The 72089-nt window shown below is 37.8% G+C and overlaps 6 protein-coding genes across 7 annotated transcripts; 2 read left to right on the plus strand and 4 right to left on the minus strand.

The window, feature by feature from the left end:
- Positions 1-7655: 7655 nt before the first annotated feature.
- Positions 7656-9295, minus strand: hoxd9a (homeobox D9a). The gene is given in 3 exon segments (XM_034128820.1): positions 7656-8214; positions 8721-9276; positions 9278-9295. Coding segments are annotated over 3 exon segments (819 nt in total). The 3' UTR covers positions 7656-7969.
- Positions 9296-11157: 1862 nt separating this feature from the next.
- On the minus strand, positions 11158-13204 carry hoxd10a (homeobox D10a). The gene is made up of 2 exons (XM_034128843.1): positions 12460-13204; positions 11158-11735 (listed from the first exon to the last, which is right to left on the minus strand). Exons 1-2 carry the CDS (start codon positions 13202-13204, stop codon positions 11461-11463), a joined length of 1020 nt encoding a protein of 339 aa, XP_033984734.1. The 3' UTR covers positions 11158-11460.
- Positions 13205-17181: 3977 nt separating this feature from the next.
- Positions 17182-18786, minus strand: hoxd11a (homeobox D11a). The gene is given in 3 exon segments (XM_034128872.1): positions 17182-17417; positions 17975-18596; positions 18598-18786. Coding segments are annotated over 3 exon segments (1047 nt in total).
- Positions 18787-24226: 5440 nt separating this feature from the next.
- Positions 24227-25490, minus strand: hoxd12a (homeobox D12a). Its single transcript, XM_034128903.1, has 2 exons — positions 24935-25490; positions 24227-24465 (listed from the first exon to the last, which is right to left on the minus strand). The coding sequence occupies exons 1-2, from the start codon at positions 25488-25490 to the stop codon at positions 24227-24229; spliced, it is 795 nt and encodes a 264-aa protein (XP_033984794.1).
- Positions 25491-36086: 10596 nt separating this feature from the next.
- On the plus strand, positions 36087-38202 carry evx2 (even-skipped homeobox 2). Its single transcript, XM_034128981.1, has 3 exons — positions 36087-36480; positions 36896-37128; positions 37591-38202. The coding sequence occupies exons 1-3, from the start codon at positions 36087-36089 to the stop codon at positions 38200-38202; spliced, it is 1239 nt and encodes a 412-aa protein (XP_033984872.1).
- An 11374-nt stretch (positions 38203-49576) lies between these two features.
- lnpa (limb and neural patterns a) lies at positions 49577-60125 on the plus strand. 2 transcript variants are annotated; one of them, XM_034128991.1, is made up of 14 exons: positions 49577-49735; positions 50912-51011; positions 51505-51546; positions 54630-54817; positions 54905-54963; positions 55079-55119; positions 56521-56604; positions 56700-56751; positions 56846-57067; positions 58157-58262; positions 58440-58510; positions 58826-58978; positions 59142-59297; positions 59331-60125. In XM_034128991.1, the coding sequence occupies exons 2-14, from the start codon at positions 50985-50987 to the stop codon at positions 59387-59389; spliced, it is 1260 nt and encodes a 419-aa protein (XP_033984882.1). In that variant the 5' UTR covers positions 49577-49735; positions 50912-50984; the 3' UTR covers positions 59390-60125. The 2 variants fall into 2 exon arrangements, with proteins under 2 accessions (XP_033984882.1, XP_033984881.1); XM_034128990.1 differs by having other exon boundaries at positions 59142-60125.
- Positions 60126-72089: the final 11964 nt, after the last annotated feature.

The raw sequence follows: 72089 nt of genomic DNA on the forward strand, positions 1-72089 counted from the left end.
CAAACCACTTTCAAAAGTGAACCACATCACATGACCACGTCTCTCAGCCAATCAGCGTGCTCATGCTCCTGCTAGTAAAGGACTGCTGAAGGGTGCAGGGAGGCTGACCGTTGGGCAACAGCGCCTTCTGCTGGCATTTTAACGACCTCCCTCCTTTTCCACTGCAAAAAATGTCCATCTCTGCTAACAAATAATTTCACTTCATAATTTGTTTGATAAGGATAGAACGATAGAGTTGAGCAATAGGAAATGTCACTTCAAATGCAAATGAATGTGTTCACTGTTCAAACATCATTTTAATTAGGTGAAGGTCTCTTTAAGTATGTGGGCTGATGAAACCTGATTTAATAATTAATTATCATAGTTATCTAAAAGAAAATTGCATTTGAAGTTTGAAAGATTATCCCATCCTTTTGCAAAATGTGTTCTTTTTTTTAATGTATATGTAGATATGTAAACTTAATCTAAAAAACACAGTACCATGGGAATATTGGCATGCTTTTTTGACGTTATAAATCATCCTTAAGCAGATACAACTAAATAAACGTGGTTGCTCGTGATGATGGTGATATCATAGATACATTAAGTTATTCTTAATTGTTTTAGTAGATAGTAGATAACGAAAATAATGAAATACTTCAAATAAGAGCTATTGTATCTTTTAGCTTTCCTATAACTTGATAAGAAGAGATATTTGTTTACAAAGATCTCACTTTGTCACATAATATTGTAAAAGAGTCTAATAATGGACTTGATTGAGTCTCTGGGGGGATTTAATAAGCTACATCCATTCATGAAAGCTGATATCTGTTTAAATGTTTGTTTTTTTCTGGGCCTGCGGTCAGATATTGTCCTAAATAATTACATAAAGCAAACACAGAAATGATGTAAACTGTACACATTGTCGAATTAGAAAGACACAGAGTGAACCCTGTTCAGTTTCCTCAGGCTTATACTTGTGCCTCTGTCCCAGGGTCCATTTTGCCGCATTGCAGTAAGGCTGTAAATACTTTCGCAGCTGCCTGTCAGGCCACAGTGAAATACTGTCTTTGTTCAGTTGGCCCCATCTCCAGGCAGCTGAAAACGGCTAGTAAAACCCAACTTCTACTGCCAGGCTTGCATATGTGGAATATAGCAAAGCACATTTGTTTTGTGTGCAGTAGTTTAACAAATAAACAGCTTGTTAAAGTATACTTGTTCATCAGATAAATGCAGATGTGTCTGGTAACAGAAAATCAAACTGATATAACTTTAGATTCAAAAACTCAGTAAAATAAAAAGACTTGTTGTGCTATTAACTGCTTCACACTGAAAACGAAATGGAGAATGTTTGGTTCAACACATGACGCAGTTTTCTAATTCATTAGGGAATCACTGCACTTGGTGTGCATCAAATGAAACTGCTCAACACCACCCCGATTTACTTAAACAAATAGCTATTCTCTGCAGAATGTTTTTAACTAGAAGGAGCCACAATCAAAACATTTCCAAGAATAATGTTCCATTAGATTACTTAAAATATGAATCTCTAATTCGTGTAGAATAATAGCAATACAGGCACATTTCTTAATGAACATTACCCATATTTTCTTCGTTAAGAGTATAAAACTATTTACTTGCCACATGGGAAACCACCAAATTACCTGAGAGTCATTACCCTGCTTCTAATTTACATGACTAATACAAACAGGAAGCTGTCAAACACATGCAGACACCCGGGCGTTATTAAAGCTCATTATCACACAGAAAGCTTACCTATAGAAGGGATGTAATCCATGTTTACTCTTGGAGGTTTACCTTTGCACTGCATTTTGATAAAGCAGTGAAGAGCCAGTGCTGCTGTGTTTATGAGGAGGTTAGATGAGTAGAAAGTTGAAACCCTCCTTTTGTCATCCAGGAGAATGACCTGCGCAGTGCTTCAGATAAGTGCTGATCAGACGTTTATGAAACGAATGCAATTTTTGAGAAAGCAGACCGTGGCGTATCGGTTGGAACGCCACAGACGCAGAATGCAGTGGGAAAAAACCGCCTGGGAAATCAGGAAAAGAGCCATGAAGACGTTTGCCTCTCACACATGACCAGTGGCATCCAATGACAGGCGATGGAGGCACATAAAAAGGTCTATTACCAAGTTGTAAATTGTCCTCTCACAAAAAGGAATTTCGACTGCTGCAGCTCTCTCCATCTTTGCGCATAATAACAGAAGCCCCTCCACGTCCTCTTGAGACAAACAAGAGGGGTGTTCCCCCTGTTTTTATTTTTATTACTCAACCGTAAAAAGTTGCAGTTTAAAGGGCAAAAGGGCAGTTTAGCTCCATCATAATGTGAATTCGTTACAACAACAAAAACGTTAAACCATTAATATATAAAATGTATCCTTTCTCCGAAGATATAGCCAAAAAACATTATGACGCAATATTTTATTTTTGTTTAACTTTAAATAAGAAACAAAATAATTTTTGCAAGGTTTTTGCGTAAAATGGAAGCTTTTGTGCATCAACAAATGGATGTTTTTCTTTCTTTTTAAGCGGCCTGTGCACAATTTGTTAACATTTGATGTGATAAACCATATCGTATTAGGCCCAATTGTATCTAATGCTGATAAGTTAATAAACATAATAGAATATATCCTTAAATAATCTTTAACTGTGACTTTGTGACACTGGCCTACTTTGATATTTAATCGCAAATTGTTCTAGACGACAAAATGTGTTTTGAATTGAGTGTCTGCACATCGTCCACATTTACGCGCTCTAACAGGCCTGATGTTATTCATAAATATGGAGTAAAAAAAAAAGAAGGAGGAATAAATGATTACAAATGACCAATTCTTACGCTTTTGACCTCCAAGATTTAAAAAGCTAAAATTAACAAACTACTGTCACGTCCATGTGTATGATTCTGCAGCTAAAACAAAGAAGGAATTTCTTTCATTTCATTCTGGCTCATCTGGCCAGAGTCAGCACTGTGCGATTTATAGTCAGGCTATGGCCCAGTCTCTGGTTTCCTGTCTGTGGAGTGTGTGTGTTTGTGTGTGTGATGTGTGTGATGTGGAAGATCAGGGTCATTATAATGGAGGAAATAAAAAATCTTGGATTATGCTCGCTTTAGTCTTGGTGCAGTGAGGACTATTTGTCTGTTGGTTGTTGTTAGCTACATGATGTTGCCATGTTTTATCTGAGGTCACTAATTGTAAGCGAGTGATTATGTCGCACTGGATGAATGGTATTAGCGTCAGTGTGTAATACGGTGGTGGACCATTGCACACTAAATTAATGATGGAGAGCCAAAGACTAATCTTGCAAACTAGCATTAGCCACATTGCCATTTCCTCTCACAAATGGTGTCTGCTACAGGCCCGTACAAATATAAAGATGCGGTTAAAAGCAGCACAAATGAAAGAAAGAAACCCCACTACAACACTGACCCAAAGTTATTTGATATTGGGAATGAAAAAAAGAGAAAGACATGGGGTCGCTGGGTTGAGGTGGTAAGCTACACACACAGCTGCCTGCAACATTGTTACACACCAGGACTAATAAAGATATTGCAGCAACCAGCACCTCTGAGTCTGCTGGGGGTTTCCTTCGTCTGCTATAGCTTATTGTACGGGTGTTAAAAATTAATATCCTAAGGCTTGTTTTCAGTAAATCATTTTAAATACAAACAATGATATCCGAAAAGTGAGTTTAAATCAGCTAAGAAATTTGACACGTGCTTAAAAAAGAGAAGTGCCAAACAGGAAAGTACATGTTATGGTAATGTGACATTATCAGTCTAAGATCAAGTGATTATTTTCAACACAGAAGTCCAATTGTTCTTACTGTGCAGCCCAATTCTCCGGCAATCAAGTGAAAAATGTATGAGCGTTATATCTAGTTTTTGTTCTGACATTGTGGTTGCTCAGATAATTTCAATGCACCATGTTACACCGAACACATGGATTTACAACTTGGAACAGTAGTATCTGTAGCCATGGAAGTATCCTAAAGATAACACAACTGATACATGCAACACTTGTGTTATTATTGCTAAGCAGAGCACTGCTGATGTATCAGTGTTAATGACAGATTCTCCCTTCGTTATTACACAGCGGCAGATCCATCATCCACACCCAAGCATTCCACACTAATGCAACATTGTTGCATTGACGTTCCATACTGTGTTCCACTCTGCATAGAAACACAGTGCAGAACGAGCGGTTGTTTAGAACGTGATACGTCTCAATTCACTCTATAGTTAGAACAACTGCTTGTCAAATTCTTCAAATGCATTACAGTTAGTGGAGTTTGCGTTAGTGAAAGATAGGAGGCATCTTCAGATTTAATAAAATAGTGGAATATATCCAAGTACATTAACTTAAGTACTGTGCTAATATATAGGCTATACACATGTTAGGTACTTGTATACTTTCACTTTATTTAATTGTGCTTCAGAGAGAAATATTGTGCTGCATATTCAATCACATTCATCAGTTACTTTGAGGACTATTTCGCCAATAAAATAGGATGGATTATCATCTGGTTTTAAAAGTTCATTTTGTTTTGAAAAAATAAACTAAAAAGGAAGTTACCTTGCACATAGATGCATAATAATATGCATTATATTAATAATATAATAATAATAGCCAACACAATAACATATAAAATAAAAAGCATTTTTGGCATTTTGAATATTTATTTATTTTTTACTTTTGATGCTTTAAGTAGCCTATATTTTGATGATATTATTGTAAATAGATGTTCAATGCAGTTTTGGGCATGGATTTAGCCTGGTTAACCTTTTCTCGTATTTTTCCTTGGATGTATGTGGCAGAGTCAATAGACTATTTTTCTGTGTTCAGGAAGAGCCCGGATATTAGCCCGAGTGTGTTCCCAATCAGTCACAGACAGCTCATTTTCACAGCTCTTATTTTCAAACAGCTTCCACGGAAATGACACTGGACAGTGTGAATATGGACTACAGCACGCGGTGTGACATGACTGTAGCTAATGACAACAGTGAACCTGGAGAGGAAGTGACACGTGACTCTCCAGGAGAGGAAGTGACACGTGACTGTCTGTACAGTAGGGATGGACATGTTGACAGAAATCCCCCCTTATATCACAGAAACGAATATATCTAGTTATGATGTGCATAAACAGCTTGTAATCATGAAGTCACTTTTTTATATCGAGGAGATGAACATCGTTTTTCGGGGTTCAAGTTTTCAGCCGTGACACTCCAAGTCACACAAAATCAATTCAAGATTTCCTGTAATTGCTGCCATATTTTCTATCCATCCTGTTGCTCTCTAAAAGCTGCCATTGACTGTCAGTGTTTGATTATTCGAACAACTGGAAACCTCATGACAATCATCACATTGTATGGCGAAGACTGAAGTAATGTTCACTTTAGCTCCGCAGGACACAGAGCTATAGATGCACATCCACACTGCAGACTGAATGAAACACAGCAGCAATAGCTAGAATAGCAGCCCATCAGTTTTAGGTTACAGAAACCCTCATTGCAGCATTTTATATATAAAAGCAATGTAGCTATACTGTAGGCTAAAATTCTAATTATAACAATGTGTTAATAGTATATAATAGTGTGTTATTTGGGTATAGGCTTTCCCTTGTTGCGAACAAATATATAGCCATATGGGCTATTTTTTCCAAGGCCAAATATAACACAACACCCCTAACTACCGGATTTTGTTTATGTCAGTATTTAAACAAAAAACTAAAGTATGAAAGTAACATTTGAGCATTTGGGGAAAAAATAAATCACAAGGCAAAGTGTCGCTGCTGTGTTTAGTATAGAGCCTATTCATAACATATGAGTCCATCATTCATATTTTCATTAGCCTCCCTCACATGAACAACAAAATACTTATTTGTTTCATCGCAATTTAAAATACTGATAGGGGAGTTTATATGGCCTTTAATTAGGAATGCATTTATAAAGCTATTACTAATTATTCCTGTTATTTTCTTCTAAATACGAGAATGTATTGAGTCTGCTTCATGTATCAATTAAAATCGGCTGCTCCTTTGAGCAAATGTAAACTATGGCCGGGGTCTGAAAATGATAACAACATAACTGCAATAAACTATTCGACATGGATTCACAGTTGTACACATGTGTAACAGTTAAATAGACGTGCTATTCTAGTTTCTTATCTAATAACAGATTTGTATTTAAGACGGTAAGTTGTGTTGTTATTGTAAAACTGCTCACTAGGTATTGCCCTTTAGATGTTCACAAACTAAAGTCCTCCAGTTGTATAAAGAATACTCAGAGATAAAGCCATATAGTATGTGTCTCCTTTCAAATATTTCATATAATTAATAATGCATGTTGCATAGTGTGGCCATGTGTTGCCTGCATGTTCCAGGATTGAATGAGTTCCTGTATCTGAGACTAAAAGACCAATATCGCCCTCTAGCGACCTCATTACTTTCCCAATGTAGCCTAATGCTCTGCAGAGGTAAACAAATTGTATTTAGTCCATCCAAATGCAGAGTTCTTGCATTGGTTTGACTACTGCAGATCCAAATTGTATCATTCATTTATTAATACAAATTAAGTAATTATCCAAAATTATGATATCGTTTTAGTTCCCTTTTGTGCAGACAGTGTGAGTTAAAATAAGGACACATCTCTGGTTTTACATTTCAATAATACAATAAACCCACAATAAGGCTTAACTCCATCTGACATCAGTCAATGTGAAGGTTTTGTTTCCCATCGGTGGGAAGTGCAGTTGGTGAATAAACGTGACCATTACGGTGGGGGTGATTTCCTCTAAAACAATTCATCGACCAGACACCCCGTGGAAAAGTGTCTACATTCTGTTTGTCAGCAACAGACGCAAACGCCCAAGATAAAGAGGATTTCAAAGGAGAATGTAATTACTGGCCAGGACCATAAAGTCATTTAGGCCAGACGTCTAGCCATTTCTATAGCTTTATTGGACCACGTTTCTTCCTGCTTTAAAGTAATTATTCGTACAAGTTGGACAATAAATTGGAAATCCGCCGCAACACCTCTCCCAATCGTAAATACTTTTGTTCTTTTAAGTTTCAATTCCACTGTTTGGAAAATGAAGTGACAACAACAAAGTAGCCTAAAGACAGATTTGAATGGGATATAAGAGTAGCCTACGTTTATTTGCAGATTTGTTAGCTGCAAATAAGAAAATTGTCAAATCTGTCAAACACTAACTATTTCGTTAAGTTGTGTGTTTCATGCTCAAAGAATGCAGCTGTAATTCATGCTGCATAGTCTTACTGAAAGCAAGGCTTCAGCGGATATGTTTGACCTTTCATTTCCAAACTAAAATAAGCCTCGATAAGATAACCCATCAGTATGGTAAAATCGTGCTGAAAAATATGTAAAATGCATTTAAGGAAAACAAGTAGTCCACGCATTGATGTTGAAGAGTAAAATGACTAATTGATTTGGTTTGTGTAAAATAAAAAACACACGTCTATATTTTCTTTCTCACATAATTTATGGGCCACAATTTCAAAACAAAAGCCCTTGTGAAAATGTATCAATGCACGTTTTACTGATGGGATATATCCGTGTGTGTGTGTGTGTATGTGTGGGTTTGTGTGTGTACAGACCACAAACAGCAGTCAAAGCGGTTCAGCTGTGAAAATGTTTTATATACAACTCCAAATTCTTAACAAAAGCAAGAGGCTACACATAGTTTCCTAAATCTGACAAACTGCTTGCGGTTGTGTGTAAAACAGAAAATATCACAAGAAACAGTATTTGAAGGGTACTCTGAATCTCACCAAAACTCTCCTGCACATGTGATTGTTTTGTATATTTGGCCAACACGTTAGGACACGAACACGCAATATTACACTACACCTAGAGGATCTAAAAATGAAAATGGCTACCGGGGATCCTAACCAAAATGAATATAATTGTTCAGATGGCTTCCTTGGTACAAATGTGTCAAATGGCTGTGATTTTAGAGCAGATCCTTGCCGTTCCTCTCTCTGTTCATCTTCTTCATTTTCATCCTCCTGTTCTGGAACCAGATCTTCACTTGTCTCTCGGTTAAAGTCAGAATGCGGGCCACTTCAAAGCGTCGGTCTCTTGTCAAATACATGTTGAACAGGAACTCTTTCTCCAGCTCTAAAGTCTGATATTTTGTGTACGGGCATCGCTTCTTTCTCGTGGAGCGTGCGTGAATCCAGTTTACTGAAGGGTTGCCTGAAAAACAGATATAAATGAAGTATAAGGACACATGTTATGAGGATGTTTTTATTTATTTAAAAGTGTATTCAATTGTCCTTAAATGATGATTCTGGGACCCATAAGCTTACTGGTGTGTTTGCAGGTAATTAAAAGCAAAATGAGAAATCGTTGAATGTGATAATGCGTAAAGATGAGTATTTCCATTACATGTTTTCTTGTTTTTACCAGCAGGTAAAATAACATAATAGAGAAAACAACATATATGTATACTTATATATCCCTAACGTCTATAGCTCATGAAAAATCTAAAATAAAGGAGCAATGTTGCTGTTTAGGGCGTCCTATGACATGACAAACTTTAGGATCCCCTGCAATAACCCGAGCAGGGCGGGTTTTCTCCCTTTCGGAGCCGAGGTATAGTACGAGACACTTTTATAGGTTAGTAAAACCTCCAGTTTTACACACCCAGCTCATACAGTTCTTAGGGTTGTAAATCAGGATTAGCTTTTTGGTTTACTTACTTTGGTCAAGTTGTTGTTGTTTCTCTTCTTTGGGCTCGCTGTGGCTCGAAAGCTCACTTCCACTTTGCTCTTTGGTCGCCTTTTCTGGACACTCTGATACTCCACACGCGAAATCCCCGCCGACCGGCCGAGCCTCTGCCTCTAAAGAGTCGTTCTCCGTAGCTTTCGGTGGCAAGACCTCCGGCTTTGTCCCGTACGGCCGACTGCTGGGGTGAAATCCGCTGAACGAAACGTGGTTGGAGATGGGGTCCATCCAGGAGCGGACGCCGACATATCTACCGTCCGAAGCGGGCAGATGGGACTGGTGGTGGTGGTGATGGTGTACGTACGGATGATAAATCCCCTGCGGGTGAACCGAGGACCAAGACGACGAAAAAACGGCGGACTTTGGCGCAAAATTGCATGAGGAAAAGTCTGCGTTGTCCCCGGCACCTGGCGGCCTCGGGGTCACCGTGTGCGGAGCTTGAAGAAAACGAGCACCGTACACATCCTCCGGTTCCTGCCCCATGATAGCGTCCACATAGCAGTTACTGAGAGTGCCACTGGAAGACATTTTTTGATCTCTTCCTACTCATATAATAAGGGTTGCACTGTTACGGGAAGCTTCCCTCTATGAACAATCATAGTATTTTTTGCTGGCCTGCATCTACAGGGATTGGTTACATGGATCACGTGGTCATATTTACCAATACAGCGAGTAAATCAATCCTGCCCTTGCTCTCTTTCTTTTCCTCGTCAGGTTTAATTTAGCTTTTCATTTCACAAATAATAAAAAGGCCCCATCATATGTGACTGGAGGGAGAGTGAAATCACTCAAATGAATTCAAATTATTATCTTTTCTATTTTTTTCATTTGCGGGTGGTGCAGGACCCTGCAACAATGCAAGCAGGTCAGAAAAAGGAATAAGACACATTTCCCCCCCTCCACAGTCAAACACCCCGTGTCTTAATGTTATAGGAAACTCTTCTAATATCGTCCTGATACCCTCAATGCTAGTAAAATTCTTTATAGACTTACGGAGTCCTCGTAAAATAGATGTAATAACATGCTGTAAAATAACAGTCGCCATTTCCGCTCACAATGCAGTGAATCCTTTGTTAATAATAGGCTAGAAAACCTATTTTCAGGGTTGTTTTAATTTTTAAAAGCTAAGCCGGAAACGCTAGTTGTGAAATAGTTGTATTCATTCAAAGGAGGGCAATAATGTCTTTATGCATCAATAAATGTTTTATGAGGTGCGTGTGATTATACATGCCGTCAATAAAAAAAGAAAAGACTAGGAGAAGCTTAGTCCATCTGTATGTTGCTATATGGAAGGTGTAATTCAACTCTAATATACATATAGTTCTTTTTGAGCAGAAATACACATTTTCGCTTGTTTTGAAACATTCTAAGTGTACCTTCAGTCCAGAAAAATACGCACATTAATCGCCAAGTATTAGGACAAATCTGCAGACTGCAATTCAGAGGGACCGTTTCATCTCAGATCATCTGAACATATAAAGTTATTCCTCACCATGAGAATAATAATAGCTACGTGGCTACTGAGGCCTGTGTCGCTCGGAGGGAAGGAAATGCTGAGGCTTGCCTGTGAATTTGTGCTTGAACATAACTTAGTCCGCCTGATAGTTTCATATAGACTGTTAGTTTAGCAACAAACAGGCCTGGAAATTAAAACACAATTTGTATTTCATATCACAGCCTCCGACTATATTTGTCCATGTTGCTGCACTCTTCGTACGCAAAGGCCGAGACATTTCGATATGTTTTTTTATTTATTTTTTAATACGTTTGATTTAACAAACATCAATCTTACATTTTGTCTTTAAGGAGATTAAATATAATTGATAAGAATTTGCTAAATCCTGTACAAAACACATGCATTGAAATGCTAGTAGCCCACTAACTAAACATTGTTTAGTTTAAAAACTAAACAATGTTTAGTTAGTGGGCTTCTAGCATTTCAATACGCTACAAGCTCAAGATGTAGGCTATACAATTGAGATCTAATTTAGTGAAAATAGAGCTTAATTGTACACATATAGACAGCATTTACGCACAGAAGTATACTGCGCATTAGGAACATTTTGGAACACCATTTATTTTCGTGCTACAAAGTGCAAAAGGCTCCTTTAGAAAATCTATTTTATTTTCCTCCTCTTCATAACCGTTTTAAGGAAACTAATGTCTGCGTCAATGCAAATACCGCAGATTCCGGCGGTGGCATAGCAGTCACTAATAAGATGATGTCAGATGAGAGACTTTGGTATAGCACAAACAAAAACAAAACAAGATTATTTGACAATTTATTGCAAGATACATGCCACAAACATGCAACAATTTCACAGATTAACATTGTATTCCGCCATAGAAACATTTCACTGTTGAGCAAATGGCTTGCACTTACTGCAAAACAAATGTTGCACTATACAAGACAATAAAATGTGCTTTCATGACTGGAAAGGAGGAAATATTTTACAAACAGCTCGTCATCGCGATACATTAAATGTCCAGGTCTACTGGCTACAAAGAAGAAATCGACTTCAATAATTTAAGACTTAGAAGTGTAACCCTGTGATAAAATAAAGCAAATACACGACGCCACAGAAAGTACTCAAATTGGCTAAGGGCCTATATTCACAGTTTCGTTGAAATTGAGGATAAACGTCCAATGCAACTAAAGCATCAAACTGAATATGAGAGAACATGAAACACAGCTAACCACAGTTACATGCAGGCTCACGAAAAGGTGAGATTTGAGGTCAGTTCACGGATGCGGTTTTCTCTGTTCATTTTCTTCAGCTTCATCCTGCGGTTCTGAAACCAGATCTTGACCTGCCTGTCGGTCAGGTTGACGCCCCTGCTGATCTCTAGGCGGCGCTCTCGGGTCAGATACATGTTGAAGAGAAACTCCTTCTCCAACTCCAAGGTCTGGTGCTTTGTGTAGGGACATCTTTTCTTTCTTCCACTTTTTGCAGTTAACCAGTTGCTTGTTGGAGGGGCACTCTTGCAATCTGTAGAGATTAAAAACCAGTTAGTGATTTATTTTGAACAAAGTCTCACCTGCTAATTTTGATTTTACCTCTGGGAAATAACAGACAATATACATGTTTTCCCAGAAAAAGATAATCAAATAAAATTTCTTTCCAATTGAAATGGAAATTAAATTATCACTTTTGATTGTGATCAAACCACACTGACCTCATCTTTATAAAGCTTTAAACATGTGCAGAACATCTGTTTAATTACATCAATGCTTCAAATGCATTAACACTTGATAACATTGTTACAATCATCAATTTTAAAGATAATTTCTAACAGTGTTATGGTTATCTTCTAACTAAAGTCACAGACTCATCTATCTAGAATTACACAGATGCAAATGCACCAATTTTATAGTTTCCACGAGTAAAGACATTTTGCAATAATGCAAACATTTAAACTATTCTTAGATTATTTTTTTTGCTTTTAAATCAGTGCAACATGCAGAACATAAAGCAACACAATAGGAAAACGTTTTTTTTAAGTGCACATTAGAATTTCAATAGGAGGAAAGACTGACACACAGTCTGCATGCTGCATGGTAAAACCATTCTCTGTTGCCCATTACTGCAACCTGAGAAAGACTCTCATTAAACATTACGACTTTAGGGTTGTTTGTGTTTTATACTTGGTTTTATGATGCTGAAGCCTTCACTGCAGCGCCACAAGATAAAAGCTTTACTGTAGCCAACCCACCTTTCCCTTCTTTTAGCAGCTCAGGGCTGGACACTGGGGCTTCCATGGAGCAGTTTTTCTCCCCGGAGCTGGACCTTGGATCCGGGCTGTCTGCGGGGACCGGGGTCCTTGAGGTCTCGGGGTTTTGCGGTACACCCTCACTTTTCTTTTTCTCCTCTGCAAAATTTGAAGGCGCGGAGGAGGACTGCGGTTTCGGGGTGACCCGGCTGAGCTGCACCAGTGTTGGGTTTGGACTCGGCGGCTCATGGCAGTAGTTTTCCGGATGTTTCCCATTCGCATAAGTTTGGCTCAGTCTGAAATAGCCCGGCACCGGGATCTCGGGACCATCGACAGGACAAGACTGGGAAATAACGTTAGAATATGCAGGGACCTCTGTCGAGCTGACTTTTTGCACTCTCTTTTCCGAGTACATGCAGCAGTTACTCTCTTCCTTTATGCTCTGTGAAAATGTGCAGTTTGACATCTGAGTGGACGGCTCTAATCTGCAGGGTCTGTTCGGATCAGTCCAGTTATCTATTTGAGGTATGTACGAGTGGACATTCATGCCCATATTTTGGTGGTTGACTTCCCCTCTTTTGCCGAAAGACGGCAAGAGTCCACAGGTTTGCATTCCGTAAGTTCCCATTTCTGAGCCAGACGGCATGTACATGTTGCTGCTGGAGTAAAAGCTGTCCGACCTGCAAGCACCTAATAAAGAGTCCACTAGAAAGGTGTTTGCCGCAGGAGAGCTACTGGGAAAGGACATTTTGGGGGGTTAAGTTCTTAGAGGAGAGAGATGTCCTTTGTAAGATGACATATCTAGGAAAAACAATCTCCGTGTAAGTCAGGATGCCTCCCGACCACATGACAAGCCCACCAATGAGATTTGAAAATGGCCTTGAGACGCAGCCTCCTCTCCCTGCACACACGCTCTGCTGCAGATCAGACGTGGTCAACAGCGACCCCTACTACACGGACTTGAAATTGGTTTGCAGACTTAACAGTGGCTGTTCAACCAAAACTGAAACAATCACATCTTTTAAAAATGCAATTTGCGATCAGAAAATAGTCCACTTTCATGTAAATGTTACGTGTGCAATCTATCTATGAAATGTTTTCAATGAGATAAATACTTGAAAAGGATATATGCTTCTTTGTGGTAGAGCCAGAGGGAAATGAATGCATGTGTACGTGTAAAATGCTGCCTATATGCCGCATAGAAGAGGTTTTTTTTTTTAAATAATATAACCATTTCTAATTGAATGCCTTCTTTATTCATATAAACCATACACACCAACAACACAGTCCACATTAACCGTGTATGAAAAACACATGTTTTACTGTCTGAATTATAATAATAATCGATACAAAAATAAAGATTGCAATTTGATAATAACACTGTTTGCTCTGTCATTCCTTCATTCTTTCAGGGTTTGGGGTTGTTCACACATTCACTTTCCTGATTAATTTATCTGATTAATAGCACATAACTATTCAATTTAATGACAAAGACCATTGCATTTCTTGCAGCAAATCAGCAGAAATTAAGGTACAATGGGTATGCCATTCCCTTATTAGAATTAATTAACTAAAATAGCTCTTTTTGCATCATCATATCTTTGCAATGCGGTACCTTTCCTAAATTTCCCTTAAAACGAATAGAAAACTGTCCTTTGTTGTTTACACAGATATTTAGCAACATTTCTGTGTTTGCATTTTTTTTTATACAGGTATTTCCGATGTTGAAAATAAAACCTGGCGGTGCACAGTCTGGGGATTATTTTGCTCAGGGGTCCATTGTTTGTGTCTTTAAGGAAGGCAAATGTGTGCAAGACAAACATAGTGCCAGGTAAACTAAAGGAACAAATAAAACCACTTGGTACTCGAAAATATCCACCGACCGAGAATCTGAAGTCAGGCCACAATTATTGCAACGATCCTACAGGTCTGTATAAAACACAGTAAATACAGCATGAAATAATTATATCTTTGGTATTTATGCAACAAGTTTCTAATCCTACAACTTTTTTTGAAAGGCTATTTATATCCGTCTTCAAGGCTCTATTGTTTTAAAATAGCATATATGCAACTCATCTCGAAATCACACGATTGACAAACAAAAAAGGCTCGTTAACCCAAATTTAATCACAGAGTATGTGTAAAAAATACATTTTTTTGTAATACCACGTTGGTTATTTTACAGGAAGAAGAAATAACATTTCACTGAGACATCTGACAACACAGACACCATTTATGTTCTAACAATGAAAATTGATCAAAGATAATATTGAGCTATTTTGCATATCATGAAACGCATTGAAATAAAAATAAACTTCAATAGGGGAGTATATTCTTCAGGTATAATCAACAATTAATACACACAATGTACACAAGTACCGTAAAAGTGGAAAAACTAATTTGACGTCGTGTCATATAGTAGGCTAATAATTATAATAATAATAATAATAATGATAATAATAATAATAATAATAATAATAATAATAATAATAATAATAATAATAATAATAATAATAATAATAATAATACTGTTTTTAAAGCAAATACAAGGAGATTTGCTTATTTTACAAACACAAAACACAAGGGCATAGCCATTAACAAACATGGGCCTTAGGGTGCTCAAAAAAGGGAAAGCGATATTGTTGCAGATTCAGGCAAAACTTCTGTCTGTTTTTTGATAAACTGTTTCTCTTAACATTTGAAATGCAAAAAGCTAGAGGCATATAAACGATCATATAATGACACAGCTGCAACTTTTAAATAAATTCAAAGCACGTCAATAATTCCCTACAATCCGGAGTCTGTATGGATATATTTCAGGGGCCCATAAGGTTTTTCGGCCTTCAGCTAAACGTCAAAATCTGTATTTTTAAGGTTCTGATGACAAACACTATAGGATTAGTAATATATTGATTTTGTTAGTCTTTTAAAACACTTGAACGTGACTTGAAAATGTGTTGCCGCCAGGAAGACAAGGGAGCTGCTGAAGCTAAACTTTATTGAAATAAATCATGTGTATTAAGATTACATGTGTTTTTAGTTTCTTAAGAAAAACTAGTTTGTTGGGTTTAATGGTGTGATCTAAAAAGAAAACATTTAGGTGATTTTGGACTTTTACATTTTTGTATATATATAGTCTGTTGAAGACAATAAAAATACAAACCACTTGATGCAGTTGTTATTCAAATAAAAATGTAAGCAGAACCTGTGTTTAACGGATTATTCACCCGCTGGATGACTATTTATGCAAGGTAGATGTTACATTTGTCTGAAATCTGCATTTCAATCTGCAGCTTAAACTGCAAGCCTGCCCTCATGTGGTTGCACCGAGCAGCGAAATGAAACACCCTACACAGTTGGTAACGTAATTTCACTGTTGGACATAAAGACAACCCAATTAAACGCTTAATGAACTCTCAGTTTTTAATAGCTTTTTGGGAAATAAAGGTAGATGTGCTGCGCACAAATAAAATAAACATTCATCTCCAAACTTTTTTTTTTCATAAAGAACAGTGAAACAAGGGGTGTAATTGTTGCTGCATAGAGCTTAAGTGAAAATAATCACATGAATGATCAATAAAGCGACTGTTTGTGAGGGATGAATGCGTTTATTTATTGTTGTCCCCCTGACTACAAAAATAACAGAGTTATAAACTACTGAGGTAAAGCAATTTACTCAGCCTGGGGTCCCTGCAAACTGTATCTTAACAAAGATGGAAACGTTTCGCCTGCATTAATTCAAGATTGGAAAAGCGCTATTTTCGCCAAAAATGTGGAATAGTCCTCCTTTTCTAGTTTATTTGTTGACGTCAGAGCAACATTTCGCCTATTGATGAAACTAAATAGTGTATAAAGTTAAAAAATAATTACTTATCCTTTCCTACGGCGGTCCTTGTTAGAATATCCTCCATTGTATCCCAGCTAACAACTAGCATTACAAGTGCCAAAAAGAGTAAGCTAAATGTGGACTGGATGCGCAAAAAACACTTGAATTCTCCAAACATTTGTAGCCTGGAGTGAAATTACTTTGAGAAAGGAAAGAGCATCAGATCTCTTGTGGTCTGGGGGTTGGGACTCCAAAGTCCAATAGCCCCCTATTTAGTCATTTACAGCTGCGTTTATTATACTGTCTAGACGGTTCAAGGTTTAGTAAACAATCCAGTGTTGAAAGCAGAGGAAATAACGGGACTATCCTACAAGCACCAAATGTACCCATTGATGAATCTTTGAAAAAAAAATCCCCTTTTGTGTTATTTTTGTTGGTTAAGTTCATGTGGCAAGTTGCGTGACTATGGTATAAGATGTGTCCTGTCTAATTTATTTCACACCACAACGTGCATTGCATGCGTCTTTTAAATGAACATTATACAAATTAGCCTATATTTGATATACATAATTTCAAAGCACACCTTGCGCTTTTCTGGAATATTTGACACGAAAATATATGAACACAAATAAATAAATGCTGAAATTGTTTGTAAAATAAAATGGCATCTTGACGTTTTTCCAAATGCAAGATTTATGTAGGATACACTTTTTAAACAGGATGATGAGGGTTGAAATATGCAGGGAGGACCAGTCTTTAAGACGTGTGTGTATAGCTCCTGCCATGTGTGTGTGTGTGTGTGTGTGTGTGTGTGTGTGTGTGTGTGTGTGTGTGTGTGTGTGTGTGTGTGTGTGTGTGTGTGTGTGTGTGTGTGTGTGTGTGTGTGTGTATGTCAGGTATCAGAATAAGGGATTCCCAGTAAAATACTGTAGGCGGTCGCGATTGAGCTTTTTCTCTTTCATTCTTCTGTTCTGAAACCAAATCTTCACCTGCCGATCGGACAGGTTTAACATCCTGGACAGCTGGAGCCGCTTCTCTTTGTTAATGTACACGTTGAAGAAAAACTCTCGTTCAAGTTCTCGGAGCTGGTATTTGGTGTAAGGACACCTCTTCTTTCTGGACTTGGTTGATGAACCTGCACAAGAAAAAATAAAACGTATAGAACATTTTTAATACCATATACTAAAATTCAGACTATAGCCTAATGAATATAACAGGTTGACGGATACATTTATTTATTTAATTACATATGTCTGCTCAAAGGCCCTCTCTGCAACACACGCACACAATGAGACAAAACGGATTTTGCATTATAATGTAACTTTTACTGCACTGATGTTTATGCATGGCGTTCACTGAAAGTGTTATACCAGCACGACATTGCCTATAACACGATGAAATAAACTTTAATACAACGATTTTATTGGATTCCCTATCAATACAAATCACATCCAGCAACACAGTCCGGTTATAAGACACAGGACAATCTTTAAAGTATGGTTAACTTAACGGTTTCCCATTGTAAATACCTTTACAACCGTAAACTAAATCTTATAGGGATATAAAACCTTTTGCATGCGTATAAAGAGTCACATAACTATGGACGGTCAGGGAGGAGGACACAGTGCAGTCCAGACGCTCTATTGTCTAACTTGTACACCTTATGTCCCAGACAAAGAGAAAAACACTTACTCTGTTGGTTGTTCTTGTCGCCGCAGTTGGAGGATGAGTCCTCGTCGGCGCTTTGCTCAGCTTTGTCCTGCTCCAGTTTGGTTAGATCCTGATTGTTATTCGCAGTATCTTCAGCAGCAGCAGCAGCAGAGTCTGTCTTTTGTCCAGGCAGCTCCGCGTTGGGCTTGTCCGTTTTAGGAGTTTCCAAAAACTGGTCGAAGACCTGGGGGAGAACCCCGGTACGGCCGACACCGTTGAAGAAATTACACGGCGAGCTGGTGCCCCCGTGGTGGCCGTACAAGGAGTCGTTTTTGAAAATCACATCCGCCCTGCTGCCCGAGGACTGGATCAAGTCCCGGTGCATTATCTCGTCTGTAGAGTAGTAAGACGCGTAATTGCCCCTGTAGTGCCATTTGCTAGGATGGTCCAGTCCATAATCCCTGAAAGCGACTTCTCGGACAGGTTGGATTTGGGCTATGTTGGAAGAATAAGGGAAATTTATCTGACACGAAGTAGTCTGCGGTAAAAAGGAGGAGACTGATGTAAAATCGGGCGACGAAACGTAATAAGTACAGCTCGGTAAATACATATTTGACGCACAGCTGCGATCATCGTATTCCGTCATATCTCTTCTTCCCCCCTTTCCTCTTTGCAACAGAGGAGAGGAATTGGCAGCTTGACTGTGTTAAACTTTGTTCATCTACAGCACCACAGGCGCCTGGTTAGACCCCGCGAGGGAGAAGAAATCGGAAACGCAGGCAGACCTGCAATACATCTTGATCGATTCTTGAGGTAATTGTGTCATGTGATCCGGCCAAGAAATTACCATACATCAATATCAGTCATTAAAAACTGTCCGGAGAAACTCATGTGAGCGCATGCGAGAGCCTCCATTGGCTCCCTGGCTGCAGAGGAAACTCCTCTCCAGCCTTCTTGCCCTATAGCTCACGGAAAAAGAAATGTGTGAACCACCACTGGAATACTTAATTGAAAGCTTTACAGCATCGTCGTCATTCTTTAATGACAGTCGCATGCGTTCAATCGGCAAAAGATTTGAGCAATTTGGAATAGGCACCGCTGTTTGTTGCAACAGTTAGGTTGGACACATTGAAATTGACCCCCCCCCCCCCCCCTCTATTTAAAGCAAATCTTGAGGAAAATAGTACTAAGCCCACCGTGCATGCCCTTCGTTGCAAAATCAAGTGTGATTCACAAGCGACTCATTAAGTCTGTTTTATGCAAATACATTGTAGGGTTCATCGAGTATAATCACTGTGTACCATGACGGTTAGAATACATTTAAATACACAACATGAGACACACAAATACGTTTATATACACATCTCTGGGCCTGCAGCAGGGTGCGAAAAGGCTCAGGCGCCACAAAAGAAATAACAAGACCACAAAATGATTATTGCAACGTGTTGTAGTACTATGACAAATTCTAGTATAAATTACAGCCTACTGCACAGCATGTTGAGCTCATGTGTGCCTAAACTCTGAACTATGTATGTGTAAATATAAATGTAAAAACATTTCTTGCTTGCTTGTTAATTGGTTTCACCTCAATAATAAATGCAGATTAACGCTCGTGAAAAAAAGGAAAATAAAACAGCTCGATGCTTTTACAAAATACAGGGATGTTGAATGTGGATGCCACAAAAACATACGCTATAAGTCAACCGTATAAGCATGAATCACTAAGCACATTAAGCATGGCCAAGTCCAAAACAACTGCCTTTGACCGCCTGTGGTCTAGGTGATGTCCACTGAGTATTCAGAGACAAGTCTCTGCACCCATATCCTTTTATTACACGAAGGCAGCCATGCCAGCAGAGTTTAGGGCCCTCTTCTCGGCGGAGAAAACGGAGTTAAAACACTGGTGAAAGGATACATAACTACCAGGCTGCAGCAATAGTTGTGGGTATCCTCTGTGAGTATCTTTATTTTCCATACTGTATTGTATCACTCGTAAGACAGAAGAAACGTTTAAATAAGTCCATGTCCAGTGTTTGCAGGCCTGATGCTTGACATTGAGCACAACACAATAATATAATTTGTCGACCAATATGTGGAACTGCAGCTAAAATCTGAATGGGAGCATTGTATTCAGAGGACAAGCAGATTCTTCAATGCTTAAAGCCTGAAGGTCACACGCAATGTGAAAGTAGCTTAAAGGCGGCTGGGTTTATTGTTATTGGGGGTAAAATCGGCTCTGTGGTCGCCTTTCCAACCTTTATCGCACTTCACGTGAAAACCCCTCAGGCAGTTTACAACACGCAAAATAAAGTTAACATTCAAGTCTTAAAATAGAGGGAACATTTGACATTTCTGAAATAATCCGACGCACAGTTTAAACACAACTAAAACAAATCTCATAGCAGGAACACTCAGCATTGGAGTGTTTACATTTTTTAATTAAAGTGTTAACTTATTATTTAGGCGTTAACTTTTTTAACCCCCAAAGTGAATGCGACCTGTTGATTATCACTTATGTGACTGTTTCTTTTAGGTTGTGTTTATTTTATTTTATTTGTATCTCCTTTTGTGCTAAAGACTTTTTTAAATTAGTATTTGTAATTAGTACAATCATTATTTTTATCGTTATCTCTCCTCGATCATTTGTGCACTGTTGTTCTAAAATATTGGGAAATGTTTAAGGTTCTGAGCATAACGAGCAATCATAATGTGGTTAGCAAAACAGATTATTCACAGATTCTCTTCAAAAATTAACATTTTAAATTACAGATTTGTTACAAATAAGAGTTTTAAGAGAGCAAACATCACTGCAACTGTAATGGTCGAACTGCTTGGCCCGTTTGTGCGTAACAGCAACAACAACAACAAACTAATAATCTATGCACCTTATTTTTGTTATGAAGCACCAAAACCTTTATATACATATATTTTTTTCAAACCCAGTCAAAACACTAAACCTTAATAATATAAAACAGTCCTGGCAGAAGAACTGCATTCACGTATCAAACTAAAAGTGAAGTCGTTTTTATTCAAACAAGCAAAACTATTTTTACAAGAAAAAAGGCCAACTCATATGACTGAATAACCAATATATCTCTGTTTTACCCTTAAAAGGCTACACATTTACCCAATATAAATGAGAAGCTACTTCTTAATGTCGTTATTTACTTGAAATTATTTCAGAATCAGAAACAGGTTTATTGCCAAGTTCACATACGAGGAAGCCTTGGTGTAAATGGTGCATACATAAACCCAGTTAAAGAAGATACAGTGTAAAAAAAAACGACCAAAGAAATCAAACTAGTATTAAAAACGATTAAAAAGAAAACCTATTATAAAGTTACTGTATGTAAACACTGAATTAACGCACAAAACAAGACATGTGTAGCCTACCTACTCACAAATAGGTGTTGTGCCAATATTGTGGAAAAAGGCACAGCCTAAACAGCTAAATAACTTAGGCTACTAACTTGACCTTAACTTTGTTTGGGCTGCCCCACTATCTTAAGCAGCTATATGATGCTGTCTGGCTGCGTTTGGCAGTAAAGCAATAAAACAAATACTGAAGAGAAACGCTGCATTTTGAATGCATAGAAAACTCAGTACAGCCTTTCAAAATAGACTGAGCAATAAACACTAATGTGGGTGAAGCATGTGTGGGAACGATTTTAAACTGAGAAAAATACACAAACCTCGAGTTGGGATAACAAAACCACACCATACGAATATAAGAGTGTAGATTCAGTGCGAATTACCATAGTTAAATAATATTAAGATTGCGCAAATATAAATGACAGTTGGTCACAATAATTCCACAAAAATAAAATACAAAAGTGGTGGTAAAGAGACAGACAGTTGTTGATTGAATAACCATCTCTTCGCGTTTCATTAGCAAATTAAATGTGACTCTGCCTCTCGTGAACCTTTATTATGACTGCAGTGGTTTGTTCGTGTTGCAGTGATGCGGTGATGATGACGTGACAATGATGTAATGGGAGGGCCCATTAATAGATTCACTCTCATGTCACGTTTCACGTACAGAGGCCTTGGTAATGGTGGTTAGCAGTGCTTTGATAGGGTCAGTTAAGCCTTTCCTTTAATAAACAGCCTGACCACTGGTGACCTGGTGGCTTCAGAACCGTCAATTCTCAAAGTATTAGAAAAAACAAGAACAGTATTGGTAAATATAAACAATGACCCAGATGGATATGCACACACACACACACACACACACACACACACACACACACACACACACACACACACACACACACACACACACACACACCCACACACACACACACACACACACACACACACACACACACACACACACACACACACACACACACACAGGCTACCACTGTGCAAAAACACACACAAACGCCTACAGAATATCTTGTAATACGCACAAAGAGCCTGTTTTGGCGTTTGAATTGCATATAGTGTTTTAAACAAAGTAAAGGATGCATTCTGAAATACACCAGACAAAGTTTCCATTTGGTCCAAGCAATGTTAACTCCTTGACATGCAGGTTTGTGTGTGTGTGTGTGTGTGTGTGTGTGTGTGTGTGTGTGTGTACACACGTGTTGCGTGTGTGTTGTGTGCGTGTTGGCTATGCTACGTGGCTAAGAAAGCTAAACATATGCTCACAAAAGCAGATGTGACTAATAATGAAGAAAACTGCAACATAAGTTAGATTTAACAATAATGCAATTTGCAATTTGATTTACAATTAACAGCAAAGGAGACAGAAAATATATATTTTTTAAAGCAGTGGGTGGCTTTGTTCTGCTGGCTGTGAAACATTTTATTAAATATTATACAACCTTTGAAGCTACTTGATGTAGACACATTTACTACTAAATGCAGTGACGTTTAATTTAAAGTAAGTGGGGTATTGCTTCCTGGAAAGATATAAACATATGAGTATATTAACAAATACTTTGCTCGCATGCATAGCATGGTCGATTCATAAAGTGAGGAGAATTCAGTCTATTTTAAGTAAAGGGTAACAAAACACGCATAGGCTGATCCCTCCATCACTGCAGGTAGCGAAAAAACACTGAGGTTTCCAAAGTAAATCCTATCGAGCTCTCTTTAAAACCTTTCAAATTGGGTAGGAGTAGTGCAGGGCATGGATTCAGAATATAAACATGAAGCCCATACACTCGCAATTAAAAAGAACACCTCAAAAGTAGAATGATTCACATGATGCACACACACTTGTCTTTAGGTAGTTTCAAAATGATCTTTATTTACAAATGTATTCATCTGCAGATCACGTATCCGTGCGTAAAAGATGGCTGGTGCAATGCGTATTCCTTCAAAAACATTATTTCAGAGATAGTTTTCAATATGTTCAATCCGAAATTGTAGATAATATTTAAAGAAATATGATTTAATTGCTTATGTATTTAAAAAAAAAAAAAAAATGGTTTTACAGTAAAATACTGATTTAGATCTATATTGTCCAGTATAATATCCCTTAGCGATACAAAAACAGGTGTGACAAGAACAGAAATCATTTTTAAAAACAGTTATATAGTTAAAAAGCAAAAGCATAAAAATAATCGTATCCACAAACATTTATTTTTCAGGCTTTTGAAGTAAACACATACTGGCACCAAATGCGGAACAATTCTTGTCCTCCACAGATTTTGGGTGTGGACGCGGCCCAAAAGAGCAGAAATAATGTTAGTTTGATTATTTATTTAGATTTACAACAAATTGAGGAAAAAACAGGCATGTCATTCAATAACAGCAATAAGGAAATAGACATGCAATATTAATATATTTCGCAATACCTAATGATTAATATTTATTCCGTCCGTAAACATGAACTTGACTGTCTGCTTCCACATTGGGCCTTCACCATGAGCAAGCCATAAAACAAAATACACAAACAAATATACAAACATATTCCTGTTTAAATAGGTAACAGTTTTAACTTTTAAGTTACAAACAATAGGGTGTTAAGCTGTTTTATCATCTGCGGCTGCAGGCCAACAGGGCCTGTGCGCATTTGGAGAATCTCAGTATCTGAAATGCACACTTAAGTAAAACGGATAATATTTGAATCTGCAATGTATTTTCAGTTCTATTAATATTGTTGCATTTTTATTGGATAAAACTACAGCCTCGTATGTGGCAGGAATATGATCGTTTTTTTATACATCTATAAATACAAGTCCATGCCACAAACCGAAGTGTGTGTGTGCTTGTGTTTTGCTGCATTATAGTAGGCTACAACATATTCTGTGCGCTGCTGGTCATGATCAAGTCCAAAGGTCATCAGTATGCGGAGAAAGAATGTTCGCGCATTATCAATCTCTTCTTCTTCATCCTCCTGTTCTGAAACCATATTTTCACCTGTTGGTCGCTGAGGTCCAGTCTTTCTGACAAGTCCTTCCGTTTCTGCCTGTTGATGAATTCATTCATCATAAATTCATTCTCAAGTTCAGCCAGCTGCAGCTTGGTGTATGGCTTTCTCTTCTTTCTGGTTTTCACTTGTGACGAGCACCATGGGGCACCTGATGGAGCAGAGGTAGAAACAAGTTTTATACTTTAAATTAACACCAACGTCAGGAACAGCGATACAGACTGGCTAGGATTGACTGCTCCCAGTGGCACTGCCTGCAGTGACTACAACAACAAAAAACGGTTTAATAACATAACATTAGTGGGATCGCCTACTGTACATATGCAAATATGGATAATATTACCATCAACCCCAGCTATGGATATTATGGGAATAATAAAATAATAATCATGCCACAGGAGATACACAGGCCATAAAGTAGTCATAGTAATTTTAACTCATGATTTCAGAAACTAATATAATAATATGCTCTAATGGAAAATGAAACGTATCTTTTGACGTAACTAAGTGGTAGAAGCGATAATTAACATAACATAAGGCACAATAATCACTGCTTTTATATTCTATATTGAGATACAATTGTATAGTTAACAAAATAGTTATACAACAGGCTACTTTACCTTCTGCAAAAGACGTCCTGGAGCATGTGTGACTGGATGATGGTTGAATGGGATCCTGCTCCTGTTTGGTGCTGTTCACATTAAGTGGACCTACTGAATCCGGATCGAGCTGGGCCGCAGAAACGTGAGACCGGCGGTCCAGCTCTGAGAACCCGCGGTCACTTCCAACATGATCCCCCACATAAGCCTCCTCTCGCCTCCCAGACTCCTCTGTCTTGTGGTTTGTGACCTGAAAGCCCCGAGCCGTCTCCTCCAGATGCGCCTTGACGTGGACGCTGGACGAGTTCGTATTTAAAGACAACGAGTTGGACAGAAACGGAGGACAGTAGCCTCCAAAGGCGCGGCTCGGTGGCGGTGCTGCTGGTCCAGACGTGCACGAACTTGAGGAAATCCACGGGAGCGTGCACACCTCTCTCCTATTGTAAGGGATCTGCAGCCCGGGTATGTGGGCTCCATTACCGCGCAAGTTGGAGAAATACAGCGACTCAGGAGGAGTAAAATTCAGCAGAGAACCAACATAGCCAGGATTTAAAGGATTCCGCTCACACATCTCCATAGAGCCTTACTCAAACGCTTCTTGCAAGCCTTTTAGCAACTCCTGAAGAATAAAGGGTAGGTAATTGGTGATTTGTTAATACGGTATCACGTGATATGCAAAATATGTTGTTCCGCCCCACCCTTGCTCCCAATACTGCAAAGCAAAAATACTCCATGAGGAAATATTTTGGTATTGAGTGGGTGGGGGATGAAGTTCAAATCCAACCATCTGTTTAGTCTGGAATAACACAAGAATATTTGACTTGTGTCAATTTCAATGTCAGAGGCTCTTACTTCAAAAAGTAAATGCGTGGAATCTCTGGTATCATTGAAGAATAACAAGGTGTCTGAGTGGATGGACCCATATAGAACAAGGGTAAATGCTGGGCCTTAAATGCACCACAGGAGACCATCTCCCACATTCAATGTTATCATGCGATTAAATAAGCTCCATGAAAAAGGACATATTCCAGTGCAAATATTATAATTATACAGAGTAATTGTGAAATGTAACGTCAGTGTTTTCTTGCTTTTACTGAAAAACAGTGCAGTAAAGACAAGTTGTAAAAATACCTTTTCCCCCTGCAAGCTCAACAATGTAACAGTAAGCCTCACACAGAGGGCCATTGTATTACGTTACATTATGTTGGATATATTGTTGGGATATGTTGCTTTCCTTGTGGTCACTCCTTTGTAAACAATGTAACCTTCATACATGTCGGCCTGCAATACTGAGATGTATGGGAAATGCATTGATAAATATCTGCATTTCAATAACTCACGTCTTCTTTTAGAGAAACTCGAATTAGTGTTAAACTTTTTTTTCAGCGTTTACATGTTTCTATATTAACACTTTTCTTTGTAAATAAAATACATGTTGTCCTCTTCGCAGTTAGGTTGATAGGGCCGTGAAAAATTATATTTGTTTCCAAATAAAAGAAGAAGAACCATAAAACAGTCATATCTGTAAAAAGACTTATGCGTGGCAACCTTACTTTACAATCTCGACATCCAGTCAAATGTTAGCACCTTATAAACTTTAATAATATTTAGTATCTTTAATATTAGACTACACTATCTCTACATCCAAACAGTCGTATTTATATTGTATAAAGTACTCGGTAAATAGTGATCAAAGTGCATTTTACCAGGAGTCCTTGGACTATTAAATATTGTCAGTGCTGCTGCACCATTGGAGACACTTCATGTATCTGGTAAACATAGGAACTGCTATTATAGTGATGATTATGAAACGCACAACTGCGTTTCATAATCATCATCATCAGCGTATTTGGATAATAATTCCAATATTGCATCTACTATACTCGAGCTATTGCTTATGGTATGAATTGTTTTCTGCAGTGCAATGCCTCCCTGAAATGTCTTAGATCAGGAACAAGTGAGATATGTGTGAGTTGTGTGTGTGTGTGTGTGTGTGTGTGTGTGTGTGTGTGTGTGTGTGTGTGTGTGTGTGTATGTATGTGTGACTGTTTTTGTGCTTGATCAAACTATTATTTATATATATTTTTTGATTTTTGACATTTTTTTTGGAGCCAATCAGCCCTGAGACACCGATGTTAAAAAGATACATGTTTATGGCTAAAATAGACAAGTTTTACTACTACAATCCACTATCATATGAGAAATGACGGCTGTAATCCAATAGGTGGCAGTATAAATTCATATGGCCTCCATCCTCGATGCTGCCTGTGCTCTTATTGTTAGTCAGTTACTTAATTCCGCAATTAAACATCAGCAGTTTCGGTCACCGCTGGAGTTGTGTGTAGTTTTACTGCTTACAAAGTCTTTGTTGCAGACTGAGCGACTAGTGTGTGCACTGTGCCTTTATTCAGCAGCCAAGGTAAGACAAGTGCCAAAATTACAATAACGTGTATTTATTTTGCAAATTGCTGTTGATAGTGTCTTTGAATTAGGGGAAACAATAACACAACAGCTGGCAAAATAAGTATTTTAGTGGGAATAAAGAAAACGATATTACAAAAGCATTATAACTAAAGTGACAAAGTATGAATAAAGACGTTTTAGTTGAAAGCTTATTTTTAAATAGTTTCGTTTGGAACCTCTGTTTTCCATATTGAAGCTATTTTCAAAAGTTTATACAGTGCGTTCTCAATATTCAGGGCTGAAACAATATGTAAAAAGAGACTGAATTGCGTGTAGCCAATGAGCAGCATGAATACAATTATGTTCATCGCATAAGAAACTTGTGGAAAAACGAATCCAACAGAAAAGGAAATACACGCAATCCCTGTCAAGTTTTAATTGCAATAACTTTCAAAACGTGGTTGTTTTAACAAAACTTTGCGGGGCGAACTATGCGTCCAATTTCCCCTCGATGGATACAATAATGGAAAATGTTGTATTTTGGGCATTCAGGCTTAAAATGCTGCTATACGTGACGTTTAGCCATTAACCTTCAGATGGGCTCACACTATCACAAAATTAGAAATTTTAGTGTTCCGTTTTACTGTCATTTACTGCTCTTCGTCCTTCATGTTTAGGGTGTCAGGAGCCAAATTGAGGAGCCTCAGTCTGGTTGTTTTCCAGACTCTTTGAACGAACATATCCGCCGTCTATTGTCCTTGGTAATAAACTTGCAGCTTCCCTCGTTCAAGTTCTCTTGGCTGAGAAAAAGCTGCCTTGAATCTTCAAATGTTGAAATCTCAGTGTTTGGACTCAGCGGAAGCACAAGTGAGTTTTAGTTTAATTCTGTGATATATTTCACAAGACGTCGAGGTTACAACAAGCAGACTCCCTGTTTACCTTAAAATATAAATTGGTTTTGTAATTATTTTCTAATTATGTCTATGGGCTGAGGGAACATTTGAAACCCCGTAAAGCTTAATTCAAAAGTAATATGGCTCTTGAGGATTTTATAGAGCAGGATTACAGATGTGTGAAAAAATGTTCAGCTGCACTTCGCCAATGTATTGGCTATATTTAGTAGCCACGTTTTCGACATTTAAATGTCGAAAAGGATCATTTGTTCATTTGTGGATTGGAAAAACCTGACAAACAAAAAGGCACTTTCAAAACGGAATTATTTAGAATAAAAATATGCTGTAAGTGATGAGATTTTACCAGAGAAAAGTTGAATGCAGGCCTGTTAATTAAATTCCACATTTGAAGTAAAGAATAATTAAAGTCTGAATGAAACTAAAGTCAACATTTCGGAAAGACATAGAAAGATTGACCAACTTTATTCACTGCAGGGAGAACGTCTGTAAAATAATTAACATTTATTAAATACAAATGCAAAGCAACGTAACCAGATGATGCACTGGTTAATAATCTAAAGGTTGAATTGAGGAAACATATCGTAGCTTTACGCTGGAAGACATTAACGCCAAGGTCGTCTTAAAAAAAGCCACGGTTAACTTCTTAACAATGGAGAAGCTTCACAAAGTGTTGCTTAAATACCAAAAGAGTAAATTATGAGTAGAATACTTGAAAATAGGCTACGATATAATGCGTTTGCTAAAATAGTAACCACTTTATAACTGCTGCTGAATGACCAGACCCAGAACTTAATATATTAGACATCTATTCCTAATGATATAATAAGCTCATATTATTAAGTACTACGTAGTGCGGAGGTACACTATACGTTTACTATTCTACAACCGCCTTATATCTGAAGTGACGAACAATAAAACCATTTAAATAAAGCAACTTAAAAAAATAAAAAAATAAATATAGTTTTTGTTTGGAGCCTTGTATAACGAAACCATATTCTTCAATATTCAGGGCTGAATATCTAAAAAATAGTCTGAATGCGTTAGCCAGCATATTATACATTCATTTCTAATGATCTATATTAGTAGTAAGTTACGTTATCGTTAGTCTATATTATTGAGAAGTGCTACAGTATATTTATTTTATTATTCTTAACTTCGTGCTCACCATTAGTCTCTCATTATGTCCCCTTAACAGTTAGAGATTCTACTCAACAATTGGTTTCCAATTGGTTGGAGAAAAGCAGAACATCGACATTTTCAACCAGTTAAATACAAGATACAGAAACGTGAGTTATTGTTGAAGTTCACACTGAAAAACATAGTGAACCCACTTTATTATGGGCTAATAATTGTTGCCTTTGCTCAGTGTAATGATACCCTTTATATCGCATCAACATCATTGTGCTATTCCCAGCAGAATCATATTCAAACTGCGTGTCGTTTTTAACTTACGAAGTGAGGAAGAGGGAAAATACATACGCAATTTATTTAATTGTGCTCAATAATGAAAAAGTATTGTATACCATCCTGTGAGGAAACATACCAAACCTTAGACCTCAGTTAATGATTCATTTTTAGGACTCAGTGGCATGTTCAGATGCTGCATGTAGTTTGGGCTCTGCTCTGTTATTTGGTTTGTTTGCATTCACAACACATGGCCACTAGATGGCGCTCACACTTAAGGAAAGAAGTCTGGAGGCTAGCAAAGGTAGTACAATGCACTAGCATGAATCTGACAGAAACAGTTTAGACTAGCATTCAACACTGACACATTTGATGTATGCGTTTATATGGCTCATTGTGCGTTTATATTGAACTCATATGCACAATACATGCAAACATGTAGTTGAAAATATGCTTAAATATCCCTCATTACTCAAATATTCATGAATTCAGTCATTAATAAGCCTACATGAAGTAGAAGCATGCCTTGTGCCAATATATTTAACCCTCCTATTGTCTTCGTTTTCCCCCCTTACTTTGGTGTTCGCGGTCAAATTTGACCGTTCCTGTTTTAACTGCTATTAATTGAGTATTTTCACTTCAACAGGCTGTCCACAAGCACATCATACAACTCGACATTTCTGATTTTACATTATGAAAACATTCAGTAATGACTATGTCTCTATGGGTTAAAGGAGGGAAACTGCGTAGAAATAGTGTGCAAGAGGAATACAAAACATACAATTAATTCTGCAAACACAGACTATGTATTCAATTATTAGTATTGAGCTGCACATATTTGCATACCAATTTGAACCACAGTTCATTAGATACATATGTAAAGTAGGATGAAATGTCAGTGTTTTTTTACTGTAATTTAGAAGTCTGCTCATGTTGTTGATTTAGGAACTGATCTTCATATCTTGCCTATCATTTAATGTCCTGTTGACGAATACACTTGTTTATAGATCACTGTTTTTGGCTACTGATTGGCAATTAGAGATCCATCGCAAATATTGAAATCTAAATTTGATGGCAAAAGTGTAAAACAAAAATTGTTACAGCAAAATGACAAAAAGACCATAACAAATCTAACAGGAAATAGTTTGGCTTTATTGAAGTGATAAAATGTAAAGGAATGTAATGATAACCTGTCTTCTCTCCAAGTTAACTTGAGTGTAGTCGGATTAAAGATAACAGGTCTAAAACCCAAATCCTAAAACTAATATATTAAGTAAATGCACACTCTCCTTTCTGTCTCTTTATCCACATGGTTCACTGGTTTATACTGCATGTTATTTTGTCCAAATAATTTCAGAGATTCTTGATTCAAGAAGTATAACATATAGCTGCAGATGAGTATTTTCAATTGATTGATTATTTAAAAAAAGATGGCCATTACAAATACATATTTAATAATCATCTAGCTTGTACCATTAGCCTTGTAAATAATTTCTGGATCAAACAATTGCAATTAAATGTATTTTCAAAAGACTGAAACATGCTTCTAGGTGCTTTTTCGTATACTTTCTGTATTTATCCAACTCACTTAGCATGAACACCTTCAGCTACGTCAAGGGATAACAGAGAGGCAGTGTTACAGTATGTGGACACGTCATGTGTGTCAGTTATTCTTTGCTGAACTTTATAAAAGTATGTTAGAAGGCAGATGACAGCTGAAATGGCTCCAATGTTACACCATATAACATTTAATTTTTGTATTTTGGCTACAGGTGAAGTATCAGTTGTTAACGTTGTGTGATTTTCGTTTTTTGCATTTTCTGCTGCAGTTAATAGTAACGCAGAGGACTTTTTATTTTATTTTTCATTTATTTAACCTTTATTTAACCAGATAAAAGCATTGAGATAAAATCTAATTTCCAATGCTGACCTGGCCAAGAAGGCAGCAACGTTACACATAACACATAACACAAACATATAAAATACAGAGAACATAACTACAAAAGACGAAAAAGCAGTCACTACATTGTGCACATTAGGACAGTAAGAAAGGTACACTACTTATTACTGCAAGAGCAGCTGGTGGTAAGGACCTCAGACAACTTCAATTTAAAACATGCTATTGAGACAAGTGCCCTCAGTTTTAGGTTTGATTGAAGGTCATTCCAAGACCAAGGACTCCTTTTTCCAGCCTCAGTCCGCACAGCAGGAACCTGGAACCGTATCCAGGCACTGGATCTGAGGTTGTAAGAGTCTGCCAACATCTAATTTTGCCCACATTTGTGCACTATGTAGGAGTTTTGAGGAGCGTAGATAGTTATTTCTATCAAATTTTGTCAGATAGTTATCAATCACAACTGGTCCAATTCAAATCAATACTGCAATTTCTCGAAAAACCAGACCCATCACCAGCCCAACAACTTTTTGTCTGTACTGTGGCACCGCTCAGATCACATCCATGTAAATAAAAGTTAAAAGACTCACCAACAGTGCTTTTTGGGTACTTCCAATTACAATAGGGGTCTCAATACAGGATCACAATTTGCCAAGATAACACAAACACAGACTCTCACATAGAAATCAACACCAGTCTCTGTCAGGTCATAAGAGCAGACCATCGTGGTCACTGATAGATTTCTGCCACTCTAAGTTCAATGACAGCTTTTTTTTCTATTGGGACGAGATGTTGACACAATCAAAAATCTAACAAACGCAGCATGTTTCATAAATATTTATAATATGGGCTTTTACTGCCATAAAAGGATATGAAAATTATGTGTTGGGAATTCTGAATATGGTTCACACTTGTTGAATTGGATAATGTTTATTTTGACAATACTATGAAGCTTTTTAACATTTCTATCCTTATTTGTGCCTTGTTGAACTCTACAAATAATGTCTATAATGTTTTTTTCTCTCTAACCGTTTTTTTCTCTCTAACTGAAATCATTTCAGGAAACTGATGAGGGAAAAAGGCCTGAGGGAGTCCCTCACAGAGATGGTCCTATTGTCATGGGCCCTAAATCTACCCCTTTACAGATCAAATGGTAGCACTGTGCCTCAAGTTGCAGTTATTCTAATGGCCACTAGATGCTGCATCACACCACACTGACTTCATTGAGGAGGCTGAGAAACTCCCCCCACATCCTCTAATGGGCCTCTGATATCAGACCTTCACAGAAGACCTTTGACATGTCACAGTAGGGGAAGCACAGGCGATAATATAAATTAACGATGGCTGAATCCCATTTAACGGCCTCAGTTTCAGCTGCTTACTGGGACACTTGAATAGCAAAGCCTTCAGATACAAGTAAACCATGTGCATTCCCTATAAAGACACAACGGCTATACTTTTACTATATTTGAAGACATGGCACATCCTCGGTCAACACACTTGTTTGTATTAGACCTATTCTCCTGACTGTGGGCGTGTTCACACTGGGATTACAGACTACAAATCTCCAGTTAGTTTTGATGCACCTGTTAGAGGGGACAACTCAAACCTTCATCACTTACAGGTAGAGCGGTGTAACTTCAATCTTAGCTCATCCTCTTCCTACCCTTTTTTACAGTGTTATCACAATTTTAAAAAGGCAAACATTTGGGTTATTTAAGAGGATCTAATATGCATTATAGGTTTTCTTATTTGGTAAAAGCCTTTTTATGCTAAATTCACAATGAACATATGATATAAAATACATAAAGTCTCCCAAGACTGATTTGACACTAAAGAGTAATTACCTTTTTATCACAACAAAGCAATTAGAACCAACAACAAATCAAGCATCTACTTTCTTTGAGCATTTTTGGGGTATTTTAGGAGGTGCACAAATTATATGAAATATTGCACACTGGTAGCTCGACATGACAGAGAAAGTAAACATGAAGGGACGATCTGGAAAAATGTCAAATTAAATTCTGAGAAACCCTATGACCTTTGCATAACTCAAAATTGCTATCCACATTTTGACTTGTGCTTATTGTGTAACTCTCAAACTTTAGACCCCATGTAGGCAACACCAGTCCATTCAGAGTTTGCTTTTGTTCATAGTCCAACTGCACACCAACTGAAGAGCATAATAAATATTCATCTGTGCCATGAAGACTTATAGTCACATCTAAATAAACAACTTTGGATCCCATTTAATGTTTCAGTTAAATATTATGTATATTTAAGCATTGACATTTTTTAAAAGAACTTTGATTGCAATATCACAATGTTTCAACGGGAGTATTGTTCTAATACTGTCAAGATTCAATGACATTCAAACACCAGGACTTAAGAACATCTCTTGATGAGTCTTCAATTAAACAATGTGACCAATTAATGGCAAAAGTTAAACTTTTGAGCCGGTAAAAACAAAAGACAACCTGAATAGTACGATGTTAACTAACAAGATTTAGAGTAAGACACATTTCAAATTAAGATTATGCAATTTAGTGACTGCAATGCAACAATATCTTAAGGTAAAACTCCACATAGAAAGAATAACCAGCTGCACAATTAAACCAGTGGGCGAGCAAACCTGTGTCTTACTCGAGTACAATGTTATTTATTTTATTCAAATATAAAATTAAATATTGTGTTCACTGTGACGAACCAATGATCACATGTACTGAAATAAAATGTAATTGATCTTATCCTGCGATTCTCCAAAATAAGGTTATTTTCTTTGATTTTACATAAACTGCTCTTGAACAAGTGATTAAGTGACTGAAATATATTTAAATTAGGAAAAAGCAGTAAGTTGATATTGAAATCCAAGCAGGAAAGGGTGCTTATCCTTGTTAGTTTTATGTCATTATTCAGAGTCCTATTCTGTGTTATCCAAGAGGGAAGAGCAGACATTGTTCTGATTTGAATCTCATTATTTTGCTCACCAGTCATTGTAAAAGATAGGACAGAAAGTGTGAGGTTAGGACTGCGGCTCTCTGGCTCTGGTTTTGCAGAAGCCTAATTAAAATATAGGGTTGTATTATCCATCTATCCATGCAATTTTCATATCTCTTATAGCTTATATTTGATGGAAATGCTCACAGAGTGCTCAGGACAGACACAAGTCAGGTTTTCAGGTAAACTACAGCCCACACCTCCCATTCAAAACCTCACATGAATGACAGTAATTCATATTAAAACCTGCAGGAGGCGCCAGAGGACGCACAGAGGATCATCTCATGGTGCCTTTATGGTCATTTCACTTTGAGAAACCACGAGTCCATGCATGGTTATGTCTTTACACATCGAGTCTCCGGTAGAGTTAATATGTTGAATAAATGTGTCAGTTATTGTTTTGTTAATACCCTAAAAGCCATACAGGTACAAATATTTTTCGATTTGGAGGAAATTGCTTTAAACAGATTGTGGTAAAAACGACAAATATTCAAATAAACGCTGTTAAATCTAAGTAATTCGTTAAAATTCAGCATCAGTCATTTAAAATGAACAAAGAAAATGGAAAAATGACCTCTAAATTATCAAATGTAAAGAAAAAGTTACTATCATTTAATAAAAAGATTATAAACACGATTTTGAAGGAGTCTTCCATGAAATACAAATAATATACTTCTGTATTAATTAAAGCGGATATAAACATGTCGCTAATTGTGTACTAATGCCAGCATCATCACCACATCAAAATGTGTCTTTGACGAGCTGTGTGGAGCAATACAGCAAAACAAGGAAAAGTATGAAATGCACAAAAATCAGCATGGTTTTTAAAACTAGAAAAAAAAAAAAAAAATCTTAATCTCTCATTACAAACGAGCACCTTTATCCTAATGCACTTCGCATACTGATTAAAGTCGCAGAACTGGTAAAAAAAGAGAGAATAAATAAAAAGAACAACGATTAGAGAGGGGGAGGGCGTGAGAGAGGAGGGAAACAATAGAGAATCAAAGCATAATAATATTCCTAAATGAAGAGGGAAATGTTGCAGCGCTCATTTTATTAATCAGACTGTCAATTTCACCCAAGAGGCCAAACCCCAGAGCAATCTAAAACAGACTCAGAGATCAACCCAGGGACAAGCACCTCGCTCCTCACTCCTCTCTTCCTCTCCACTTGGATATTATTCGTCTGACCGAAGGCCGCCTCCATCATCAAGTGACAGCCCTCTCCTATTTATTTGCTTATAAACCTGTTACAATAAATGATCATTGGAGCAACGTCAGCCGAGCATTTTAACAACGAACAGCAACCACTTTTTGATGAATGACATTTTGCTGCTGTGGGGAGGATGCACGGCTCATTTTGAGCAGTCGCTCGTCGATTGCATTCAGATTCTTTCATTTTTTGCGTCTTGCTTATAAAAAGGTTTAGAGACAGTTATTTAGAGACAGTTGCTGAGTTGCATGCGGATTTAAGCTCCGACACAACTCATTGGTGCTCCAGCCCCCCCTGGACAAGTGTTGTGTGGCGTTTTTTTTTTTTCTCTCTCGTCTTGCTCGGCTTAATGATGGAGAGGATAAGAAAAGAGATGATATTGATGGAGAGAGGTCTGCACAGTCCGGTCGCAGGGAAGAGGCTCTCAGACACGCCTGGAAATTCAGTGCTGGAGGCCCTGGAAAACTCTCAGCACAGCGGACGACTAAGCCCTAGAATAACTTCGGCTTCTCTCCATGGAAATCTGGGGGACATCTCTACGAAAAGCAAATTTGAAATTGACAGTCTTTTCGGCTCGCACCACAATAGTGAAAATACCTCTTCAGCGGAAATTTCTTCGTCAGAAAGCAGGAAGAAAATGAGTCTTTACTCCGAAGTTTCTCCAGATTCAGATATAAACAGCGATGTGGAGGTGGGATGCCCCTCGCATCGATCCCCGAGCCAGCACAAGGAGAACAACAAAGGTAAGATTATATTTGTTTCAATATTTATCTTTTGTTTTTGTTTTTCTGCTATTACATTTAGATATTATTACTGCTATTATTTACCCGAGCCAGAAAAGAGGAATACAACTAAATTCAAGCAACATTATTACAATTATTTGTAGTATTGTATTTATTATGTGTATTATTAATAATAACTATTATTTTTGTTACTACTTTTATTATTATAATTATTATTATACAATATACACTGGATGAATGCAACATGATTGAAATATTAACAAAAATGTTTACCATTTGCTTTTTTTTTTTAATCAATCTTTTTTTGTTTTATCATTACTAACAGAAATCCTTTAGATGAAGTGCAGGCCAACACACACGCTTTATCTTTGATATATTATGTATACAAATAACAATGTGTTATATATATTTTTAGGTTTTTCAGACTCTGGATCCAACATAAGCTCCAACTCCCTCCAGAATATGAACGGTAATTTATCTGGTGGATCAAACAATTCAAATAGCGACCAAGTGAGAAGATATCGGACTGCTTTCACCAGAGAACAAATCGGAAGACTGGAAAAAGAGTTTTACCGGGAAAATTACGTTTCGAGACCGAGAAGATGTGAATTAGCCGCATCGCTTAATCTGCCCGAGACCACCATTAAGGTACACATTCATCTTCATTATTCCTGTGTTTGTGCAGAAGAAAACAATGCTGTGGCCATCAAAATAATAATAATTATAATACTCTGTTCTAGGAAATATTTTTCTTAATTTATGCTTGTAAAATGTTGCATTGTGTATTATTTTTTACCAGGCTACACACAATAACCCTTTTATTTACTGCCCAGCCAATGGGAGCTAATTAATTCAACCGTTATGTGTCGACCACAATACATTTATCCTTTAAAATAAAAAATAAATAAAAATAGTTGACATTTAAGTTATTTGGTAGATTTTAACTGCTGCATCATGTGATAATTGATTAATTTTGTGATGAATGGAAAGAGCATTTTCAGGGCATTTTAGCATCAGTGGTGTCTAAAGCCCATCTTCAGAGGGCTACATTTAGAGCTTTACAACGACATGGCAGCTTCAACATGGGCCTTGTTTTGACTCTGTGTGCAGGTGTGGTTCCAGAACAGGCGGATGAAGGATAAAAGGCAGCGTCTGGCGATGTCCTGGCCCCATCCAGCAGACCCCAGCTTCTACACTTACATGATGACGCACGCTGCAGCTACAGGAAGTCTACCTTACCCTTTCCACTCGCACATGCCTCTACATTATTACCCGCACGTCGGTGTCACGGCAGCAGCAGCCGCGGCAGCCGCCTCCAGTGCCGCGTCGTCACCTTTCGCCGCTTCCATGCGCCCCCTCGACACCTTCCGGGCACTCTCCCACCCCTACTCGCGACCGGAGCTCCTGTGCGGCTTCAGGCACCCGGGACTCTACCAGTCACCCCCAGGCCTGAATCCCTCCGTCGCGGCCTCAGCGGCAGCGGCGGCTGCGTGTGCGGCAGCGGCGGCGAGCGTGCCGTCAGCCGGGCCCTGCTCGTGTCTGAGCTGCCACAGCAGCCAGGCCGCGAGCGTGCTGGGCGCCAGGAGCGCGAGCGCGGACTTTACCTGCACAGCTTCCGGGCAAAGATCCGAGAGTGGATTTCTGCCGTATTCTGCTGCTGTTCTCAGCAAGACCTCAGTCCCCTCACCAGACCAACGAGAAGAAACTTCACTCAACAGATAACTCATCAACACACAACCTTTCCCCTTTTTTTGCCCTAGTCCGACTTTAGAGGACAGGCCATATACTAAAAAAAAAAACACTCCTGGGTAAATAATTCGTCTGTTAGGCAGCATTGTAACACACACATTTAGATTAAAAGTCTGATCAAGTCCAGAAGACTTTATAAGGAAAAACACACTATAGCAGCGAAAATGTTGCAACTCACAACAATCTTTTTCTAAAAGCTTGTGCCCTTGTGTTGTGCCAGTAGACCGATTTGTATGCTGGATTAATTTATAGATGTTTGGAAAAATAACAAACCATGCAGTGTATCCATTCTGTCTTCACGCCTCAATCAATGTGCCATTTTAAATGCATTTATTTATATCTACAATTCCCACAAATTAATCCAACAACTGAAATTACATTCCATATTTCTACGGCTCAACTGTCAAATATTCAGCGTGACGAACCAAGTCTGGCTATCTTGACTCCACTGTTTTTTAAAGATTCAAACATAAGCTAATTATGCTATCTAAATTTGGATAGCAGAAGGTCCTGCATTTCTGCCCAGCAGCATATCTTTCTTCACTAGGCCTAATAGACTGAGCCTTTGGCAGGGATGCTTCTCCTACACCCAGCCTCTGCTCTATGGGGACCCCCCTAATAAGCTAGAAGGGTGCATATAATTTTGCACCGCGTCTTTCGTGTCAATTTTTATGTTAATAATGAGAGGATCATGACAAAAATTGCCAATCATGTACCTAGATGGAGCTCCTTTGAATACATGACTGTAAGAAAGTTCCTCGTTTTGAGACCCGCTGTCAAGTGCTAACAACCCGCGGAGGGAAGTCATTAGACATACAAAAGAGCTGGAACAAAGCGACAGTCCTGCTGCACAGATGCACTGGATGAGAATAATATATGACATATATAGGGTTTACAAATATTACACACAAAGCAGCCAACAAAGAGCCCCTCAAATTTAGTTTGCTGATAATGGGAAATACCTCGACACACAGTAGCATCTCTTTTATTTTCATTGCTGAACCATATCAAATCCAGTATTTTCATAGGTGTGTAATCCCATTAGGACCTGTTCACTCAGCACACACATTGGGGAACCGAGCAAGGCGAAAGTTCAGACTAAATAGCCTGATTTTACAATCTGTCTGCGCCTGTAAAAATGGCTATAGTGCTATTTTATTCGTTCCTGTTGGGACATCACCAATATGTTAATTATAAAACATGTGAATTGTAAATCGTGAAATATTTTGCAAATATCATGGATAGTCCTACTGATAGTTGACCATTGAATTATTGATCGCCCTGGAAAATGCTTCACGAATTGTGGATGGTAAACCATTTTTTTTATTTTTTTTATTTTGTGTGACTTGCTGAATGTTTTTTATTGTTTAACACTGGATGTACAAGCCAATAGGAGCATCAAGTAGCCTACACATTGGCCTGTAAACTTACCAATAGTCCAAATTCATGATCTGTATTTCGTGCAAAAATTAGGACTCAATTATGGGTAACATTTCTTTACGGTCCACTCAAAAGAGGCTTTAAAAGGGCTGATAAACAAGCACTGAAATTAAAATGATGAAAATAGTATTGGCCATTGTCCCTATGGGTCTCTGTTATAACTCTATATCTCTGTATTTAAAATATCAATGACTGTATGAATTTAAATATTTTAACTTGAAAAAAAATTGTGCAATATGAAATGTAAATCCTGTTATTTATTGATCGTGTTTGTTCTTGGAAAATAAATAAAAAAAAGTCTTTACAGATTTCCGCCTTTTTACATTAAATTCATTTCTAAAAAAAACATTTCCTATATTATAACAAACTTAAATGCTGGAAATAATGCAGTATATCATGTTGAATTTCATATTCAAGAACATTTAACCATGAAAGTGAAGACATATTTAGGTGATGTGACACAATTTCTTCTGCAAACACTTTAAAGCATGATTTAAAAATACGTGGAAAGCTGCAGGGAATATGAGGCCTGCCATCACGGGTCATTCCGGCCCTATAATTTACCATTATTTTTACATTACCTCTAAATGATACAAGCTGATACTGTCGTTAATTGCACTTGGTTAAAATATAGCCTACACCAGAATGCCCCCAAGGGACTGTGAGATAAGTTGCTTTTTTGAACATCCCCATTAAAGAAATAGGATTAGAGCAGCAAATATGGGCGTGATGTATCACCATGTTTCCTTGCTCTTTACTAAAGCGAGGGTTGCAACCCATACAACAAAAGCATTGAGATAGATGGAGGTGTAAAAAGGAAAAGACAGAGGCCAGAAAAACACTGCCCACAATAACACGATTAGTTTTATATCCAATGTGCAAGACTGAAAAAAGAATTCATCATAATGCAGAAGACTGTCTGTCACCTTCGCGGAATGGGTTTTGACAAGAAAATAAATCTTTGGGTTGTTTAATATATTTTCTTTATTTCGGTGCTAATAGAAAAACCAAATTAAATGTCCACCAGCGAGATAGAAATGCAAAGATCGATGATCCTGCCCCTACTGTCCAATCACCCCTATTTAATTGACTGTATTTTCAGGGTAATTGAACTGCTTGTTGTAAATTGAGGATTTTATAGAAACGACATGAAAACTACATTTACTGACATTCATCGCATCTTTGACATTGATTATCTGATCAGCGCCGTGTCATGCTAACCTCCAATTCTTCATTACACACTGTTTATGAGCTGTTACAGAACAACTTGCTTGTTCCAGAGTGATTGATTGCCTTATTAACGCGTGTTCTTGTAAGTGTGACCGGACTGATTACGATGCATATGTTTAGAATAATGTTTCATTTAGCTGACTGCGAGTAATGCAGGGTGACAGCTGCTGCGGGAGGACAAAAAACCTAAACTACAGGGAGCAAGCGGGGCCAAAACGCATTTAAGGTGGAACTAGAAGACAGCAAAGACCCATAATGGTCAAATGCAGTCACTCAGCGCCAGATGAAGGGGCTGGCAGCTCAGGGTCTTCTTCACTGAGCCAACTGAGCACTAAAATATATAGGCTATGGGTTATGATTATACCAAAAATCACCACATGCAGTTTATTTATTCCTATTATGCTTTAAAAGCAAGAATACACACCCAAACATAGCTTCTAAAAACATATTGTCCCCACATTTGAATCTTATGCAGTGCAGTATTTACAACTGACATACCAGCTGTTACATCAAAATATTGAAATCCATCAAATCTCATCAAACACTGCCAACAAAAAAACATACCAGCACTTCACACCTATCTCCTCTTCATGGTGGAATTTTGTATATGTGTTTAGCTATAATATTCCTCCAAAATGTAAAGAAAACATGCAACATGAACTGCAGCTTGATTAGATTTATGCCACCATTATGCTTCTAAAGTAGTCTCTGCTCTGTTTGTCTCAAATCATTGCCTCTGTTCAAATGCTACTTTCATATATTACATGACATTAATTCAACTATAGCTCATTAAGACAGAATGAAATGGTTAAATTAACTTATCAACCCATAATGATGATGAATGAGGTATTAATTCAGATACAAGCTGGGCAATTTGCAATTTTGCGCGTTTTGATGGTTCTCAAATAACATTTAATATAACGGGTCATCCCCTCAATCAATTACACGAGCATGTGAGTCGGTCGTATGGAAAATCCTTTTTTCATGCATATGTATTGAAACATGTTCTCAATTATCTTTGAAAATTGGTTTTATTGGTTTAAAGACCAATTCTTGTAGTGGTCCTTAGCTCTGGATACGCTTAAGGTGGTGCACAAAAATTGCTTTTCTTCTCTTTTCTTCTTGAAAGACAGCCTGAGATACCAACAATAAAAAAATATTTTTGATTATTCATATTTTTGCTAAATATTATGAGTGTGAGAAGTCTAAACATATATTCTTTTAGAGAATATACTTTGAAGTGTAATATTCCAGGTTTTTTTTCCCTGTAAAAAGTATTTCTGGTTGCATCTGGGCCCCATCAAGAAATGCATGTTAGTTTTTTTTCTTGGTGGATTGAGTCTCTGGTGTAACAACTGTGTCCAAAAATGTCACTTAAAAGAACCTTTACACTTGGAAACACATTGAAATACATTTTTAAATGATTATAGACTTGTAAACATCAAATCACCAACATTACTAATGTAGTTTTATTGCACATACAGCGTGTGTTTCATTAATTTACAAAAAAGCAAACAATCATAAAGTATGGTTTTACATGCCTGATGTATTCATTTTTAGTCTCACTGAGATCCACTTTGCCCCTCTCATTGGAATTAGAGCTAAAGTGGAGCTCTATGGGAACAGCTACGGCACGCACCTAATCCCATTGAAATACTACAATCATAACATAACGTTATTGGACGTATCTGCAGGTACCACAATCTGAAGTCAGAGTGATTTTTGGTCAGTTTTTAATTTGTCATAATTCGATCATATTGATCTGGTTTTTAAGTCAACACTTTATCTTTCAATATACTTTTATTTTGAGACTGCATTTGCCAGTATGAATAATTCCCATTACAGTCAATATGTTTTGGCTCTGTCTTGTGTAATTCTTTAATGAGACTGGGTCCCAAGAGGTATTTTATTTCTTACTAAAGTTTGACAAAATATGTAGAAATGGAGGCTTGAATTATTCAAGGTTAACGAGCAGAACGATTTTTTTCCATAGCATTTAGACTAAACCTCTGACCTGATCTCGACCCGTCTGAAGCTTGTGGCTATAACAAATATGTTAAATCAATGTTCTCAATAACATTTATAGAGGATGATGGATTCAAACAAGTGTGCAGTTTCCTTTTTATTTTTCCCTACAAGATGTTGAGAATGCTTCTCCCAAGTAACCGCTTTATTTTTAGGACTTTCCTGTTTACTGAATCTGATGTTTAAGTCAAAATGGAAGGAGCACTTCAGAATGACCTAACTCCTTCTGAATAAATGTAGGAGTTACTTCCCATGTTTTGACCTGATCAAGGCTCCAACCTGATCTGATCCTGGTAACTTTTCACGAGAAATATTAAGCAGAAAATAAATAAAATGAAATGGAATATAAAAGATATATTTCTAAAAACATTGTCAAATAATTAGAGTTGGGAGCAGAAGGGCTATAAACATTAAGTGTTTGTATTAAATATTAAATACAAAAAAAAAAATATCACTGTTTCCCCATATAAAACCTTTACATTCTAAATATCTTTAAAATATATTTCAAATCATTAGTTTCCTAAAACAAGTCACACAGCCACATTGGACATAATCACAATATGTGTTATAGTCTTCTCACTCTGATTATACAGTATTTATATGGTTTGTATAAAATATTTTACATTTTTGAAGGGTTGGCGATATGGAGAAAATCTTACATCACAATAATTTCATTTAATAGAAATGAACGCCTGAACGCCCCAGCTAGACTCTAACCAGGGACATTATGTATATCTGCATCCTAAATATTTGACTCTAAGAAGAATATTTTGAAGTATAGCTCACCTTGCAATCATAGCAATAAACCAAAGCCAGTCTTAAACATATTTCTTTGAACCACCTCTTTTTAATGAAATAACAAACACCAAAGACCCTCCATTGCAATCCCAACGTTAACACACACAACTTTCTCCATGTTTCACAAACAACACCCAAAAACACTGGCCTCCTTGCATTCAACCTCTCAGATCACAACAGCAGAGCCAACACACACATACAGTAGCATTCACCAAAGTACAACGCATATACTCACATAAATAAGTGGAGGAATTTTGGTAAGAGTTGCAACACTTGCTATAGCAGCTTTAAACACAATACCACGTTCATTATATGGCAACACACACATACCTCCATAATTCCATATTAGGCACAATCAACTCTACACTAAAAGCAACCAAGGCTTGCAAACAAATGGCTATGCAACTTGGGTCCTCCAAAAACGAAGGCTAGAAAGAAAGGCATAAAGCACATACCTGAATTGGTATTCCTTTTCCTTTGGTGTACTTACCTTGTGCTGCCATTTCAGACGTGGGTGAAGTTGATTCCAGACCAGCACCTTATCCTTTCCTGATAAACATTCTTCAGTGGGCCCCGAATCGATTCACTTGATGTGAAAGTAGTCAGTCCTTCTTGTCCACAGCAATGAAGCCAGATGTAACATTTAAACACAAAAATAGTCAGTCCTTACAACAAGGAAACCAGATGAAGCATTAAATAACTAACAAAAGCAACCAATACAATTTAATCCACCAGCAGGATTCCTGCCTGAAGCCTTAAACATTTTACATTTGTGAAAATATAAGTCTGGCAGTTTTAGGAATATAAACAGCTACAAGCATAGCCAGTTAAGGCTGCATTAAAAGTCATCAAGTACAGCAATAGTCATAGTAATTCAGGCACAAACCAGTACATAGTCACATAAATGCTTATCACTACAGCCACAACCCTAATCACAGTCACAATCCTGTGTTGCACAATCACATGGCCAGTGTAGGGAGCTAGCTAGCTTACATGAGTTAGCTTAGCATAGTTGCATGAGCATTAGCCACCACAGTTGTCATAAAGTTTCCAGATTAGCTTCGAGCTAACGGATTTATCTTTACACACAATATACATTTAGGTTGACGCAACTGCTGAATTCTCACAAAACTATTCACTGATAGTTGCACATTGCTACGAATTCAGCTAGTCAGTAGCCAACACACAGCCGGGCATAGCTAACCACAATAAAAGTGTGTACATTTGCACTCATTCTGGGGTAATAGCAAGCAACTTTAGCTACTGTGGAAATGTGAACATCCTCAAACATTGTAATTGATTAGCTGATTACTTGTAAAACTGTATTGTATCAGCATTTACTGCGAGACAGCCCACTTGTGCAAACCCTAGCACCTGTTTATACCATGCCAACTAGGATTGTATTAAACCAACCATGGGGAGGCTCACTAGGTGTGCACACACATACAAATACAATTGTATCATAAAGATTTACAATTCATACAAATGTGTTCACAAATGTCTGAGCAAATTGAGAGATAAACATATTTGTAACCAATAGTTTCTGGAAAACACTTCTGTTAAAAATAGACATATTTTTAACCCGTTTTTCAAAAATGGTAGAACCAGGAAGTAATATAAATAAAATCCTCTATACAGTCTTTTGTATGAGGACCAGAAAGGTAACAAGTGAGTAACAAGGTCAGTGTTTGATATTTCAACAATGTAACCTGTACTTAGCTTTTCATCAAAACTTGTGGTTCTTTGGGATAAACTGAACCAAATGCTCATGTATGTTATTGGGGATATACACTGCTCAAGTAAGTTTGATACTTTGTGTAGGACTGTCTAATCTTATATGTCTATATAGCACAACCTGGAATCAAATGTCCCATGATCAGTTGAATCTCCATCACAAGTGTGATGCTGCAAGCAAGATTTTTATAACCTTCAAGAAGTTTGAAAAAACTATTTCCATGCTTGGATAAAATGCTTGGACCTCCATTTTGGTTTTCATCTTCCGTGTGGGTATTTTTGGACTCTTCCCTTGATTTAAGGGGATCAGAAGCAGTGGCGGCTCCAGAGTATTTTTGTTGGGTAATCTATGGTAGGGCTAACCCATATAGTGGTGGGGCTCAAGTCGCAATGTAATTACATACACGCTATATCGCCCCCCTTGACAGTGAAACGCCATGCGTGAGGTTTAGATTATTTCCCTGTCTCAATCAAAATTGAACTGTATGAAATAAAAAGGCACATTTGTCTTGTAGTAAATAAAAAGGGCGACCTGGAACCAATCCTTCAATTTCCCCACAGGGGAAAAAGTTGACATGCTGAAAACCCAACCCCTGCTGGGGGGTCTGGGGGGATTCTCCCCCAGGAGATCTTTTTAAATACTAACATAAAATACACATTCTGGTACTCTCTTGAGAAGAAAAGAAATACATCTATTACTACACGACATATTTAAAAAATGAATGCCATTTTTGTTTTTTGTTACTTTGTTCTGAAAGCTGAACCTGCTGCTCCTCACAGAGAGAAGAGGAAAGAGGCTGTGTGAATTACTTTACATTGTGGATAAGGGTGGATAGCCCCCATTGTTCGGTGTGTCAAAATGAAAGACAGCCCACTCACCTAATCATCAAACCGTGGGGTCTTATTTCATTACGTGTTGATTTCTATCGTAATGCTGAATCCATCGATGTATAAAGAGAAGTTCTACCGCAAAATTATTCTCCGTCGGGACTTCCTGTAACAACACCATGCCGTTATCGTGATTCTGATTGGCCAGAAGACATTAGCAAATATGTTGTATTGAGAAGACGATCACTACGTGACAAAAGTTTTCAAAACCGTTTCTAGTCTTCGGCATTTCCTGACAAGTGGCTACTGAAATCAATTTTACTAGCTGCTCTCTGTGAAATTTACTCGGCGCGAGTTGGCGGACTTTTTTTTGCTTACTTTAACATCATTTTTCATGGTGGGGCTAAGGTGGGGCTAAGCCATTTCTTGGTATGGGTAGCCTACCCCAGCCATACCCTGGAGCCGCCACTGACCAGAAGCAATAGCCTACAATTACCCGGGTCATGGAGTAATTGATTGTATAAAAGGAAATGGCAGAAAAATGTAATTGGTCTACAATAGAACAAATGGGTTCATTGCATAACACTTGACTAACATATCTGTCAGTATGACTTACCTTTCTATTCACAATGTTGAAGAACACCAGCTTTCAATAAAACAGTAGGCTATGCTATGTGCATTTGGGTTGGTTGTGACTTGTGTGACTTGTTGTGACTTGTGATGAAACTATTTTCTTTTGGTTTCTTGCAAAAGAGATCTTAATCCTCTGAAATTACCTGATTAAAGGCTTCCTTATATTTTACTGGTACACATATAGCACATCATATCAACATCTGCCTTGACTCAGGAGAGGGACCTTTGTCTGTTTCACAGTTTCAACAAAGGCTTAAATGGTAATTGTTTTAAAACCTGGAAATTATTAAATAAACTGCATGCAAACAAGCCACTTATTTTGACAACCAAGACCCAATGATTTATTCCACTGCCCATGTCTCACACGCTTTTGCAAAACATTTCGACAACAGCCCTTGATAGTGGGCATAGTAGGTATAGACAGAACTAATGGGTAATGTACATGAACACTGAACTTGAACACAATTAATGAGAAATGCAAAGAACACCATGAGCTCTGATGTCAGTTAGAATTGATTTAAGTGGTTTTTGAGCTTCATTTGCATGAAGTAGGCTACCACCATTATTTATTTTTTTATTTTTTTAAATGTACCATTATCATCTCAACTCACACGTCATTTTTTTAATAACCGAGATCGAAGTTGTGAAAAGAACTGTTACATTTACTAAATAAGCAAACCCAAAACCCTGTCAAACAAGGTCAGTTTCATAAGAAAAGACAGAACACATGAAGCTGACAGTCAGCTTTTGAGCACCATTTAGCTGTTGAGCCGTATAATCTAACACTGGCCAGTGTTTTAACCTGTTATGAATGTGTAACTATTCCCACGATTCAGCCCTTATGGTAACTGCATGTTGTAGCAGAGTTGGATGGAGACGGTGGGAACAAGATGTCTGATTTGCTGTTCAGCCCAGGTATACATGTATATGTATACATTTACCAATGTATCTGTGTGGCGCTAGGGATGGCAATGACTACAAATATCTCAACCCATTTAAATTGATTGCAATTAAGTTGGTATATATATGGTGCCCTTATGATGAAACCTAATAACTTTGGTGATCCTCTAACCTTTTGTCAAGCACCAGCAATATGGTTCAGATTGCTTTGGCCAACATAAAATTAGGCAAAAAGTCCCTTTACTTACTAAAATAGGGCAGACAAGGTGGTGGGCATCATCTGGTTTATCTCCAAAGGTGTTAATTTCTCTCATAATTACTATTTGGGTTTCCATGTCTTAAACATATTTATTTGAACCACCTCTTTTTAATGAAATAACAAATATATGGTGTTTACCTGATGTTAAAACATGATCTCGTACTCATTGACGTTATTGGAACACATTCTTTTAAGTTTATATTGTTTAGTGTGTTTTTAATCCTAGTTTTCACCAAATAATGGGCTTGTTGTGATGTGCTCTGGCTTTAATGAGCACCCTGAGGCCATAACTGAGCTCACACTTCTAATGAATAATGTGTTACCTTGCAAATCTAAACATCAGCTTTGGAAAGTACACCTACTGCAATTGTATATTGTTACAACAGCTTTGTTGGATTAGATACAGGATTTAAAATAGTAAAATTACATTTTGTGTGCAAACTGCCTTATAACTCGAACACTTTGAATTTTGTCATAAATATTAGGCCTATAATACAGCATTGCCAATTGTACTGACAATGTTAGCTCTGCTTAAACTTCCCCAAGAAATCTACAGCACAGGCTACAACATTACACTTACCAGACACTTTTGTCCAAAGTGACATTTTTGTGTTTAAAACTTTAAGAAATCACATGGGGAAATGATAGGTTAGTACTTGTAAATTAAGATTCCAATTAATCAATGAACTAATGATTTATTTTGGCATATTGCCAAACTCTAACTCTAGAAGTGCTCTTCTTTTACCATTCATCATAACAACGGTCTAATATACAACAACAGAAACCAAAAGCCTATAATCATTTCCCAGCTAGGTGGAACGTTTTGATATTCATAACCAGAGCTCTAAAGTAACTAAGTTGATTTACTCAAGTACTGTGCTTAATTACAATTGGAGGTACGTGTACTTTACTTTAGTATTTCAATTTGTTGCTACAGTACCTACTCCACTTCAATTCAGAGGTAATTCGTGTACTTTTACTCCACTACATTTATTTAATACCTTCAGTTACTTTGCAGATTTGGATTAATGATGTAAAATATAAACAACACTTAAATAAGACTTAGTTCAACCTGGAGTAAATTCACAAGCTACCCTGCAGCATACAAAGTAACTCAAATTAGCTGCACCTGTACGAGCTTTGATGCATCATTAATCTTAATCAGAACATATGATATCATTCTGAAATGGACCAATCTGCATAATGACTACTTTTTACTTTTGGCATATTTTGATGCCAATACTTTTCTTCTTTTACTTGAGTAACATTTTGATTGCACGACTTTAGTATTCCTAAACTCTGGTACTTTACTTGTAGCCTACTTAAGTACAATATCTGAGTAGTATAATTCTTCCACCTTACTTCATAACCAATAACAGTTAGCCATACAGGCAAGAAGTTGCCACGCTGGCACTTTACGAGACCGTTTGACTTTTTTTTCTTCCCGTCTACCAACATAGGAAGAGTATTTGTTTAACTGTACTAACAGTGAGTGGGCTTCACCAGACTGACCTCAGACCCAGCACTGCTCTTCATGTTCCATGCTGTTCTTTCAGAAGACACTCCCCCATCGTGTGTCACACACCCTCTGTCTGAAGAGGACAGGAGGACTGCTTTTACTGCCACAGGCTGTTCAAACAGGACGACTCCACTGCCAAGGTAAATATCCCCCCCCCCCTTCATTCACTTTCCAGCCGTATTATTTTGTCTCGCTTGTTTTGACAAAGAACGTTAACCAAGTTAGCAACCGTTGCTAATGCTTATCGAGATTAACGTTTACTTTGGTGTTAGCCTCACCTGCTAGCGGTTACCGGTTAGCTCCCCCTGGTTAGCTCCAGCAATGCTAAGGCTGACGCTTTGCTCCATTTAATTGGGTTAAGAAGTTATTTAGGAAACACCAGTCGTAAATAGCGACCTGACAAACCTCTCCTTCGAGGACGGGTGACGTTAGGTTAACGCTGGTTTAAGTAAGGTGGCCTTTGAGCAGTTAAGTTAAGTTGTTTGGATAAGTTAGCAGAGGGTTTAAAGACATTGTTTGAATGACATATTCACATATGGAGGCTATGATAAGTTCAAAACACTATGTCAAAGTGTTTCTTTGTGAACGTTTATATGTGGCAGTGTATGATGTTTGAGCATAAGCAGTTACCCCAGCGTTATCACTTTCACTCCAACAGGTACACGTAGCTAAAAGTATTGCAAACAGCAGCCCTTTAAATAAGACTTAATTAACAATGTTCAGTTTTGGTTTAAACAGTTTTTGAGATGATGCAACAAGGACAGTTTTTTTTGTGGAGCTGAATTGTATTTTTTCCATCCCCTTTAGAGTTATATCAGTAATGGTAGACCACATACTAGACATGCTATATTATGTAAGAAGGATAGATATACATCACATTATAATTTATCAGCATCAAAAACAATGGCATCCAAAGTTGTATCAAAATCTCTCTGAGTTTGATCTAAAACTGAACACTGTAACGTTATTGAAAGCAGTATTTCAAGGACTTTATTTTGTGCTGGTCCTTTACTTGCAACATGAATAGAATACAATAATAATAAGTAAGACTAAAATAAATGAAACAACTGTTAAAAACTAGTAAAAGAAAGACTTAACAAGATGATATGTATATAGGCCTACAGGTAAAATAATACACTAAACATGATCGAGAACAATATGTACAGATGTGGATTGCACATGAAAAGGCACTATATTACACACAGTAATAAGAGCTTATTTTACCCTATGTTGAAGTACACTGCATCAGTTCTAACTCCATGTACTAAACACATGCAAACTGAGTGTATATTGAAGCCCATTACTGTTGCCAACAGGTGGAGAGCTTATCTGTGAGAGGAAATCAGAGGAGGATCACAGTAATAGAATATCCTACAATACCTCATCAACATGGGGGCCATCATCTCACGGTGGAGGGTTTGTTTTCAAATCTTTTACTGATTACGCCTTTCTGCTTCATGTTTCTGTAATACAAATTACATAATTGTATATCAGTTAGCAATATTTTTTCTTGTTAAAGATCCTGTTTAGTTTTAAACTTGTGTTTCATATTTAATAAGCTTTCAGGTTGCAGGCAGATGTAGGATTCTCACAAATAGGGTTTCTACTACACCATACCTCAGGCCCACAAAGTGGTTACATGCAGATCTGCATTCATTATAACTATATAGATGTTTAAGCTAACGCTCCTCCAGACAATACCACTTCTTGGTGTATTGGCATGCACAGGCTAACTTCATATTATTGCCAACAAAAAGAAACACATGACACAAAATATGCAGAAATGAAAAGACGAAATAGGAAGTTTCCACATGTTTTGAAGAAGTAGAATGTACAAAGAACTCTATTATTATTATGGCAAGTTTCATAATTTCTCTCTGATCTGGATTTCATAATTTTTCTCTTACAGGCTAAACCATCCACTGTGGAGATTTTGGAGGGAATCGAAAAGGTATGCTTGTCAAATAAATACTGCTTTTCTTTATAAAATGTGTGTGTGGATTGGTTAACATGGTATACATTTACCAAAGCACAACAAAGCCATTCTCTAGCTCAATATTTTGTCACTTTATTGTATCATGAGCTAGGTCACTTCATAGTTAAATAACAGAAAATATATTGATATAGCAGGTTTTGTGGTAATTCTAACTAGTCTATTTGAAATAACCACATGGTTAATAAATAATAAATGTATTTATTAGTTTGCAATAAATACATTGAAAGTGAGTGTTTTGAGTAATGAGTATTTTTAAATCAATAAATAAGAAGTTCAGTGTGATATAAGAAATGATTGAGGAAAAAAAATATTTCCAGCTTTACACTTAATGTTCGCACACAGTTTTATCAGATTAAGAGAATAATTTGACTTGACTGTAGTCAAGTTTTGATTAATCTTTTTGAAGTGAGTGGTAGTGTGATTTCAAAACACCAAGAACATGGCCTGAGGTCGGATGAGTTCCTGCACGCAGAAGGGGCTGTCAGTCAAATGAAGATCTACCGTACTTAAAGATAAACTACAGCTCCTAACAACTTCTTTTTTTTTTTTTGCAGCTGTGACCATTAGCTTTATTAGGTATGATAACGTTGTGCGCACCAAATTTACAGGGCCACTGTAAGAAAAACAGGTTTTCAAGCCCAGTGCAATACTACGCAATATTTTATATTTAGCCACCCACTTTTTTAACTCTGGACCCTCCCCCGGGGTCATGCCCCCTATTTTGGGAACCACTTGGTCAGTCTGTAAACGGCTCTCAATAAAATGTGGGTCATATTTTCATTGTTCACTTTAGTTTCCTCTGGCAAATAAATTGGAACACTTTTGGGTTGGTTTACAAGCTGTCAATTGGCCATTGTTTAGTTACCACTCAAGCCACTTTTTATATGGAAACAATGCTAAGTAAAAACATGTTGTGTAAGCATGTATCTCTTGACCATAAGCAAACAGATGTGTCAACAAATGCCAGATCAGCTCCTCATTTGCTGACTGATGGGACTTTAGTGCTCTTCTACAGTTAAGCTAGTGTTAGGTTATTTTTAGCAACTGCCCTTGAAGCAAGAGACACTACATATACACTGAAGAGGTCAGGTGGCATTGACGTTGTGGAGAGACAGTTTTTGGTTTGGTTTTGAGTTATCCTCGGGAAACACCCTGTCACCTATTATGAAAGAAAATGTTGGCTTTAATAATTTTTTAATGTGCATGTTAGCACAGCATAAAAACAAATGCATGCACGATATACTGTATAGCTGAACACAAGAGCTGTTTATCCAGTACTGAGAGTGACAGACACACATGTTATAGAAGAACCATAGAGACCCATTCTGTCTGCCAGCTTTTTATAGAAGGGCTGAACAGCGCTTTAGCTCAGTGGTGTAACCTTCACATGTTAAACAATTTGTTAAAGCAGTTGAGTATAAATATTTGTCTATTCTGCCAGAAGAGAAGTTTGATCATGATTCGACCAAATTCTTTGTTAGGTAGGCTCCTGTTGTCATTTCCAGGTTTATGTTATACTTTACTGATATGTTCCAAGCCCTGCATTGGTGTTCATCGTCTAAAGTTCAACAGCTATTCCTGATAGAAATTGCCAACATTTGCATCTATGTAAAGACATGATGCACATTCTCTATGTTCAAGTACAGTTAAGGAAGTGGTCTTAAAGGGCCCATGTCATGGCCATTTCCACTGATCATAATTCCATTGTTGAGGTATACTAGAATAGATTTATATTGTGCAATTTTCCAAACTCACATTGGTTTCTCATACAGCATCTCTGTAAGCTACGTGTATTCAATGAATTTCACTCTCTGCCTTTAACGGCTCGTTGTAGCTCCAATAGCTCCAGCCCCCACCCTCCCTGTGAGCACAGTGTGTTCTGATTGGTCGGGACGTTGTGAATCGCGCTGAGCTCCGTGGAGGTGTTGTTTCCTTGTTAGCGATACACAGCCAAACACAGCCAAACTCATCCTGAGCACACACAAAGTCACAGCCGAAGTAAAAACAATAAGTGTGGCTTGATATTGAGTAAGAAAAAGGTTGATAAACGCTGTGAGAATGGGTCTGCAGAGAGAATTTCGCCGCGATCCCAACTGTCTGTTATCAGCCTGCAGCCAGGGAGGAGAAATCAGCAGAGCTCCCTGCTACCTGCACACAGATGTGTGTGTGAGAAAGTCAGTGGATTGGTCAATTTGGACCAATCAGCGGGGGCTTAACGTAACGGCTCTGCGGACGTAACGTAACGGCTCCACGGATTGGTCCATTTCGTTCCGGGTACGGCATGACATCATGCCGTACCCGGAACGAAATGGAAGAATCAAATGGACAATGACGTATCTCCAACGAGGCGTTTTGGGGAGGTATTTTCTGTGTTAGAGTTTTACTCGCTACAGGGTGTACTTTGAGGGTTTGTGACTCTGCACACCGTTTACATGCATAAAAACCTTCATAACACACAAGGGGACGGGTAATAACCGGAAAAGCATGACATGGGCCCTTTAAATACTGGATTTGCTACAAGCTCCAAATATACACTCTCTTTAAATATCTAGGGCCCAGCTTTACTGGAAATGCCTGCAGGGAAAGTGAACATTAATTTAATGCTCTCGATCTGAGTGCAGAAGCAGGACGTTTTACCAAGAGTCTCTTACTATATGACGTTTTGTCTCATTATGTATTCAGGATATTAAAATAAAGAAAACGTTTTTTTTTCCCTACCATAAGAAGTTGGAACTTTGCTATTAGTTTGCGTAGTCTCATTGGTTGGCCATTGGACATTCCTTCTTTTTGAGAGTTTCTGCTTTAGTCATGCTTGCCTTTATAGCCATTTGTTCTCAAAAAGGTTGAAATTATGGTTGGGGGATACACTATTAAGAATATTTATATAATTTTATATAACAATATGCAAAACACAAGATAATCGAATTGATGGTTAAAGCTACAAACTGTTCACTGTTATCTATTACATGATATTGAGCTCTAAATGTGTGTAAAACAATGCATACTTATATAATGCTCATTTACCTTTCCCCCCACAGGATGTACAGACCCTTGAAGAATACAGTGAGAAGTATCAGAGGCAGCTGAAGATATGGGTCGGACGGCTGATTCTGTACTCGTCTCTCCTCTACCTGATCACATGTGTAGTTGTGTATTTCTGGTACCTGCCCGAACAGACGATGGGACGGCTCATACTGTCTCTTCCCTTCCTACTAGTTCCTTTATTGTAAGTGTGCAACATTGTCAATCTCATCTATACTAAACTGTTACTCCAATATAACCAATCACCATTGCTTTTCTCTCTTTCCTTCAGAGTTTGGTTACTTAGAAAGTTGCTTATAATAATTTTTTCACGAAGAACTGAAAAAAATAGTAAGATCCTTTTTTGCGATTTACACATTTCTGAACACATAAGGGTTATGTTTGTTTATGTTGAAACTATAATAACTATAGTCCAATAAAATTGTTTTTTCCCCCTTTGTTACAGATGAGAAGTTAGAAGATCTTAAAACACAAAAAAGGAAAATAGTAAGTGATTTGTTTTTGTATTTTTACATATTCGTCTAGTTTCACATGGATTCTTTTGATATGTGATTTCCTGTGTTCTTTACTCAAAAGACATGAAGAAGACTTATACAGTTCTTGCTGCTAACAAACCAAAAGCTTTGTGCACAGGGACAGAGTTGTCCCAAGAAACAAACAACTTACATTTTTCTTTGCCATTCATGTGTTGTGAAGATCAAGCACATACAATTAAAACACTTTTTGTTGTCAATATGTAAATACCTCATTCATAGATTTTTTTTGTATTCCCTCATTTACCAGTTTCTCCCATTTTGAGCCTACTGGCATCACACCTGGTCATCTATCTGCCCAAAATCATTGAACTAAAACACATTTTTAAAAACGTAGGTATGAGTTTTAATGAGTCCATGTGTAGAACCAACAATAGATTGGGGGGTAGTTGATGCTTGACGTCTTTAGAAACCCAAAAGTTAACCAAACGCCAAAACACTGAGTGTCAGTTTAAGATAATGGGGGCCTGTCAGTGTTGTTAAGAAACATGTTTTATCCTCTTGTTTTTTTATGCTTTATAGTTTGGACTCAGAATATCACTCAGCGTAGCAGTAAAGGCCATTATAAAAATTGCACCGCTAGCATTTTGCAGATATTTTCTCCAATGTCCCTGAAATTACCCCTGCGAGCTCGAGAGATCTGCAAAGTGACGTTTCAGAAAACAATTGTCATGCATTTGTGGCATCGGATAAGTGCAGGAAACCTATTATAAAGCTCATAATCTCTACAGAACACATTGTAACTTTGATGTGGTCTCCAGTGGAGTGAAGACTTGCACTTCATTGTGTAAGTTACGCAGGAAGCCTTGTAGTATTGCTCTTATTGATCCCCTCAGCATTTTGCAGTAAGATACTTGCTAATCTAGGATCTGCACAGACAGCATCTGATCGGCACAGTGCATTAACCCAGTAAACCACTCTGCTAATGTCACTTTAATTAATAGCATTTAGTGCAGGGAAGAAATAAATCTGAGAAATTGCTTGTCATCCTCTGTCAAGTCTAATAACTTTCAATAATTAGGGCTGATGGATTTTCACACTCTCCATTATCGAAGTAGTGAATGTAATTATTCTTCATATTATATGTAAACATTTAGAAATGTTGGTACTTAAATAAAGATGTACAGTTTAGAGAAGTTCCCCGTGCCCTTCTCAGCCATGTTTATTTGTAATGTTATGGTAGGTGATTCTAAGATATTAATGTGTGTTCATTTAACACCTATTAATTACATTAGGGGATCATCAAATAATTACGTGGCAATAACTATTATAGGAATAATTTCTTTGTGCAATGCATTGGAAAAATGATGTTGGCATTAATCCTATAATACTTTTTTTAATGTATTTTTTTCAGCTTGAAGAAGTTATGGAAACTGAGACATATAAAAATGCTAAAATGATTCTGGAGAGATTTGATCCTGATTCGAAGAGAAAAATTGTGAGTTATTTTTTTTTACCTACTGTAATTAAAATCGCATTGTCTGTTTCTTTTCCATATTTAACCAGTTGCACTCCCTTGTTTTTTGTGTAAAGGAGCTTGAATCCACTCCTGTGGGCCCTCAGATGACTCCGAAACAAGGACAAGGTAGCGATGAGCTTTGAATCCATCACTATTTTCTCCACTTGTCCTTTGGCCTTTCTCACTATTGTTAAGCAAAATGTGATCTTATCTGTTTTAGAGCTTCGCCAGCGCAATGTCATGCCAAAGACCCCCTCAGTGATGGTGAATCCTGCAAGCGGTGCTGCAGCGCGCCCTCCTCATGCCTCTGGGCCCACCTTTCCTGGACGATCTTCCCACTCTGCTCCAGGTGGACCCCCAGAGAGGGGCCTGTCGGCGATAGCTGCTCAGCAGAGCTTGATGAGGAGGCCTGTGACCCCGGGAACACCTGTTCCAGGAGTCGGTGAGTTACCTGCACACAGGGGGAACACACCATAATGTGGTCGATTAAGGTGTGATTTACTCTTCCTTGGCTCTGTGTCCCCAGTTGCTCAAGATTCTGTGGTGTGTGTTGTCAGCAAGAATGGTATACCGTATCTTATACAGTAGTTGGAATATGTAATTACCTTAATGTAGTCTTCAAATATCTAACTAAAACCGTTCTCAGACAAGTGTTACATTTCGAGCTTGTTTCAGAAATATGCCATACCCTCTGATACAGTCAGAATATTTACCTGGAGAGTATAATGCATGCATCTTTGGTTGCTTTTAGAAATGTTGAAAGCTTGCCAGGGAACACTATAAACAACCTTTCAAAGAACAGTTGCTAGACATCTGTGGAGTGCAGAGTTATTGCATATTCTATATAAATTATTTATGGGCTATGAACACTCAATAGAAGATGCAAATAAGTACCGGTAAAGGAAATGTGTTCCTAGAGGAAGCTGCATGCTGTAATTGCCATGTGGAATGCTAACTGTGAGGTATGCACGAATCACGATTACATTAACTATGATTAATTAGCCAGACCGGCATTTGTTCTCTGGGCAATGGTGGTGGAATCTCACTAAATGTCTTTTAATGCTTGGTGAAATTGCCTTTGGCATTGGGAACAACCTCGCAAATGGTTTACATGACTTGATGTTATCACCTGCTTCTGCCGAAAATTGAAAGTGAAAAGCAATTTGATACAAAGAGTCACCACAGAGTTTCCATATGTTGGTAAATTAATAACCAGCAGGATATTGAGACTCTGCCAAGTCTCACAGAAATGACCAGTCATCTTCCTATGATTGCTCTTGATGTTAGATTATATTAATTACTACTCACCAACACAGCAGGGATTCTGGACGTGCTTTGCAAGTGAGATCCGCTGCTAATTCATTAAGAAAAGCGGGCAGTTTTTTTTTGTAATATCCATCATGGTTTGTGCAGTAAACTGTAAATCTCAGCCTCACTCTTTCACTTAGTTTTTTACAGTGAGCAGAACCTGTTTAATGCATTTTGTATTCAAGACTACGGACTGTGTCTAACAGGCATTGCGCTTTAACAGGGATGCACCCCCCAGGCCCGCCCCTGGCCAGACCCGTGGTCCCGAGGGACAGAGGTGCCATGGACAGAGTCATTGAGTATCTTGTTGGAGATGGCCCTCAGAACAGGTACACAATCTTCTCCAAGCAATAAAATGATATACAGTTTAGGGCAAGTATAGTAAATGTATTAAGCTGTTTGTTTTCCAACTTATAAAATCACAGTGCTGAATTATCTTTCCATGTTATTATGATGCCAGACGTACTTCATTCTGTCTTAACTGGATTGTGTTTCCTTCCTCATAGATACGCTCTCATCTGTCAGCAGTGTCTGTCCCATAACGGCATGGCATTAAAAGAGGAATTTGAATACGTTGGTAAGACTTACAGAAACACAACGCTCTTTGTCAGTCTCCATCAAACACCGTGCCTTCATTTGCCCTCTAGCATTTGGCAGCGTAGTATATCATATAGCTCTTAAATGCCTCTGCCACTACCGACCCCTGTAAGCAGAAATGCAACAAGATTGAATATGCAAACCAGTGCTACACATCAATCTGAAGTGTTTATGCATCTCAGGCATTTTCTGTCATTGCTTCACATTCATGTATATTAATCTATGTCTGTTTTGAGAATGCATTGGGCCAGTGACATAAACTATATGAACAGTGTTTTTATTTGTGTTGTTTCAGCCTTCCGATGTGCGTATTGTTATTTCTTGAACCCTGCGAGGAAGACCAGGCCTCAGGCCCCCAGACTCCCCGAGGTCACCGGCGACCTGAAGATGTCCTCCGAGTCCCCCGTACCTCCGGCTGCTGTCATGGATGGAGACCAATCTGTTTCAGGTGATAATGACACACAAGGCATATACCTCTTAAGTGTAATGGTCATGCATGCAATTGAATGTTACTTTTTGAGTACATTATGTTGTACAGCACTGTCCACTTTCTTCTATTTCATTTGTTTAAAAGATGTGCAAATCTTAACAAAAAAAATCATTTGTATTAGGTGAATCAAAGCTTGAGGATGTCTCTGCTGAAACGGACGCCCAGGGGCCAGACACTACAACAAGCACAGAGCCCGGCTCTGCGTCAGACGGCCAAAGCACCGAAAGCACCACAGACTCACAAGATGTGTCCTGTGAGAAATCTGACGCAGAGCAAGATGTGTCCTGTAAGAAATCTGACGCAGAGCAAGATGTGTCCTGTAAGAAATCTGACGCAGAGCAAGATGTGTCCGCCATGGAAGTGGAATAAAACCGTGGCGCAGTGATTTCAAGTCAGGCTGGAACTTTATTTGTTCTTTGAAGGGATGAGATAACCGATAATTTATAAGTAAATGCCGTGAGTTGAAATAACAGTGATTTTCAACTTACAGTAGAATGTCCTTTCTTTTGAGAATTGCTTTTATATTTGTAGAAATAGAAAATATTAAATATGAATTAAATATTTTGTAGCAACATCAAACATACCTCCAGTATGATTACACGTCCATCACATTATAACCTATTTTTGCTACATATATCTATTTTTTCCATGTTTTTTTCCCCAATTTTTTTGACTTAATTTCTTACAGCAGTCGATCGCATTTCATTGGAAACAAAACAAATATTTTGTGGGGCAAACTTGAATACAAGGGATATTATTTATAAATATTTTTCTATAATGCTGTGCCTTCCCTGTAGGTTGGGGAACTCTGCAGCACCGAAAGTGCTAACCACATGTTTACATAACCATGCTACCATAATAGGAATGCACACATACAGTATGTATTTATTGCTCAAATGGAGAAAAAGGGCATTTATCTCGGTACTGTGCACCTGCCCTAAGTGCCTTTTTTATATTTGAAGTCTCTGCTTCAGAGTGGTGTCGATGAAACCTATTTACATATAGACAATAGACACATTCAACTGTTTACAGACTGTATCACTTTGCTGTGTGTCTGAATTCTTGTCCTGTATAAATAATAATGATAAATAAACTTTTGAGAACATCTGTGCATGTATGCTTTGTATTACAACACATCCATCCACATAGATGCATTGTTTTTATAAAAGTACATGCCTACTGACATTACATTTTTTTTTAAATAATTTATGCATTTAAAAGTGATTATTCACTAACATCAAAATATAAAAAGGAGAGGTCAAACTAATGCAATGGCTCCAATGTATTCCTGCTACCTTCAGGGTGTCATGTTTTTTATAATGCCGCCCTATTTCTTCTCTGGCCAGCTTCTCATCGAGGAGCATGTTTAAACAGTCCGTTTTCATTAGCAGGCCAATTTTAGCTTGTGATCATTTTATTTTAGCTCATTGATCATTTCAGACAGCGCAAGATAATGGCGCTGACACGGAGCCCGACCAGTCTTGATTGCTTGACCCTCTTCATTTGCAACAAGAAAGTCATTGCAACTACAAAGTTGCTCACCGGCGTCACATGACCCTTTTCCCCTGAAGATAGACCGTAAACTCTGGGTGAGGTCAACAGCCCATGTCTTCTATGGGTTCTGATAATGTATGTTTACAGAGATGTGACCTCCTGGGCCTTGTAATGCATCACTGTGACATGACAGTAACGCCTGATTCCACCGCATGCTGTTTGAGGTTGACCTCTGACAAGAGCCAAACGGGGAAAAAATGGGACATCAATAGGACAATGTTTGGATTTTTTCACACCATTGGGAGGTTGCCCATACATAGCCTGTACATATGTGCATGATCATAAGTCATATATCACAAAAGATATCTGCGCTGTGTGGTTTGAAAATGTATGTTTGAGTCATATTGTTGATTCCACAGCACTGAATCATTTCTTGACAGATTGTACCTTCACAGTCAGTACAATTATTATTTGTCTGCAGTTTTCAACTAAGTGTGACAACATTCAGTTTTTAATTTGCCTTTTTTTAATCTATTTAATGCATGAAGAATTTCAAAGAGAGATAGGAGATCATCTGGCTGCTTTAAAGAAACAAACATATGTTCTCGGCTGTAGTTCAATTTATCTGCCTTTTTAAGTACTATCATTTTTATTGGCAAACAGAAGGCCTATTTAGACAATCAATATTTGGAATGACCTTCCAACTCTCCGGTCAGGTTGTTTATTCTGTAGTCATTTTCTGCACCTAATTGTCATCTCAACCTACAATTCAGAGGAATACTGTTTACATAATGTGAAAACAAAAGATACACCCAGGGTTTTGTGTCCAAACACTCACAGGATTACATCTGGATTGCTATCATGGAGACACTAATTGATTTTCAAGGATGACAAATGACATACAAAGCCCCAGTGCCAGGGTAATTTTGAGCAAGCGATGAAAATGTACAGTCGGGCTGTCCCAAGGTTCATAGTTCTTTTCATACTCATCTCTCACATGTGCATTCGAGGCCACTTGACTCAAATTTATACTGATCTTTTATTTATACCCAGAAAAAATAGCAGATAAGAAACATAAGTGTTCTTGATATTGTGTTTTGTCATATCTAGCAGCCAAAGATTGAAATCCTGCGAAACAATTTTCTGTAGAAATGAAAGAGCGTGCCCTTCTGAACCCTGGAGGAAAATAACCCCACGGTGCGAAGCAGAATATGAAACAGAGGCACAGAATAAGTAAAATAGACAAGTGCACCAGGCTTGTCACTTTTCCATTTGCTGCCCCCGAGTGTGAGCACTTCAGAATTCTCCTCATCTCGGCGAAGACCTTCATCGTTATGCTCTATCTACTGTACTGAATGAGAAAAAAGTGAGACAAAAGCAATAAAGAAGGGACTTTTAAACATTTACCATGTTTCTGTCCATCAGGAAGTAGAATGCAACAGGAAGAACAACAAAGTCATAAATATACAGCGAAAGCCATTGTGCATTGGAGGCGAAGTGGAAAATGCTGAGATGAGTGTCATAGAAGCAGTTTAACACGGTTGTGATATCAGACATCACGGTTGGCTCTTGACAACAGCATCATTACACAGTAATAAGAGCACAATCTCCTTCAGAGAAGCATTAAAATCAAATTAGATTATACAAGAGCTTGGCTTGATGAGCTGCGAGGGGAGGATCTCTGGTTATTACTGTAGCTCTTTAGCTGCTCGGGCTTGATTTGCCACTTGACAAAGTTGAGCCGCTTTTCACAAAAGGTCATCAGCTTCCAAGAAATTAGTTTTTGAAATTCAAGTCATTTGAAACCTACACACACCCAGATGGATGGCTTTCCATTTTTCTACCCCCCCCCCCCCCCCCCCCCCCCCCCCACATTCAATCTGTCAAATCACGAATGCATGCTGCTGAATACATGATGCCGGCAATAAACCACTGTGCTGTAGTTTAAACTGGAGTGACATTCAGGGATCAGGGAGCATTGTCATTCTCCGTCCTATCTTGAACTCATTACAGCACTGAGCGATGACATCTGTTTGAGCACTCATACGGTCTGACAATTATTACTGCAAACAATCCACTGTTGTAATTTAATAATATAATAAACCAGAGGACAACACACTTTGGAAAGACAGGATATGCATGAACATCTTTCCATCATAGTATTAAAAACCTGCATAACTTAAAATCAGGGTCAGCTCCTCACACAGAAATATAATTCATTTAGGCTGCTTCTACTTTTAATGTTGCTGTACAAACATAATTTGTATGGTTGTCTATTGATTAGTTTTATATAGTGTCAGCAAAGAACATGCCCTTGGAATCAATAGCATAAAAACAAGGTTGACCTAAATTTACAAGTCCTGTCACACGCAGGATAATAATTCAATTATAGCGCAGAGTCAAAGCGTGAAAAATATTCGTTGTTTTTGTTTTTCTTGCTATTTTACTAAAGTATCACGACACAAGTAACCACCAGAAACAGAATAGGAAAGAAGTGGAAGGCCGAGACAACACACCCCTGCTACTACCTCATGTGGAAATCATACAAAGCATCCTGCAGGCAGCAGGTTCATTTTATAGCTTCATCTATTACCACACTGTCATTGTTAATTGTCTTCTTTTTACCTCTGCAGGATTCTCCAAATTGGTCCTATCGAATGTGACAGGAGGAAGAGCATTAAGCATCTGACAAGATGATATCTAAGTTCAATTTCCTACTCCTCACCTGATTTATACCTGCAGCAGATCATTTTCCTTTCTGTCATAAAGACCTCTATAAATCAGTGGTGCTTATGGAAGCACTACAGAACAGGGTCTCTGGATTTGTATCCCCTGTGTTTGCTATTAAGAAGCCATTACAGCCACATTTTCCTCCTTCAAACAAAAATGATCAAATCTAATACTGGCAAGATTAGAGAGATAAAGAGAAAAAGCGCTGGCAGGGCTGTTCAACACAGTCGCCCTATCTAAACAATACGCTCTAAACTCGATAAAAACAGGGCTTTTTGCTGGTGACACCATTATCCATCTGTTTGGACAAAATTGCTGTATCATGGTATAAATCTGCGATACAAGTGACATATCCTCTAAAATAAAAGGGAACATTAACTGCTCTATCTTCTAGAGGCCATGGGACTAGCTGGCTATAAGCTCAGTCAAGTGTGATGGCAGTTATACTGTGTTTTACTAGACTGCAGACAATTATACTTTGCTCCTCTCCCCTAAGAAGACAAACTGCCATGGCTTCAGCTGAAATGATTTCAAATAGATTTTCCAAAATGTCTGTCGCCAGATTGCTTCCATACATTATTTCACTTAAATGGAGAGAAAAAAAGAGGGAGCAAATCCACAAATCAATCACAACAGCCCACTTTACCAGATGGAAAGACGAGAGCTTTCAGAGAGAGTGTGTGTGTGTGTGTGTGTGTGTGTGTGTGTGTGTGTGTGTGTGTGTGTGTGTGTGTGTGTGTGTGTGTGTGTTGAAGACCTGCAGAGAAGGACAGTTATGGGATGTGCACAGTCCTGTCTCTGCTATATGTGTCTCACTCATCTTGAAGGATGACATAGAGTATCTACGTTCAATGGTGAGCTGGCAGGGCTGTAAAAGTGGAATAATGTGTAATGAACTGACCCGATGACTTCTTGAGAGTTCAACAACTAGTTCATATAACCGATCATGTGTAATCAATTAAGAGGAAAGGAACATATTATTTCACACAGGCAACACAGGCAACACACTGCTCTAAAAAAAACATAGTCTCTGAAAAGAATACTCAATCTGTATCCAAAATCAAATACATATGCATAAAAAACCCAATAAATAAGAAAAATAGTCTAAATATTTTATTTTGGTCAAATACTTCTTTTTAAACAAATAATGGGTGGACATAAAAAAAGGCTGATTTGCTTTAAAATATTCTATGAAGTATTAGCATCATAATAGGCTATTTAAAGTGCCAGAAGTAAAAGCAGGGTGCTAATTGTTCAGAATGAATTAAAATTAGGAGTGCAATAGTGTGTTAATCACTTTAATGCTGCAGCTGGTAAAGCTGGGGCTAATCACATTACTGAATATATTGCAAGTTATCTTAATTTATAACAATATAACATTATTTTAATCTTAAAATGAATAATCAAAATTCACTATTTAATTAGGTCAATAAAATGGAAATACAAAAATATCAGATTAGGTTGTGCCACAATCGAAGAAAGAATTAGATTACAATGGAAAGAAGCAGCTATGTTTTTATTAATTAGCTCTCATTAAATGTGCATGCTTTTAAAGAAAAGCCCATCCTATGTAGCTATATAAATAATATGCTATGTTTATGGGCGGGGCTTGGGTTACGTTTTGTTTAACTTCAATAGATTTAGAATGTACAATAATAAATATAGCTAACAAATATATAATGCCAATATTAACAGCTACTCCTAATTAGCTACACACTTGTTTTTTTACTTTTTAGACACAAAATAAAACATTTAGTCACATAATAAAAAAACAATACACACATTGTATTTACCTCTAGTAGATACAACAAATACAAATCATTGGATAACTGGTCGTCAATCACATAGTCATGATAAGTAACATTGTTTTGCTCTCATACAAACCTTTAACCAATGGCTAAACCCCGCCCCTTTACCCGACATTGAATATGGTTGGCTGTTGACTTTAGGATTTCATGCTGCAACGCCAGGTAGGCTGTATACGACATTTCTAACATGTTGAAAGTCCTAAATAATTGTGTCCATGGCTACTCAAAACTGGCAGAAAAATGCTGGTTTCAGACTGTCAACTATGCGCGAATTGCAGCTCAAAATATGTGACTGCGTCGACCTTGCGCGTGCCGACTGCGCGTGTCCCTCTCCTCACCAACAGGTGTTCACACTCCAGTCTGGTTGGTGGCGTACGTACGCACTTGTAGTTGTTGGACCGAGAATAAGAAGAAACTGTTTACAAACTGATCGGTTGTTTTGAAGAGAGATCAGTTTGAGGACATTTCGGCTGTTACTGTCATGAATGTAACTTGTCTTTAACGGAAAACTAGCTAAAATGGCCTTAGATTCCTAGCAAACAACGTAACGTGATGTGTGGATCGCCAAGCGCCTGCGTGTAAGAGCGTGCACGTACCCGCGTGACCGCGGAAAGTCTGTATGTATGTTATCATTATAAACAGGTGTGCACATAACTTTTTGAGTGAGTTACTCAGATGAGTACCAGGAGACAGCGTTTGGTACTCACCCCACATGAAGCGTGGTGTTAATAAGTGCAGTCTTCCTCACTGTCCTCCTCAGTGTCTCCTTCACTGTCCTCTATTTACACTTCTTGCATGCTAGGTGATGAAGATGATGAAGATGCACCTCCCTGTCTCTTTGTAAGCCTCCAATTTGCTTTCTCCAAAACTTGTTGCCAAAACTGTGAAGTCCTTGCATTTCCTGAGGCCAAGTTGAAGGATCAAATACTAAGAAATTATCACATGACTTGAAGTCATATCTGATTTCAGAGGTGGGAAGTAACAAAGTACACTTATTCAAGTACTGTATTTAGGTACAATTTAAGATACTTGTAGTTTACTTGAGTATTTCTATTTTATGCTACTTTGTACTTCTACTCCACTACAGTTCAGAGGTAAATCATGTACTTTTCTTCCACTACATTTATTTAATACCTTTAGTTACTTTACAGATGTGGATGAATGATGTGAAAATATAATCAAGTGTTAAATCAGACTTTAGTTCCACCTGGAGTAAATCCACAAGCTACCCTGCAGTATACAAAGTCATTCAAACTAATTTTTAAACACTTTAATGATCAATAATTATAAAACATATCATATACATTATTATGAAATGGACCAATCTGCAAAATGACTACTTTTACTGTCGCTACTTTAACTAGATTTTGATGATAATACTTTTCTAATTTTACTTGAGTAACACTTCTTCCACCTCTGTCTGATTTCAAACTCTTCCATTAACAGCCTGAGTAAGTTTGCAGCTGTGTGTTTTACTCCACTTTGTTGTAAATAAAACTGCAGCAGCTTGACCACAGAGCGTGAACGTTGTGATCAGCTGATTTTGCGCAGTTCTCCAGTGTGTGCGCGGGGCACAGAATGTGCACAGGGGAGTCTCCCACCGCAGCCAGTTGACGTAGTTTTGGTACAATTCTGTTGTACACACCGACGTTAACAGCAGCTCCGTCTGTGCACACGGCGACCAACTCTGTCGTCCAGTGATCTAAGCCTCTGCCTCCTGTGAAGCTTCACAGGTCCGTCGGTTATGTCCTGCGCGGCACGGCCAGCACCCAGTTCAATCAGTCATAGAAAGTCTGAAGATTTTAGCAGGGAGCGAAACGGCAAAGTGGCTGCTTAATGTCTTTGTTTTTTTTGGACATGTCTAATAATTTACTCCACTGAGTATTGACAAGAAACATGTGTAGGCGAAATATGTGTTTTGTTTTGATGACCTATCAGGTACGCAAAGGCGCGTTGTGACACAAGTGACGTTACGCATTTCAGATTGTTGCCGCGCATGCGTACCTGCGTACCAGTTATGTGCACCCCTGATTATAAACCTAATCAGATCTGACTATATCAAAAGTATATAAAGTGAAGTTAGTTATTGTCAGTAATGACAACAATAAAGTTGCATTTAAACACAACTAAACCAAGAACAGTCGAACAGTACACAGTACATTTCTCTGAGTAAAATTGACTCAAATTGAAGAAAATGTTACATTACATTTGGTCCCAACCTATATAGAGTCAAATGTACTCTTTGTTCAGAGTTGTATTTTTAGAGTTCATTTTACTCTATTATGTGCTTAGATTTGACTCTGCTTAATGGTTATTTACTCTATGTATTGTATATTAAAAACAACTCTACTGCCATTTTACTAATAATAGCAGGTGATTTTACTCCCAATAGAAGGTAATTTCACTCAGAATAGAATAAATGAACCATAATGATCTTTACAATAAAAAAGGTCAATAAACCAAAGTGCTTAAGGAACTTAAGGAGTGGGCGTGTATGAAGCTGACCATTGAGCGGCCCGACCAAGCAAGGAGGCAGATGCAGAGAGTTCAAATACAACCCGGTGTGGGCATTTATTCCTCTTTGTGGTACAGGATACACAGCCTCAATATGACTGTCTCACGTGAACACAGTCACCAGCACCAAGGATCTCACTCACACTCACACTCACTCACTCTCACTCTCACTCACACTCTCTCACTCTCACACACTCTCTCACACACTCTCACACACACACACACACACACACACACACACACACACACACACACACACACACACACACACACACACACACACACACACACACACACACACACACACACACACACACACACACACACACACGACTAATCAAACCAACAAGACACAGGTGAGGAGACAACACGGCACCAGGTGAACGCAATCACCAGCAACAGACAAGACGGGAGGGGGAACACTTTTCAAACTAAAACAGGAAACAGAGACAGACAAACTAAAACAGACAGATCGTGACAAATATATGCATAAATTACATATAATCACATGCTTCCTGTGCAATGTTTTAGCGTGGAACAAATGAATATACTTCGCCAATAATGAAGCTATATAATCCGTAACGGAGACCGAGATCAATGGCCCCAGAGATCACCTCCGTTACAGCGTGGTCATGGTTTAACTCCAATAGAATTGACTTTGCATTTTTGATCGCACTCTAGAAGCTATGAGTAATAAATACACTCCAAAATGATTAAATATCACTATTTCAGAGCAAAATAGTAATTACTCTGGAAAAAATACTCACCAATATTTCCTGTGTAATGTCGACTGCACAATTGGAATTTTTGAATTCTGAATTCTAAAGAAGCATTGTTAATGCTGTGGTTTTGCGCTTTTAATTAATTTAATGATGTGTATTAACTCCTACACTGCATTTCACCCTATCAATGTAGGATAAGAGGGGGCAGCTACGACTTTGTACCAGGGGAGCAACTCCAGTTCTGAGGCCAATACCTCCATCTACAGCATTGGTAGATGTAAGTCAAATCAGATTTCTCCTTTTATGCTTTTCTTTTTAGAAATGTACTAGCTTGTGCAAATGTAGCCTATATATGTACCTGTAAACAATATACATTTGAGGCAGAGCTTTGGAGACAGAAGAGACACAAGACACTGTTTTCAGACTTTAGACTGTACAAATGCATCAGACCGCTATTAGCAGGTGATGAATATGCACCAACATATGGTGCCACTGCCAATGCCACACAAGGTGTTGTCATTCTGCAACGTTCTGCTTTGGTCAGTGAAATGTAAGCACACAATCCTTACAGATACAAGAATACTTTGTAAGGTCGACAGCACTTTTTGTGTTATCATGAGAATCATTGAGATATAGGATATTTTCAACCTATACACACAATGTAAGCGGTGTACAGCAGAATACATTTAATTGGGCCTTTACTTGAATGTTGCTGTTAGTTTTTATCTTTGTTTTTTAAGTTATGCTCATCTCTACAGTTTTGCTTGTGCATTCTTGCTTATGTGTTCCATTCAGTTCCCAATTCAGTCAAATTTGAATACTTTGTCCGTCCCCTGGGTGGCAATTTGAGGCAAACTGGTTAAGAAACATGGAAACAAGTCCTAACCATACAAAATATATTCATGCAACCCAAAAGTATAATACAGGCATAGTTAAGAACGAAAGAAGACCAACCCTAGCTGACAAACTGTCCTATACAAAGACATATGTCAAAAAGTAAAATCATTTAGTTACCGGAGCCTCCCTTGTACTTTGGATTTCTTTGTGTCTTTAACTTATCTTCCAATGGGCGTTATTCTGGTGAGAAACGTTAGTTCACACAAAGTCTACTCATTAGCATATTGGTTATAGAAAGGCCGCTGGTTTAATGCTGATAAACTAGTGGGCTACAAGTGGGGTGTGTTCACTCTGCTCCTACAGCAACCTCCCATTTGTGGCAGTCCACTTGTAGAAGTCCATATGTGGGTAATTAGATGTTTGCCTCTTCTTCCTTGTTATCAGCAGTGCCTTGAGATAGCATGATGATGACAGCCGGGAAGTTTGGAAAAAAGTTGTGGATGTGCTATGACAGTTTAAAAAAAACTTTATCTGGATTAACGGGATGGTTTCTAAAGTTGGCTGTCATTTTCAGTTTTCAGATCTCCGTTGTTGCACACTTACAATTTCATATTTCTCAGTACAAAATAATATAACACAAGATTTAGTGAAAAGTATGTTTTTAGTAAAGTACAGTTTTGACTTGGGTATCTCCAAGGAATTATGGCCTAAACATCTGCGTCCTGTGACCCTGGACAAAGAAAAAGACAATGAAAACATCCCATGACGTTACCATTTTTGTTTTCCTTTGCTGCTCTTCTATACACAACTGACAGATAAAAGAAAAGATGAGTGAACAAACCGTTTGCATGCACTAAATTGTCTTGAGTCTAAATAGAAACTGTTCATATGTCTCAATCTCAATCACATGGAATATGACATAAGACATACAACACATGTGCACGTACCATGTTCTCACAACAAGTAACTTTATACTTAATTAAAATACCTGCCAAATCCGGTATTGTCTTTCAACCTACAAGGAAGCAGTCACACACATTAAGACACTGCTGCAATTCAGCATTATAGTCATGCACATTTATTACGTTTACTCTGGATGGCAAACATCCATGCATGACTCAATCCATCTCTGTTTTGTGCAGAGAGAGTCGGGTCTGAGATGAATACATGCAAATAAAAAACTGCCACAAATGTGCACAAATTTGTGCTGAATTGAAACAGTAGATATAAATTAAAGATCTGCTTCACTGATTTTCATTTGCTAAATGAAAGAATTACAGGCGTCTCATGGTTCTTTATCATCATTTTGACTTTTTTGGTGTCTCCTCCATAATGTGTCTATTTCATTGGAACGTCTGGAAGAAGATGTCCAATAATCTACCTTCATTTAACCAATCTGTGTCTGACCCATGGTTATTCCACAGCTACTGTAACTCAATAGAAATAGAAATAGAAAATAATTATGTTAACACAGCAATTACAGTGATGTGAAGATTTAAGACTGTGCCGCTACTAACGGTTTCCGTATGTAAATTAGAAAACATTGCAGTAATGGAGAAAATGCTTTGTTTATGGGATTCATACGGCTGTGTGATATGTGATAATATGCACTATTATCAATAACTTGCAAATGACAGTAAACATATTCTATGTAAATAATACAAAAGGACGTTTTTCAACCGCTACAGTTGCTATCCTAACTAAATTAATTTGAGTGAATTGTAATTATTATACTTTTTTCTTAACCGATTTTGAGAGTCTCTTGGTAAACCCCTCCTGAGATAGCGAAGGCCAACAGAATAATTCAGCGCTGTCTTTTTTAATCTCTCTTTACAACCTCCAGAATCTCTACAGATAATCTCTTTTGTAATTCTCTCTTTACACCAGTGTTTTCTCTGCTTTTCTTTCTTCTGTTACCCTGAGTGGGGAGTGATATAGTTCATTGATATATATATATTGGGATAACCAACAAGCAAACTGTAAAGTACTCACTATTACTTTAATGATTTAACATCTAAAAATTTACTTTGGCAGTTATCATTAGGCAGCCGTTGAATAACAAAACATTTTAAAATTAACATAGACTTGCTGTGATTCATATTCAGATTAGAATTGGTAAACCAAGAAAAAAACTAATAAAAACTCTTTAAATGCAGCAATTTAAACAAGTGAATAGGTTAACATAATTTTACCCAAAACTGTAGGTTCCTGCACTTATAATATTAACATGAAATGAAGCTGTGTGTATGAATCAATTGACATTTTATTCAAATGGTTATCATTTACAAGTCACTAATTTACATTAAATGAATCACCTGGCTTGCATGATAGGATTGCAACTCTGAATAATCAGTACAATAGCACTGAATCCACTCTTTCCACTTTTTAAAACTTCAAGGAAATGTTTTCAGAAACCATAGAAATGTCAATAGCTAGTGTGCCCTTGATGTTTTAAAGTGTGATGTTCACCATAAAAACAGTCTGTAAATGATGTTTAGAGTATCTTGTCTAAAAGCGCGCTCTGGGTCTTTTGCAGTGTTCGAGAAAAATCAAAAAACAAAAGACTTCGACAGTGAAAGCACAGAGCGTAGAAGATGGCAGTTCAAAACCGCATTTAGCAAAAACTAAATACAGCTTTTCAGTGTTTATTACGTCTCCAGCAGTATGACAGCCCCCAGACAACATTCATGAAAGTAATTATCTCAATAAAGCGTAGGTACAAAAACAATCCAGTGCCTCTTCTTTGTGGACATTAGCCTGTTGGCACCGCTGTGCTGTGACTGTGCAGCACAAAGTCTTATACATGGATATTCCCTGTTGCCAACCATAATTAATTGCTTTACAGTCTTCGAGGCCATAATGCTCATCAGTTATTAATTAGAAATTCATTTCACTGAATAAATAATGCTCATGATTGATTATGAAACTTGTAATTAGGTTCTTGGAGTAATGCACAAGGGAGAA

This window comes from Trematomus bernacchii, unplaced genomic scaffold, assembly GCF_902827165.1.
Source record: "Trematomus bernacchii unplaced genomic scaffold, fTreBer1.1, whole genome shotgun sequence".
NCBI classification, from domain to species: Eukaryota; Metazoa; Chordata; class Actinopteri; order Perciformes; family Nototheniidae; genus Trematomus; species Trematomus bernacchii.

Excerpts from the sequence above, each read along its gene's own strand:
- hoxd10a (XM_034128843.1), bottom strand. The coding sequence starts at position 13,204 with ATGTCCTTTCCCAGTAGCTCTCCTGCGGCAAACACCTTTCTAGTGGAC. Across the intron at positions 11,736-12,459 it reads GCTGCTAAAAGAAGGGAAAG|ATTGCAAGAGTGCCCCTCCA; the intron begins GTGGGTTGGCTA and ends TAATCTCTACAG.
- hoxd12a (XM_034128903.1), bottom strand. The coding sequence starts at position 25,490 with ATGGAGATGTGTGAGCGGAATCCTTTAAATCCTGGCTATGTTGGTTCT. Across the intron at positions 24,466-24,934 it reads CAGGACGTCTTTTGCAGAAG|GTGCCCCATGGTGCTCGTCA; the intron begins GTAAAGTAGCCT and ends CTGCTCCATCAG.
- evx2 (XM_034128981.1), top strand. The coding sequence starts at position 36,087 with ATGATGGAGAGGATAAGAAAAGAGATGATATTGATGGAGAGAGGTCTG. Across the intron at positions 36,481-36,895 it reads GCACAAGGAGAACAACAAAG|GTTTTTCAGACTCTGGATCC; the intron begins GTAAGATTATAT and ends ATATATTTTTAG. Across the intron at positions 37,129-37,590 it reads TGCCCGAGACCACCATTAAG|GTGTGGTTCCAGAACAGGCG; the intron begins GTACACATTCAT and ends CTCTGTGTGCAG.
- lnpa (XM_034128990.1), top strand. The coding sequence starts at position 50,985 with ATGGGGGCCATCATCTCACGGTGGAGG. Across the intron at positions 51,012-51,504 it reads CCATCATCTCACGGTGGAGG|GCTAAACCATCCACTGTGGA; the intron begins GTTTGTTTTCAA and ends TTTCTCTTACAG. Across the intron at positions 58,511-58,825 it reads AGAGGAATTTGAATACGTTG|CCTTCCGATGTGCGTATTGT; the intron begins GTAAGACTTACA and ends GTGTTGTTTCAG.